Source organism: Mus caroli, unplaced genomic scaffold, assembly GCF_978045245.1.
Source record: "Mus caroli unplaced genomic scaffold, Mus_caroli_1 scaffold_4, whole genome shotgun sequence".
NCBI lineage: Eukaryota > Metazoa > Chordata > Mammalia > Rodentia > Muridae > Mus > Mus caroli.
The window spans coordinates 125,045,402-125,115,099 of NW_028227259.1; the positions used below are offsets into that span (position 1 = coordinate 125,045,402).

A 69,698-nucleotide genomic window follows, 5' to 3' on the forward strand; every position below is an offset into this window, starting at 1 on the left:
AGCTGTCTTCTTATTGATTCATTGTTGCTCTTTACATACTGTGAATGTTGATCTTTAATTACTCTCAATAACGTAAATGTGTTCTCTTTGTCTTTGGATTGAGCTTCTGCTGTCTTTAAGTGCTCTCAGTAACCAGAAATAGATAAATTGCAACATTAGCAGGTATATTAATTTCTTTACCTTATGGGGATCAGTTGTCTGCCAGCCTTCGAGATTGCAGGGCCCCTGACAAATGGCACCTAATGGCTTGGTCCTCAAGGAAGGTAAGAAAAGTTATTTCTAAAATAGAAATTAGGGGCAGGAAACTTGGGTCTCTCACTGCTAAGTGTTCACAAGCTTAAGTGATCAAATGGAATTAATGTGGGTTTTCATAGAGCTCATGAAAAAGAAAGATGTAATAAGATAAAATCCCTGTCAGGTAATTTAAAAAATATCACACACACACACACACACACACACACACACACACACACACACAAAGAGAGAGAGAGCGAGAGAGAGAGAGAGAGAGAGAGAGAGAGTAAGCATTTTCTGTCAGGCAGGCCCAGGCATGGGCAGGGCAGGCCCAATACACCCACAGGTTTGGCTTCCAGCCATCCACTCTGCTTCCACTCTCTTAAGCAAGCTCACTGAACCCCAAGCCCTCAGGCCCTGGGCCCTTTTCCCAGCAGCCCCAATGCAGAGAGAGGCCCAGGCAGCAACAGTTCCAGGGAGCAGCAGGCAGGCTCCATTGCTTCAGCGTGAGCCAGCTCAGCCCAAGCCTAAGGGTTTCCTTGTTGCTTGATTTTGGTTTAAACGTGGTTCGTTTTTCTCTCAGAGTGGGAATAACTCAATATCAAAGGTCCCTTTATAGGGAAAACTAAGCCAGGCACAGCTTCTGGAAGGGCTACTATCAGGACATACAGTGCATGAGCCACAGCTGTTTATAGTCCCTGAGGTGTTGGTCATTCTATATATGGAGGGATTTCTCTTCTCTTGCTCGTCTGATCAATACATGAACGAAGCTTAACTTTCATGGTAGGTGAAGTGGAAGAGCAAACCGTAATATTTTGGGTCGTGCCATTGTTAACCTCCTATCTGCTTAGCATTATAAGTTGCTTTCTGGAAACTCTTGTGGAATTCTATGGGAAAGGCAGCTGCTGAACAGAGCGGGCTGCTACTGTGTTCATTCAGTAACGCTGCTGCCAAACAGTAGTCTCAGACCTGAGAGTTGAGGAGAAAGACCACTCCCACAATTTCTGAGCAAAAATTTGACACAAGCTTGAATTAAATTGGGGCCAAGATGATGGAATCGAGGGCCAGGATCATTCCAGGGCCCCCAGGAATGGCCAGGAGCCACATTTTGCAGAGGCTTATTAAAGACAACCCCACCAGGCTAAGTGTTTCCTACCAGGTCCAATCAGGGACAAGCTTACCTCCTAAGATACCTCCTGCCTGCTAACCTCCCACCCGCCTGTGATCAAACACATCCTGTGCAGTTGAGTCCCACAAGCTTATTTAGGGGAGCAAAAGCAGGTAGTTTGTCATCATATAAACATGGCAGCCCCCAGCATCTCAGGAAGTTTCTGGCCTTGGGCAAGGGGCTTACGGGTTAGAGGCAGTTTTGTTTTATGGATCGCTTAGGCACAATTATTTAAACTTCAACACAGCTAGCTCTCACAATAGCTCATAGAAATAACCCCTGGCTGATAAAGAGCTTACAGAATTTATTGTTCCATTAAATAAATAAAATGAAGGTTGAATATTTGTCCACCTGGATAATAATTGACAGAAAACAGTAGCATGTTACTTGGGATCTATAATAATTATTACCCCAGAGGTTTTAAGATTAAAAAATGAAACTCCCTGGGCATTCCCTAAAGTTCCATGTAAAAATCCTATAGACATTGATTGCAATGCTTTTCTAGATGGCTCCTAAAGAAAAGGAGCATATAATTTATGGTCAAGTTCCATAGGGTCCACAAATGTATTTGTACCCACCCCAGCTTGCAAAGCTTAAAAGTTTAAACTACCCATAGTCAATCAGCTTCTATCAGATCTTTGTCAAGCACTGAATGCTTTTACTGACCTCGTGTACAAATTAGCACATAAATGGTAGAGAGATCTCTCTGTTTTATATAACCCCCCTTTTTTATATAAAAAAAGAGATTTATTTATTTATTTATCTTATATGAGTATTGTAGCTGTCAGACACACCAGAAGGGGGCATCGGATCCCATTACAGATGGTTGTGAGCCACCATGTGGTTGCAGGGAATTGAACTCAGAACCTCTGGAAGATCAGCCAGTGCTTGTACCCACTGAGCCATCTCTCCAGCCCTCTATATAAACTTTATATCACAAGATGTGGGAACTGTTTGAGAATGGTTAAAAAAATCTGTGAGGAAATTTAGCATAAAATTTGTAACAAAAGGCTGTGTGTTAAACTTATATATATTTTAATTTCCACCTATACACTACATATATGATTTGACTCTTATTTAGAAAAGTAAGTCTACTACATCATGCTATATTGGAAAAGTATCTTTTATTCTCCTGCTGTAATTGCTGTCTTGAAGGTTTCATGCCCATGTTTGCTAATCTAGGCCCAGTCCTGGAAGCTTCTAGCCTCCATTCAATCTTATCAAGTTCTCGTGTGTTTTCAGTGTCTGAGACGTGCTGCTGAGTAAGCGCTCCCTTTCCAGCTCTTTCTGAACTCTGGCAGGCTGATCGACATCAATCAATAAGTATGGACCAGTCATAAACCCACACAGCTGTGCTGAAACGGGTGCCAGGAATCTTCTGGATTTCTCTCACTTGTTCTTCTTGTTTTATCGATGTGTGGGTGTGGGTTTGTGTGTGTGTGTGTGTGTGTGTGTCTTATGCTGTAAAAAGTCTAGGAGACTATAAGACCATTTTTCCAAGACTAAGAAGGTAAAAACAACAGAAACTATGTTTATGCTGCCTCCTGCCTCCTGCCTACTGTGATGAGAATCCAAAGAAATGCCAGCAGGTAAACAAACTCCAGAGTGTCAGGGAGCCTGGGAGCCAGAGATGGCAGATGCAGAGGTCTGATATGTATAGCCCCGCCTTGCCTAGGAACGAAAAACCTGCTATGAAAATAATGGACAACTGGCTTCCAGAGGCAGTGCTGCAGTCAGCAAACACCCCTGGCCATAAAATGGTGAAGGATCTCAGCAGCACCCCGGCCTGTGAGCTGGACAAGTTCATACGTGATCATCTCCTTCCCGATTCCAGCTTCCATGCTGAGGCCAGAGCAGACGTGGACTTCATAGGTGCTTTCCTGAAGGAGAGATGCTTCCAAGGTGCCACCCACCCTGTGAGGGTATCCAGGGTTGTGATGGTGAGTCCCATTAGCCTGAGCTCATCGGGATGGGGTGGGAGAGGACTCTCAGAAGCCAGCCTGCAGTCCTTAGTGGGGTGTGAGTTACCTACCTGCTCTGTGCCCAGTGTCCTCATGTGCATCCCAGCTATGGCAGAGGGCAGAGGACAGAACAGAGACCCCACTGCTGGATGACTGGATGACTGGACTGGTGGAAGCTCATTGCCCATGTTTCCATCTGTCCCATGGGACTGTATGACAGCAGTTCCTGCCTCAGTCACTGTAAAGGCTGCAGAAATGTCGTGTTGTAATGTCCACTCATCTATGTCAGGGGTGCAAGTGTGTTTGTTAGTGATTGTGCTCAGTGTTTTATTTAGGGAGGATCTCTGCAGTATAATTTATTCTTGTTTTCTCAAAATGTTCCTTTTTGTAAATTCACTTTCCTTAGTTTCAACATTTGCTCTGCGACCTTTGAGTTTTGGTACAGAGTTCGTTTATCTAAGCATGGTATATATGTGCCAGGTTTCTCTATCCATCTCTCACGCTCAGTGGTGGACTCCTACATACTGTTCAGCATCTGGACTGCCTGGCACGACTCTCTCTGTCCCTTGTCATCCTCATCCTTGTCTTTTAGGGCGGCTCCTATGGTGAACACACTGCACTCAAGGGCAAGTCAGAGGCTAAACTGGTGGTGTTTCTTAACAATCTCACCAGCTTTGAGGAGCAGTTAAAGCGACGGGGAGAGTTCATTGAGGAAATTTGGAGACACCTGTGTCAGCTGCAGCAAGAGAAACAACTGAGAGAGAAGTTTGAGGTTCAGAGCTCAGAGCAGCCCAACTCCAGGTCTCTGAGCTTCAAGCTGAGCTCTCCCAAGTGCCAGAAGGAGGTAGAATTTGATGTGCAGCCAGCCTATGATGTACTGTGTAAGTCAGCCAGCAGCAGAGGCTCAGCCTGCCCTTCCTCATGGCTGAATCCTCTCTTCTATTTGTCGGTGTGTGTATGTGTGTTGGGGTAGCATGTTCACATGTGTGCAGATGTCTGTTCACATGTCTGCACGTGTGGGTAATGGTCAGATGCCAGCCTTGGAGAATTGGTTACTTAGGAGCCTATTTTGGTTGAGAGGTTGACCTGGAGATTGCTGCCCCACCTTCATGGCTCTTGCAGTAAGGGGCTGGGATCAGGTGGGGTGTGTGCTCTGATGGAGCTGAACCCACAATCTCTGGCACCTGGAGCCTCAGGATGTCAATTAGGTACAGCACAGGGCTGGGGTGAGGGGTTGCCTAGTCCCTGCTGTAAACAAATACCCTTAGACATAAGTTCAGGAGTACACTTGGAATCTTCCACTCCCTAGAAGCTAAGTGAATTCCTTCCTTCCTTCCTTCCTTCCTTCCTTCCTTCCTTCCTTCCTTCCTTCCTTCCTTCCTTCCTTCCTTCCTTCTTTCCCCTCCCCCTCTCCTTCCTCCTCCCTATCCTTCTCTTTGGAGATTGTTGACATGAAGCTGACAGATCCACATATCTGGTCAGACAGTGAGCCTGAGAGATTCTCCTGTCTCTACCTCCCCAGCATGGGATTTGAGGTGTGGACTCTCCAACCCTTGCAAGCCCAGCTGTTTTACCTGGGTGCTGGCATTTTGATTTGGGTCCTTATATTTATGTAAGAAGCCCTTTACCCACAGAGCCTTCTCCCCAGCTTGGGGACATCCTACAGAACGGTTACATGGTGAACAGCTCTCTTCATGCCTGAGTGTGGGAACTCTGTGTCTATAAAGTGGAACTAGAGATACAGCTAAAAATGAATATCTGTCCCATCTGCTATCAAAGAATGAGAAACCTCAGATCTGTGCAGAGGCTTGGGTGTCCATGCATGGGGGTGAGGATGGGGTGCAGGATGCAGAACTTCCTGGAGGAGCTATGTGCCCCCCCTGGGAAACTGGAAACCTGGCGCACACACACACACACACACACACACACACACACCAACCTCCCACACTTACACACATGTTATATAATTGCATATTAATGGTGCTCTACATTAAGAATCTCTCACACCAGGCCTGACACAATGGGAGTATCCAAAATTACAAATTGCACAACTCTATCCAAAGACAATCAGGAACATCCCTGAGAGCACAGTGGAGTCTTGGGGCAATTAGAGAATACTTAGGCTTTACATTTGGGGAAATCACAGCACACCCTGCTGGCCACTGTGTGAACTGCTGCTGTTAACTTAGAGACACACCCTTGGCTTAGGAGAGCCATGGAAACAGTCCAGAGTCTCAGGCAGCAGGGACTGAGAGGGCTAGCCTGGGAGTAGGAGCAGGGCAGCCTGCTGTGGGAAGTTGCAGGAGTGTTAGAACCCTGCTCAGTAGAGGGGGCTTCAAGGGGGGTGACCCAGAAATGAGCTGGGAGGGCGCTCCTGCAGAAGCCTGTGGCAGCTTTCCAGTAGCAAAGCAGCTTCCTCACAGTAGGGCCACCTTGGGAATGCTGGTGTGGGTGACAGCCCAAAAGAGGACCCCAGTTACAGCCTTACCATGGGTGACTTAGCAAATGAGATCTACTATGTGCTGGGTCAGGAAGTCAAAATTAAGCTCTTGGGAACTCCCTGGGTCACTGAGTGACTCGGTGTGTCCATCCTCCATCTGTGAGTGATTTTGCTTTGTGTTAACATCAGAGCTCGATGGTGTGGCCTGATGCAACCGTGGCCACACCCATGAACACACTTAAGGAAGGCATAGCCTGCTGTCTAACTAGTGTAATCAAATGTGCACACCCACCCTCACATAGCCACACATACCTCAATTCCATAGCCTGCTGCCCATACACAATACAAGTTCACAGGACACACACACACACCATCACCACCATATCCTGACTCTCTCAGGAACTGGACAATCAAAACCACATGACATTGACTTGGTCACTACAGAGAACCATGCACTGAACACACAGTGGCTGGGGAGACAGCTCAGTGGATAAGGGTGATTGCTGCACAAGCATAAGGACCTGAGTTCAAATCCCCAATGCCCACCTACTCTTAGGAAGTTCCACACATTGACCTGTATCCCTGTTACTACGGGAACAGAGACAGGAGAGTCTCTGTGGCCTGATGGATGCCAGCCAAACTCCATGTCCACAGAGAGACCCTGCTGCAAAGGGAGGGGTGACAAACTATACAGGAAAACACCCCATCTCCTTTTGTGGACTCTGAATATGTGTTTACCACATCCATGTGCACACAATCCACCCTTCATCTCAAAATATGGCAGAGACTGTAAGCAGGAGATATGATATACAAATGCAGTAGAATGCACGGCACACCAGAACATGGTTGGCCATTAACAGATGACTGTGTAGCTCTCTTGGGTGTGACCATTGAGTGCTGTTTCTTCCCACCACTGTCTCCACACTTGTGAGCAATGCAACCTACTATGAGCACTTGGTGGCACAGACTTTCCAGGACCAATTCATGTATGCAGTCCAGAGGTGTGGTGGGCTCATGGCTGTAATGGGAGTGATGCTTGCTGCGGACAAACTTTGTCCTGTTCATTGAACCCCATAGAGAGTGACTGTGACCCTAGAGAGAAGGAAGATCCACAGAGCAGGGATGAGTCTAAACATGAGAGATACTTTCTTTATAGATGAACTGAGAAACAACAAGTATGCCGAACCCTACTTGTACAACAAAATCTATGCCCAACTCATCCATGAGTGCACCACCCTGAAGAAGGAGGGCGAGTTCTCCATCTGCTTCACAGACTTCCATCAGAAGTTCCTGGAGGATCGTGCACCCAAGCTGAAGAATCTCATTCGTCTGGTCAAGCACTGGTATCAACTGGTAAGGCATCTGACCCAGATCCTGTGGACCCTATGTGTAGAGAGTGGGATTCAGGCCAGAGAAGAGGTCTAGTCTAGCTGGATGTCTATGGACATGATGGCTTTATCACATGACCAAGAGTGCCTTGGGAAGGAAAGGCCTCACTTGGTTACACATCCCAGTCACAGGGCATCATTGAGGGGAGTCAGGACAGTAACTGAAGCAGAGACCATGGAGGAATTCTTCTTACTGTCTTATCTCCATGGCTCACTTAGACTTCTTTAGATTACAACACACATGCCCAGACATGGCATCTAGTCCTATACTAACTTAATCTCCAGCTATAAGACCCTTTGCTACTTACAGTTTCTCTGGGCCACGTGCTTCTGATCTGTTGTGGCTTCTCCTCCTCTTCCTCTATACTCTCTCTTACTCTCCTGCACATTCTTCCTCTCCTTCTCCTGGTTTCCACTCTTGAGCCTCCAATACAATTGCCCAATCACAGTCTCCTTTATTGATGAGCTAAAATGGGGAGAAAGTGCCGGGCAGTGGTGGCACATGCCTTTAATCCCAGCACTTGGGAGGCAGAGGCAGGCGGATTTCTGAGTTCAATGCCAGCCTGGTCTACAGAGTGAGTTCCAGGACAGCCAGGGCTACACAGAGAAACCCTGTCTTGAAAAAAATCAAAAAAAAAAATGGGGAGAAAGTTCACCTGACATCACTTGAGTACATGATGGTCTGTTCATCGGGGGCAACCCCTCCTGAGGAAGCAGAATTAACATCAGAATACAAACAGCATGAGGCCAGGGTCATCTGTAGTCGGTTGAAATCTGTATCGTTCCCAAACTAATCCTCTTTCAAGTTGATGCTCACACACCCCTCCATAACCTTTGCTTTCTTGATTTTCTCTAAGATCTCATGTCAATATCACACCCTAAAACACAATACAGCTTTAAAAATCAAATCCCATTTTTCAATTTCAACACTTAAAAAGATTTCTCTCTGAAGTGTGGGATCCATAAAATTGAAAACACAAGTTAAATACTTTCTTATCAGGGCATTGTCACCATCAGATCAAATCACAAGCAAAGCCCAGAAGAGCAAAGGGCTCAGTATCTGATATCCAGGATTCACAGTTCTCTGAGCTTCTCAGACTCTGCCATCCACAGCACACACAGCAGGTGTCAGGCTCAGGCCAGCTCAGTTCTCACATTGCTCTGTTCCTGGCAGACATCTCCTGCTCAGGGCAAGTCCAGTATCTCGGGGTCTCCACTGCATTTTCAACAATGGCATCCCTGGCCAATCCCAGTGCCAGGCCTCAGCTGCTCCCTGTGACGCCTCCAAATCTGCAGCTTCCATGAGACTAAAGCCTTACCACCAAGAACACCTCTCTGCAACTGGGTATTGCTGCCAACTGGAGATTCCATCTTGAGGTCCCTGAATCCCAGCTATAGTGTGCTGACCAGAGGATACACTTTCCAGAAGACTTGGCCCCCATGGTGCAAGTCTCTTCTTAATCAGAGCTGATTTTCAGCCCCAGTTGACAAGAAATTGTTGACTCTTAATGCAAAGATATCACAAAAGCAGCCCAAGTGGTGGAGCTGCTTTTCTGAAACTTCACACAACAGCCTCCTTCCTCGACCTGCCTCTCAGCATTCCTGTCTTTCAAGTTCCTCAAACAGTACAAGAAGACACAAGAACAGAAGTTAGAAAATGGAGGAGGAACTTTGACTACAAGGGGAGCAGAGCAGAGGGATTCAGAGAAACAAGGATTTGGGGGAACAGTAGGGGAAGGTTATGCTGCAGGAAAAAGACAAGAAGGAGGGCACCTGAGAAGAGGGAGGGCTTTCTGTGCTTGTTCTAAGTGATTTCTTCTAGTCTGTTTTCCAATCAGCTAATTCTCTCTTGAGCTGTGTCTAATTCACTGTTTCATGCCTGCTGCTTTTTTTGTGTGTGTTTTTCTCTGTCTGGTTCCCTCTTTGGTAAACCCTTCCTGCCACATTCCATGGTTTCAATTTTCCTGTCCTCTTTAGCTACGATCTCTTTCAATGGATGATTTCTCAGTATTTTCTTGATCTTTTAAAATATGGTGGCAAGGTATTCATGTGTGTGTGTGTATCTGTGCATGGGACCAATGTATTTGTGTGTGCTTGTATGAGCATAAGAATGTGGAGGTCAAAGTGTGAGGGTTGGTCCTCAGTCACTCTATACCTTATATAATAAATCAGGGTCTCATGGGTGACACACAGTGTGTTGAATCAGCATTCTGGACAGTCCTGCAGCCCCTGGAAGCCCCATCTCCAGATCTTTGAGCTAGGATTATGAGTCAAGAGAGTGACACTCACGTGGATGCTGAGGATCTGACCTCCAGTTCTCACCCGCACATGGGGAGGGAGGTACTTTATCCCTGAGCCTCTTCACTAGCCCCTTCCCAGTTACTTCAGAGATCATGAAAAAAAAAAAAAAAACCATAGTGCTCCATAGTGAGCACTCCTTATGTTCCGCCCCCACCCTCACTCCTAGCTGTCACTCATGGTGTCTTGATTCCTCCTGTGCCTGCTAGTGAATTCTGTCTTTGTGGAGCAACCACTCAGCTCTTGCACAGGAAGGGCTATAGACTGAATCTAAATAACTGGGTGTATAATGGCGTCATTAGGTGGCAGCTGTGAGAGGTGTCCCCCACACCATTTTCTCACCATTCAGAGCTATCATGGGCTGGCAAGGTGGCTCAGTGGGTAAAGGCACTGCCAACACTGAAGACCTGGGTTTGGTGCCTAGAACCCATATGGTAGAAGGAGAAAAACAAACATGTTTCTCATTGCCTTTCTCTTCTCAGTGTAAGGAGAAGCTGGGGAAGCCGCTGCCCCCACAGTATGCCCTGGAGCTGCTCACAGTCTATGCCTGGGAAAGTGGGAGTAGAGACTGCGAATTCAACACAGCCCAGGGCTTCCGAACTGTCTTGGAACTGGTCACCAAGTACAAGTGGCTTCGAATCTACTGGACAGTGTATTATGACTTTAGAAACACGAAGGTCTCTGAATACCTGCACAAAAAGCTCCAAAAAGACAGGTAGTCTGTCCCCACATGGCTGTGATCCCCGTGGAGGGTCAGGCTGCACTTGTGTTTAAAGGGGGAGGTGGGAGCTCTGTGTCTGCAGCATCTCCAGTACTGAGCACTGTCCTGCTGTCTCCTGATTGACATGAGATCCTACAGCCCTGGGGGAGGGGGGCAGGGGTGGGCTCTCCTGTCTGCAGATGAGGAGACCAAGGCTCTGACATTGTCCCAACCCAATCAGCAAAGGAAAGGCAGGGGGGACATGGAGTGGGGACTGAGATTTTCCAACAGTGACAGCATCATAAAGACTGTGAGGCACCAAAGACCTGAGGTGGATAAATTACCTGTAAATAATAGAGTACTATTGTCACCCTAGGGAGTGACATGTCTTCATTCTGTGTTGTGTTCAGTTTCCACATCCCATTCTTTGAGCCTGTCTGGTCCAACACTCCTCATCTCACAGATCAGAGACTCTGAGGGACCTGTCCCAGGACACACAGCTACTAAAGGGTAGAGGATTTGAACCCAGGCTTTCCAGGTCATGCCCAAGGATCCCTCCAGTCTTGTGTATGTTGTGGGGCAGGGACAAAGGACAAACTTTGGATAGGGATGCTCTGCTGGGATCCTCCCCGGCCCTGTGAAGTGACTTGTATTGTGGCAATAGCCAGCTGGTCATTTCTGTTCTCTGAATGTTGCTCTGCAGGCCTGTGATCCTGGACCCTGCTGACCCAACAAGGAACGTGGCTGGTACCAACCTACTGGGCTGGGGGCTGTTGGCAAAAGAAGCTTCCAGCTGGCTGCAGTCCTCGTGCTTTAGGAACTGTGATACGTGCCTCGTGGGCCCCTGGGGTGTGCCGGTGAGACCCTGTCATCATCCTGTCCCCTTGCATACAGCTTTGGACATTCCATCTACTTTGAGAATATTCTCACTGAGACGTGGTCTTTTTCTAAAGGTCTCCACAGTCCTGTGGAGGCCAGCTGCTAGCCTTGTTTTAAAGCCATTTTCTCACCATTCAGAGCTATCATGGGCTGGCAAGGTGGCTCAGTGGGTAAAGGCACTGCCAACACTGAAGACCTGGGTTTGGTGCCTAGAACCCATATGGTAGAAGGAGAAAAACAAATCCCCCAAGTTGTCCTCTGATCTTCATCTGTGTGCTGTTATACATGTAGACATACATACACATGCACACACATGCATTGCACACACATGAACATGCACACACGCATGTATGTATGCACACATGGACATACACATACACACACACATGCACCCCCACACTGACCCTCATGGAGAGAGTGTAAAGGAGATTCCGAACTGAGGCCACTGGCTCAGGGACACTCAGCTAGTGATTGACAGGGCTGGGATCCCATGGAGTCTGAAGCCACTGTCAGGTCCATGAAGCAGCCTGTCTTCCCTGTCATTGTCATGTGGCCAATGGGGCTCAATGGAGCTGTGTCACAGCCACAGAGGCACAGAGGGACCTGCACTTGGACCTTTCCTCTCCTGGGGCAGGGTCTACCTGATGCTAGGGAACTGATAATGTTATGTGTGACCTCAGGGTGGCGATGAACATGGGTGCAGTGATGTGAGGAAGAAACCTCAGGAGATCAGGAAGGAAGTGGGAGGGGACATGGAAGGAGGTCACTGTGGGAACAGTGGCCTGTAGTGATGTCCCGCAGCAGAGAGGTGATAAGGCCATATCTCCCATTTGGCAGATCTATTAATGAAGAAGGGCCTGCCTGTGGGATCATATGTACCCTCAGTGGTAGAAGGCATAAAGGTGTCCTGATGGCCATCTTTCCAACCTCCATGGATGCTGGCCACTCATGGTACCCACCCTCAGGGCTGGTTTACATCCCCCTCCTGGAAGCAATGCAGGCTCCTGACATGATTTTGTGGTTTCTGTTACAGATGAAGGTCGAGATTCCACAGGACTGTGTCCTTCTATGAGCACCAAAGCACCTGCCAGGATGCTCAAGAATCAGGGATATGAGATACTTGCTCTGCTGCAGGCCCTTGAACCAGAGAGGGGAGAAAGCTGCTCACGACCCCAATCAGGGAGGGTCCAACCTGCGATCAGACTCCAGGCTTCTGACCCCTGCCTTCTCACCCCTGCATCCTGTCCTATCACAGACAGCCTTCTTCGCAGCCTGCTTTATCTGCCTCATCCACCAACATTGTCCTCTGGGAGACGAGAGATTCAGAATTCAGAAGGGGAGGCAGGAACTCAAGCTTGACTGTTGGTTCTGTCCAATGTCTGATGCACAATAATAAATCACAGAGAGCCATGAGGGTGTGTGAACTCTGAAGGGTGTAGGGGGGGAGAAGAGGAAGGGGGTGAGGGAGAGAGAGAGAGAGAGAGAGAGAGAGAGAGAGAGAGAGAGAGAGAGAGAGATTGACTCATGCTCAACTAGATACATTTATTGAGCATGTCTTAAAAGCGCCAAAGTGTAAGCCAGGTGTGGTGGCACACGCCTTTAATCCCAGCACTCGGGAGGCAGAGGCAGGCGGATTTCTGAGTTTGAGGCCAGCCTGGTCTACAAAGTGAGTTCCAGGACAGCCAGGGCTACACACAAACCCTGTCTCAAACAAACAAACAAACAAAAAACAACAACAACAAAAAACACCTCACAAGTGTTCAGTTACTGGGCAACCCGCCATAGACTGTGCAGAACCAAACTGCTACAGTGTTTGATGTGGGGTGGTGGCTTGGGATGCTTCTAGATCTCTTCTCTATGAACTTGAGACAAGAATCCTTGGCTCCTTCTGTCCATGCTCCCCTGAAAGAGCCTAGACCTTCCCCATCCCACAGAGAAACTGTTCCCCAGCTGTGTGTGGCCCTGGAGCCCTGGGTTCTGGTCAGTGTGCATCGAGGTGCACTGTTTCTGCATCCTGCAGGCTGAGGTCCACGGCAGTGCAGGTAAATAAAACTGTGTGCAATCTGTGACCAGCGATTACTTGTGAGGATGAGATCTGAAGCACTGAATTAAATCACAGTGCACTCACTCAAACTCAAAACTAGTTTATTCTGAGTCCCTCCTTTCTTAATTTCTTTATTTTTTTTCCTTTCAACTGGATCTTATTATATATGCCTAGCCTGGAGTTCACACAGCTCCACCTGCCTCAAGCTCCCACATTCTGGAGTCACACACACACACACATTCATGTATATGTGTGAGGGTCATGACCCAGCAGCTTGTGAATACATAAATACCCCCAAAATCCACATGTGCATTGTCCACTTAGGCTTCTGCTCACAAAGAAAGCAGGAAACTGCTCAGAGCCACCAGTTCCCAACCCCTGCTCCTGTCCCCACACCCTATTCCTGTCCCCAATGTCCACTCTCAATGTCTGTGAAGGGGGAGGGGTGGATCTCCCTGGCCCCCATTCCTTCAGTTCTCACTCAGGCATCCCTGAGGACCAGGAGCCCCAGTGTCTCCTTAGTGTGTGAGAAGATGCAGGTCCCCTGCACCTCAGAACAAATCTTGTTCTGTCTTGTACTTTATCTGCCCTGTTGGTAGACCTAGTGATGCTGCCCAATGATTGCAGGCTGTCTTGCCTCTCCTGAAACAGCCCCCAGATATACAGAGAGGATTCTGATAACCATATGCCATGGGCCTCCTGCCAAGCTGTAGACTCATCATGTCATCTGTCATCAACCCCACACTAAGACTCCCTAAGAAGGTCTGACTTCTTCTGCCCACACAGCACAAGGCTCGGGCTCCCAACTGAACCGGCTCCTGTTCATCTACGCCCTGTTCTCCCCTTCAGGTACGGCATTCAGCAAAGCCTTCAGGCCGTGAAGGGAGGCACGGACAGCAGACCAGACTGCCGATGATGGACGGGACAGACAGATGGACAGACGGGCAGACAGATACACACACACACAGAGAGACCCCCCTCCAGGCAGTACACTGGTGGCCCCTCAAGGTGTACAAGATCAGGAGCCACATCCTCCCTCCCATACTACACCCTTCCACTCCAGCCTGGCAAATAGTGACATTCTCCTGCCCCAGTGGGAAATTCATACTGCGGATTCCCTGTCCAGGACTTTGTGCTGCTAGTGTATTGGTGCTGACCAACACTGCTGGTAAAGAGAGACACAACCCAGGACCCACAAGGAGCCGACTCCTACAAGTTGTCCTCTGACATCACATGCTCACACACAGGAAATAAATGTCATAGACCATCTAAAGCATGATTAGCTTGATCCTCAGCCAGACCTGCTCAGGACCCTCAGCTGGTCTCTTGTCCTCCTTGTGGGAGGGGCCTTCAGCAATCCCAGTTCCCTCAGGTAAGGTCAGAATCCACCAAGGAGCCTCTGCTACCAGCCAGGGCATGAAGATTTAGACTTTTTGCAAGAGGCTAGCCTCTGACCTGAATGACAAGGCCATGGCTTCTGCTTCTTCAAAAGAAGATCCCTTAAAGCCACCTGAGTTGTGGCCATAATCATCGAAAACCTATGTTTCTATAATTTTTTGAGTCTTCTGTTCCTGCTTTCTGAAGTGATTCCAAAAGTGACTGAGGCATGTGTGTGCACATGTGTGTGTGTTTGTGTGTGTGCGCATGTATATATGCATGTATGCATATGCTTGTGTGTTTGATTTTTGTATTTTATGAGAGAGAGAGAGAGAGAGAGAGAGAGAGAGAGAGAGAGAGAGAAAGAGAGTCTCATCACATAACCCAGACTTGCCTCAAACTCCGTACCTTCTGTGTCAATCTCCCAGGACTTGGGGTCACAGGTGTGGACCATCCTGCCAAGATGAATATTCACTCCTGCTGGAGAGGGAGAGGGAGAGGGAGAGGGAGAGGGAGAGGGAGAGGGAGAGGGAGAGGGAGAGGGAGAGGGAGAGGGAGAGGGAGAGGGAGAGGGAGAGGGAGAGGGAGAGGGAGAGGGAGAGGGAGAGGGAGAGGGAGAGGGAGAGGGAGAGGGAGAGGTTGGCTTAGAGACAGGTGCATCCTCATGAGGGTGTGTCCTGGATTCAGGTCAACACTTTATGCTATTGAAGTGTAGAGTGGCAATTGAGTGATAGCCCAGGTGGTTACATACAGGGAGAGAGGCACACCCCTGTGAGCGCAGCACTTGGGGGGCAATGGGGCAGGTCCCCATGTTCACATCCATCCTGAGCAAAGGAGTGAGATCCCATATTAAAGAAGAATGTGAGACCTTTGCTTTTATGGACAGATAGACGGAGGTGGGGGTACAGGGCAGAGAGACTGTCTTGGATGATGTCTTGGACGATGGCCACATTATGAGTGTGCATCTGAGAACTCACAGATCTGTGAGACCCTAAGTCTGACCTATAAGCTAGCATTAACCTTGCAGACAGCACTTTACAATATCCAGCATGGACCAGTCACCTGTGACGAATCCACAACAGCTGTGCTGAAACTGGTGCCTGCCATCTTCCGGATTTCTCTCACTTGCTCTTCATGTTTTAGTGGTGTGTGCGTGTGCGTTGTTGTTGTTAAGAATCTAGGAGACTATCAAAGGATTTTGCTTTAGTAACAATTCAAGATCAAGAAGGAGGAACAACAGAAACTATGTTTAGGATGCTTCATGCCTCCTGGTCCACAGCCTGCTGTGAGGAGGGTTTGACAATCTAAAGAAATGACAGCAGGTAAACAAACCCCAGAGTGTCAGGGAGCCCAGGAGCCAGAGGTGGCAGGTGCAGAGTCTGATTTGCATAGCCCCGCCCTTCTTGGGAAGACAAACCAGCTATGGATATAAGGGGCAGCTGACTCCTGAAGCAAGGCTGCAGTCAGCAGACATTCCTGCCCTCAGGATGGCGAAAAACCTTAGCAGCACTCGGATTGCTCTCTGCAGCACTCCAGCTTGGAGGCTGGATAAGTTCATAGAGGGTCACCTCCTTGGTGACATCACCTTCCTTACTGAGCTCAGAACAGACGTGAACTCCATAAGTGCTTTCCTGAAGGAGAGATGCTTCCAAGGTGCCGCCCACCCTGTGAGGATCTCCAGGGTTGTGATGGTGAGTCCCATTAGCCTGAGCTCATCAGGATGGGGTGGGAGAGGACTCTCAGAAGCCAGACTGCAGTCCTTAGTGGGGTGTGAGTTACCTACCTGCTCAGTGCCCAGTATTCTCATGTAGACCCCAGCTATGGCACAGGGCAGAGGACAGAACAGGGACCCCACTGCTAGATGACTGGAAGCTCATTGCCCATGTTTCCACCTGTCCCATGGGACTGTATGACAGCAGTCCCTACCTCAGTCACTGTGAACGCTGCAGACATGTCATTTTGTAATGTCCACTCATTTATGTCAGGGGTTGATCTGTGTTAGTGATAGGGCTCAGCATTTTATTTAAGAGGATCTCTGCATATCACTTGTTATAGTCTCAAGTTTTCACTTTTTGTGAAATCAGTTTTGTTGATACTAAAAGGTCTCAGAAAAATGTTAAAATCGATACAGACTTTCTTCCTGTATGGTAGACATAGTGCATTCCTTCAGATGCTCTGTTAACAAGAGGGACTATGACAACAGTTTCATACATCTGTGGTAAGTCACTCAGTCTCTTCTCACCCACTCCCTTGTACTTGAATCTTATCTCTCCCAGAGAGTCGTCTTCCATTACACACACACACACACACACACACACACACACAAATTCTGGATAGAAACATAAAACAAGGATATTCATCAACCTGAGTCTGGCTTATCTCCTGTACCACAAGAAAATCAATTCTCCTACAGAGATCCCAATTTCACTCTTCAGGACTGAATAGAATTCCACTACACATGGGCGAGCTTTCTCCATCCAAGAATCACTCTTAGTGATGGACTCCTACTCAGTTGAGTGTCTGGACTGACCAGCACGGCTCTTCTATCCTTTGTCATTTTCATCCTTGTTTTTAGGGTGGTTCCTACAATCGATACACCATGCTCAAGGGCAGGTCAGAGGTCGACCTATTGGTATTCTTTAATAATCTCACCTGCTTTGACGATCAGTTCAAGCTACAGAAAGAGGTCATCGAGGAAATTCAGAAACACCTGTGCCAGTTCCAGCAAGAAAAACGACTGAGAGAGAAGTTTGAGGTCCAGAGCTCAGACCAGCCCAACTTCAGGTCCTTGAGCTTCAAGCTGAGCTACCCCAAGTTTCAGCAGGAGGTGGAATTTCATATGCAGACAGCCTATGATGCCCTGTGTAAGTCAGCAAGCAGCAAAGCCTCACCCTGCCCTTCGTTATGCCAGAGTCCTCTCTTCTATTCTCTCTGTCTGTCTGTCTGTCTCTCTGTGTATGTTGGGGCACTGTACACATGTGTGCAGACATGTGTGCTCATGTTTGCCTGTGTAGGTAATGGTCAGACGCCAGCCTTGGAGGTTGGTTGCTTAGGAGCCTATTTTGGTTGAGAGGTTGACCTGGAGTTTGCTGCCCCACCTTCATGGCTCTTGCAGTAAGGAGCTGGGGTCAGGTGGGGTGTGTGCTCTGATGAAGCTGAACCCACAATCTCTGGCACTTGGAGCCTCAGGATGTCAATTAGGTACAGCATGGGGCTGAGGGGAGGGGATGCTTGTTCTCCTAGAAGTGTCTGTAGGCTATGAGTCTCCACTTCTAAATGATTGTACTCAGACATATTTAGGATATACTTGGGCTTCCTCCACTCGCTACAAGCCAGGCAAGTTTGTTTTGAGAAAGGTGGATCAGCCAGCTTCATATCCACCTATTTATTCAGACAGTGAGCCTGAGGGATTCTCCAGTCTCTACCTGCCCAGCAGTGTGATTTTGGTATGAACCCTCATGCCCCTCAACCACAAATTTTTATGTAGGTGCTCAGAATCTGATTTTGTGTCCATGTACTTCTCTAAGAAGCCCCTTACCCACAGAGCCATCTGCCCAGCCCCTGGGGTATCCAGAAAACAACTGCATGGTCAACAGCTGTCTATGTGGCTAAGATTGGGAATTGTGTGTCTCTAAAGTGGGACAAGAGATAGGGCTAAAAATGAATATCTGTTGCATCTTCTATCAAAAAATGATAAACTTCAGACCTATGCAGAGGCCTGGATGTCTGTGTAGGTTAGAGGAGAAGCAAAAAGGGCATGCAGTATGCAGAAATTCTTAAGAGTAGTCTGTCCCCCTCTGGAAAACGGAAAACCCAGCACACACAATTCCCACATGTACACACAAGTGATTTAACTGACATTAATGATCCTCTAAACTAGTAACTCACACCAGTCCTGACAAACACTGGATTCCCATTGTACTTGTGGTTTTATATTTGGGGGACACAGCACCCCCTCTTGGCCACTGTATGAACTGCTGTTATCAAACTTAAGAGACAAGGCCACTAGCCCTGGGCTTAGGGGAGCCATGGAAACAGTCCAGAGTCTCAGGCAGCAGGCACTGAGATGGCCAGCCTGGGACTAGGACCAGGGCAGCCTGCTGTGGAAAGTCACAGGAGTCTTAGAACCCTGCTCAGTGGAGGGGTCTGAGAGGGGGGTGACCCAGAAATGAGTTGGGAGGGCGGCTCCTGCAGAAGCCCGTCTTGCTCATGGACTTCCCTAGCGTGAGGCAGCTTTCCAGTGGGATAGGAACTCTATCCTAGAAGGACTCCCTTGGGAATGCTCATGTGGATAGCAGTCCAAAAGAGAACCACAGCCACAGCCCTAACCCAGGTAACTTTGTAAATGAGACCCATTGTGTGCTAGGCCCTAAAATAGTAAACTGGCTCTTGAGAACTTCCTGGGTCACTGAGGGACTGGACTTGTACTGTGTTCCATGTGTGAATGATTTGGGTCTGTGCCAGCATCAAAGCCTGATGGTATGGCTGCTGCAACCATGGCTATACACCTGCAGACACCTAAGGCACAGCCTGCTGCCTTCCTGGACTATTCAAGTGTACCTATACACCTACATATAGCCACACACACATCAATTCCATAGCCTGCTCCCTGTCCACTGTAAAAGTTCACAGGGCACACACACCACTACCACTGCCACCTCTACATCCTGAAACTCTCAGGAACTGGACAAGGAAGAAAATATGGCATTAGGTTAGCCACTGAAGAAATTCGTGTACTGCTGACAAACAGCTCTGTGTGTAAAAGCAATCACTGTACAAGCATGAGGACCAGAGTTCAAATCCCCAATGCCCACCTACTCTTAGGAAGTTCCACACATTGACCTGTATCCCTGTTACTATGGGAACAGAGACAGGAGAATCTCTGTGGCCTGATGGATGCCAGCCAAGCTCCATGTTCACAGAGAGACCCTGCTGCAAAGGGAGGGGTGACAAACTATACAGGAAAACACCCCATCTCCTCTTGTGGCCTCTGAATATGTGTTTACCACATCCATCTGCACACAATTCACCCTTCATCTCAAAATATGGCAGAGACTGTAAGCAGGAGATATGATATACAAATGCAGGAGAGTGCTCCATGGTACACCAGAGCATGGTTGGCCATTATCAAGTGACTGTGTAGCTCTCTTGTGTGTGATCATTGTGGGCTGTTTCTTCCCACCACTGTCTCCAGGCCTGTGAGTAAGGCATCCTACTAAGAGCACTTGGTGGCACAGACTTTCTAGGACCAATTCATGTATGCAGTCCAGAGGTGTGGTGGGCTCATGTCTGTATGGGGAGTGACGCTTGCTGTGGACAAAGTTTGCCCTGTTCATTGAACCCCATAGAGAGTGACTGTGATCCTATAGAGCAGGAAGATCCACAGAGCAGGGATGAGTCTAAACATGAGAGATGTTTTCTTTACAGATGAAGTGAGAAGAAAAGAGCGTCGTAACTGTGACATTTACAACAAAGTATACGCCCGACTCATCCGTGAGTGCACCATGCTGGGCAAGGAGGGCGAGTTCAACATCTGCTTCATGGAGCTTCAGCAAGACTTTCTGTGGAAACGTCCATGCGAGCTGAAGAACCTCATCTGTCTGGTCAAGCACTGGTATCAACTGGTAAGGCATCTGGCCAAGACACTGTGGACCCTATGTGTAGAGAGCATGCATACAGGCCAGAAAAGAGGTCTATTATAGCTGGCTGTCTATGGACATGATAGCTTTATCACATGACCAAGACTGCCTTGGGAAGGAAAGGTCTCACTTGGTTACACATCCCAGTCACAGGGCATCATTGAGGGGAGTCAGGACAGTAACTGAAGCAGAGACCATGGAGGAATTCTGCTCACTACCTTGGTCTCCATGGCTCACTCAGATTGCTTTATTACAGAGCACACACTCAGGCATGGCACCAACCACATCCATCACTGACCACCACAAACACGTCCCCACAGACTGCCCTAAACCAGACTGATGGAGGGAGGGATTTCCTCTTGATTAAGGGTGCCTCCTACTCAATGACCCTAGCTTACATCTTGTTGACAAAAACTCACTTTCACTAATGGCCCACTTACAAATTGATGCTCTCACACGCCTCTATTGAACCATACCCTTTACTTCCTTGACTTTTTGCTAAGACATCATGTCAATATCACGTCCTAACACAAAATCTTTAAAAATCAATTAAAAAATGTCAACACTTAAGAAAATTATTATTTCAGTTGTGGGTTCATATAAGATTTGAAACATTAGTTACATTCTTCCTTACTCCAAGAGGGAAGAACCAGGTCACCGTCACAATCATAGCAAAAAGGCTCAGTATCTGATATCTGGGACTTACAGTTCCTGAGCTTCTCAGGTCTGCCATCCACAGCACACACAACACACCTCAGGCTCAGGCCCGCTCTGTTCTCACATTGCTCTCTTCCTGGCAGTTGTCTCCTGCTCAGGGAAAGTCAGTATCTCCGGGTCTCCACTGCCATCGAGGCTGCACTTTCACCTATGGCTTCTCCTGGCCTCTCTCAGTGCCAGGCCTCAGCTGCTTCCCTTGACCCCTCCAAACTTGCAAGTTTCTTGGGACTAAATCTTTACAACTTGTGAGACCTGTCTGCAATACCAATGTGCCTGCAAAACAGAGAGGCAGACTGGGGACACCCTCGACTACAGATTGTGTTTGCTGACCTTAAGCAAACTCATTTCAGAACACTTTGCCCCTCTGGTACAGGTTCTTTCTAAGTCAGAGCTGACTTTTCAGCCTCAGCTGGTGAGAAATTACTGATTCTTAATCCAAACACAGCACACAGACAGCCCAGCTGGGGTCCTTGCTTTTCTCTGAAACCTCACTCCAGCCTCTGTCACCTGCCTGCCTCTCAGCACTCCTGTCTTCCAAGTTCCCACAAACAGCCTGGTAGGCTCTCAGCTCTCCACAGCTTTCCAACCCAAAGTTCCAGAATCCTTTCTCAGTCCTCCCAAGGAGCACCATGGCGGGTCAGTCACAGCAGTGCCCCTCCTCCCTAGGACCAGTTTCTGTCCTAGTTTGCTCTGACTGCTGTGGTAAAGGTGCTGCTGCAAAGTAAATTGGGTGGAAAGGGATTGTCTGGCTCATGTTCCTGCATCTCACTCCATCTCTGAGGGAAGCAGAGGCAGGAACTGAAGCTGAGGCCATGGAGGAATTCTGCTAGCTGCCTGATACCCTTGGGCGATCAGTCTGATTTTTACAAACGACTCAGGACCACCTGCCCAGGACAGGCAATGCCCACAATGGGCGGGGCCCTTCTACACTGATCAAGGAAATGCCCCACAGGCTTGACTCTAGGCTAGGCTGATGGAGGCATTTTCTCAGTTGTGGGTCCATCTTCTCTAGATGGCACTCTCTGTGTCAGGTTGACAAAGAGAAATAAAAATGGCACAAGGGGAGGAAACAGAAAATGGAGAAGTGGTTAGAAGGGGAGCAGAAGAGAGGGGTTCAGAGAAACAGGGTTTGGGGGAACAGCAAGGGAACATGATGCTGTAGGAGGGAGAGGGAATGGGGAGGGAGGACGTCCTGTGCTTTTTCTAAGTGATTTCTTCTAGTCCACTTTCCAGTCAGCTAACTCTCTCGTCATCCATGTCTAACTCACTGTTCCATGGCAGCTGCTTCATTTGTGTCTCTGCAAGTCTGCTTCCTTCTTCAGCAATCCCTGCATGTCACTTCCTATGGCTTATATTTCCTGACATTTCTACCTATTACCTCTTTAAATGGATGATTTCTCAATATTTTTTTCTGGACAATGTTTTATATGTATGTGTGGTGTATGTGTGTACACACCTGTTTGTGGGAGCACACCTCTTTGTGTGTTCTTGTGTGTCCATAAGAATGCAGAGGTCAGCGTGTGAGGGCAGGTCCTCAGTCACGCCCCACCTTGTGTAATCAGTCAGGGTCTCACACCTGGCACACCTTCTGCTGGATCAGCAGCGCTGGACAGTCCTGCAGCCCCTGCAAGCCCCATCTCCAGCCCTTTGAGCTAGGATTAGGAGTCAGCTTCCTCAAGAGCCTGACATTCACGTAAATGCTGGGGATATTGAGGGTCAGTGAGTGTGGGGGAAAAGAGGGATTGGGAGAGAACCAGCATCCCACCAGAGTCCCACTGCTCTGGGTGGGCAGACGCAGGAGGACTGCCACACGCTTTCCACGCAGCCACAGGTGCTCTGTGAAGCCACTGACCCCACTCGGCGGGTGGTGGACAAGGGTCCTAGGTACCAGTTTCCCAGCCTAGGCATCCCACACTGGATAAGGTGGAGGAGCTGAGAACAGAATAGGGGCCGGGGGGGGGTGTCATTAGCCCCGGGGTTGAAGGGAGGAGAGGGCAGGGGAAAGGGGGTGCTGGATGGTTCCCATGTGGGTGAGAGTCCTTGGTCTGGCCCATGACTGGAGCACCGAATGGCCTTCTGGAGGGAGGTTAGATGCAGCTCATTAAGAGAAAGCCCATCCCATTGTTCAAGCACAGCAGGCCTTGATGATCAGATCAGAGACAGTCTATGGTTTTAGAGCTTTATTGTAGAAAGGAGGGAGAAAGAAAGAAGGTAGAAAGAGAGAGGCTGGTCATGCCCACGTGGAGAGAGGAGGAAAAGGGAGAGAGAGAGAAGGAGGGTTAGAGAGTAAGAAAGGTGTGGGCTCAAAGAGAGCGAGGAGGGGCCAAGTAGCCCCTTTTATAGTGGGCTGTTGCCAGGTAACTGTGGGGAGGAACATACCTGACTATAGTCAGGAAACTGGGGGTGGAGTCTAGCCAGAATGCCAGAAGCTTGGAACATTGTCTGCCTGACTGATAGTCACAGAATTATGGAGTTGGGGTCTCTGTGATTCCAGGCACCTGATTGTGGGAACGTGGCTCACCTTTCCGTCCCTTGTAGAATTCTCTACTGGGTCACTTGAACAAACCCCATTCAACCAAAATAGGCTGCCTATCACAGTCCCACAGGATCAGACCTCTAGTTCTCACCCCTGCATGGGGATTGAGGTGCTTTACCCCTGAGCCACCTCCCTAGCCCCTTCCCAGGTACTTCAGAGACCATGAAAATTGTCCAGACTGAGCACTCCTTATGTCCCGCCTCCACCCTCACTCCTAGCTGTCACTCATGGTGTCTTGATTCCTCCTGTGCCTGATAGTGAATGCTGTCTTTGTGGAGCACACAGGTTCAATCTCAATCACTCAGCTCTTGCCTATAGCACTGGAGGGGTCAGAGACTGAATCTAAATAACTGGCTGTGAAATGACATCATCAGGAGGCAGCTGAATTGAGCCTGTGAGAAGTGTCCCCCACATCAGAGATGAAAGCCCTGTGTTTCTCATTACCTTTCTCTTCTCAGTGTAAGGAGAAGCTGAGGGAGCCGCTGCCCCCACAGTACGCCCTGGAGCTGCTCACTGTCTACGCCTGGGAACATGAGCTTCCAGACAAACACGAAACAGAGACAGCTCGGGGTTTCCGAACCGTCTTAGAACTGATCACTAAGTACCTATGCCTTCGAATCTACTGGACATTGTATTATGACGTTCTACATGAACAGGTCAATGCCTACCTGTACTCACAGGTCAAAAGAGTCAGGTAGCTTGTCCCCACATGGCTCTGCTTTCCGTGGGTGTCAGGTTATAATCCTGTGAAAAGGAAGAGGTGGGAGTTCTGTGTCAGCGCAGCATCTCCTGTCACCTGACTGACATGAGGTCCTAATGCCCTGGGAGCTGGGGAGGGAGGATGTTTATCTTGTCTGTGGTGAGGAGACCAAGGCTCTGACATTGTCCTGACCAAAACAGGTTAGGAAGGAGAGGACATAGAGTGGGGACTGAGATTTTCCAATGGTGACAGCATCACAGGGACTGTGGTGCACTCAAGACCTGGGGTGGACCAATTACCTGTAAATAATAGAGCGCTATGTCACCCTAGGGAGTGACATGTCCTGATCCTGTGTTTGATCAGTTTTCCATGAGACTGGCTGGTCCAGCTCTCCCTATCTCATAGATCAGAGACCCTGAGGGACTTGCCCCAGAACACACAGCTACTAAAGGGTAGAGGATTCGAACCCAAGCCCTCTGGGTCATGCCCAAGGATCCCTCTAGTCTTGCTGAATACTCTGAGGCAGGGACACTGACCAAACCTTGGTTAGGCATGCATTGCTGGGCTCCCTCCCTGCCTCTGTGAAATGGTATCTGAGGTACTGGTTAGCTGCTCAATTCACTCCCTGAATGTTGCCCTGCAGTCCTCTGATCTTGGACCCAGCAGACCCAACATGGAACGTGGCTGGTTTAAACTTACAGGGCTGGTGCATACTGGCAGAAGAGGCAAAAGCCTGGCTGGATTACCCATGCTTTAAGAACAGGGATGGTTCCCGAGTGAGCTCCTGGGATGTGCCGGTGAGACCCTGTCATCAACCTATCCTCTTGCACACAGCTTTGGTCACTCCATCTACTTGGAGAATATTCTCACCAAGACTTGATCTTTTGCTGAGGGTCTTTACACTTCTGTGAAGGCCAGCTGCTTGCCTTTTACAGCCAGTTTAGTGCCATTCAGAGATATCATGGGCTGGCAAGATGGCTCAGTGGGTACAGGCACTGCCAACACTGAAGACCTGACTTTGATCCCTAGAAGCCATATAGTAGAAGGAGAAAAAAGAATTCCCCAAGTTGTCCTGTGACCTTCATGTGTGTCCTGTTACACAAGTGGACATGCACACACATGCACATGTACAACCACATGAAGAAACAGATATATAGACTCTTAGAGCTGAAGCTACTGGTTGAGGGACACTGAGCTAGAGAGTGTTAGGGCTGGGATCCCATGGACTCTGAAGCCCCTGTCAGGTCCATGAAGAAGTCTGTCTTCCCTGTCTCATTGTCATGAGGCCAATGGGACTCAGTGGGGCTGTGTCACAGCCACAGAGGGACCTTCACTTGGATCTTTCCCCTACTGGGGCAGCGTCTGCCTGATGCTAGGGAACTGATGTGACCTCAGGGTGGGGATGAACGTGGGTGCAGTGATGTGTGAAAGACATCACAGAGGGTCAAGAAGGAAGGGAGAGGGGACATGGAGGGAGGCAGCTGTGGGTGGGAACAATGGCCTGTAGTGCTGTCCTGCAGCAGAGAGGTGGCTAGGCCATGTCTCCCGTTTGGCAGATCTTCTAATGAAGAAGGGATTGCCTGTAGGGTCGTATGCACCCTCAATGGGCAAAGTCATGAAGGTGTCCTGATGGCCATCTTTCCAACCCTTGTGTGTGCTGGCTCCATTTCTCAGGAGATCCATGTGTGATGTCATGGTACCCACCCTCAGGGCTGATTTACATCCCCCTCCTGGAAGCAATGCAGGCTCCTGACATGATTGTATATTTTTCATTGCAGCCAGAGAGAAAAGGATGTGTCTTCCTGTGAGCAACCAAGCATCTGTCAGGGGCATGTCCTCCTCTGCTGTAAGACTTTGACCTAGAGAGGACAGGATGGTGCTCATGGAGCCAGCGAGGGACATCCAACTTGTGATCAGACCCCAGGCTTCTGATCCCTGCCTGCCCGTGGACAGCCTTCCTCACAGCCTGTTTCATCTGCCTAAGCCTCTAACAGTGTTTTCTGGGAGTTAGGCTGTGATGGACAGAGATGAACGCAAGATTGACTTCCATCTGTCCACCTGTTGGGAGGTTCTGTCCAATAGTGGCTGATCATCATCAACAAACCACAGCAAGCCATGAGGGGGGTGTGCACTCTGAGGGATCCATCCTCATCTCACATAGAAACTCTTCCACAGCTGCACATGTCCCTGGAGCCATGGGAATCTGTCTAGTGATCATCGAAGTGCACTGTTTCTGCAACATGCAGGCTGGGTTTCTGGCAGTGCAGGAGAATAAAATTGCATGGACTTTGAAATTTTGATGTGTGTTTGTGAGGATGAAATTTGAAGCACTGAATTAAAGCAAAATGCATCAAATGAAACTAAAATGAATTTATTCTCCCTCCCTCTTATCCTTTCTCTCTTTCTCCCTTCCTTCCTTCCAACTGGATCTTAGCTGTTCCACCCTAGTCTGTAATTCACAGAATACCACTTGCTTCAAGTTTCTAAGTTCTGGAGTTTTACACACATCACACACACACACACCCACACCCACCCACACACACAGACCACACACACACACACACACCACACACACACACACACACACACCACCACCACCACCACCACCACCACCACACTTCACACACAGGCTAAATGGTTCCATAGCTCAGTGTAGTGAACCAACAGTCTTATAAATACAAAAATACTTTAACCATAAAATATCATCTCCTGCTGTCTGCACTGGGGCCCCTTTTTACTAAGAATGCACTAAATTGTTGAGGGCTACCAGCTCCCAGACACTGCTCCTGTCCCCAAACCCTACCTGTCCTCAATGTCCACTCTCAATCTCTGTGAAGGGGGAAGGGTAGATCTTCCTGGCCCCTCATTCATTCAGATCTCACTCCAGCAGCCCTGAGGACCAGGAGCCCCAGTGTCTCCGTGTGTGAGAGGATGTTTGTCCCCTGCAGCACAGGACAAGCCACACCCTCCCTGTACTTTATCTGAGCTGTTGGAGAACCCAGTGATGCTGGTCTATGATTCCAGTCTTGCCCTTCTGAACCCCTAGATACACAGGGTTCTAATCAACAATGGCCCATGGTCCCCAGCCAAGCTGTAGACTTATCATATCATGTCTTCCCTCATCTTCCCCCACACTAATGTAATACCCTGCATGATCTGTAACGCCGGCATCCCATTTCTTCATGGGGGGATGGAAAGATGAGGACCTTTATGATCACAAATGGCAGCCATGGGTACGAATTAACAGGTAAGGGCTTGTCTAGTGTCTGACAGAGGGTGAGGGTGTGTGTAGCTCAGTGGCTGAGTGCTTACTCAGCGGCAATGAGGCCTGACTTAAAGACATCATCCTGAGTTGCCTGTGGCTTTGATGTTCGAGCCAAGTAAGACACCAAGATCATCATGGCTAAGCAGTTGTCTTCTCTCAGGATCCTTTTGCTTGCATTTGGCTGCTGTGTGTGTGTGTGTGTGTGTGTGTGTGTGTGTGTGTGTGTGTGTGTGCCTGTCGGTCGGTCGGTCTGTCTGTGTAGAGTGAGGTGAGGGTGGGCTTTCAGTCCTACCAGAGTCCCACCAGCTTCCCGAGTTGAGCACAAGATCCCTTCTTTCCCCCACTATGTGTGATGGAACTTGCTCAAAAGTCAGTTAACCATCCTGAGCTTTGATCTTCCCAAATGTCTTATAACCCCTGTGAATGCAGTCAAATCAGCACAGGTGAGGAGGTGAGCTGACAGATGGCCACAGAGCAGGGAAGCAGTCTGCAGACATTTGTGAAAGTGTGCTCACACACACACCCAGAGGTGTGTGTCCACGTACATCGGAGGCTAGTGAAGTTGACCATGAAGATGCACCATCGTGGATCATTTGAAGGAACCCTGAGGGTTGATTTGGGATGAGGGCAGTGGCTGTCAGTGCGGGTCCCTCCAATTACTGACCTGAATCCAGTTTCAGTGTTGGAACAGAACCCTGTGGTACCATGGTGGACAGAGCAGTGCTTGCCCTCAGTAGGCATATGTTACTTACCGAGAGGGTGGGCACTGGAGAGAAGGGAGTGTCTGACATCGGCAGAAGGTCAAAGTTGAAGATAGGGCTTGGCACCTCAAAGAGTCTGTTGTCAAGCCCTGCCACTTCCCTGCCCAGACTGGATGGTAACTCAGCACCATAGGACATCCCTTGGGAAGAGCAGGGATGAGCACCATGCTTAGGGCAAAGGGATCTTGTCAGATCCAGTTTGGAGCAAGCATGATGCTGCACAACATGGCAGTCAGATGCTCTGATATGCAAGTATCAACTATGGACATCTTTCTCCCTCTGATAGACCCTGCATCCCTGTTGTCATGGAAACGATCCAGCCACCATGAGACTCCTCCTCCCTTAAGCTGCCCATTGCTCATTCCAGTACCCTGCTGTTTAACTCCATGCTGTGTATCATTGGGGAGGGTCTCAAAGGTCCTCACAAGGGTTCATTCTGTCTGTCATGGGGAAATGGGGTGTGGCCATTACACATCACATGTGGGCTTGCTTTCACATGGGGTCCATGAAAGCTGACATATTGATTCCCCTCTGCTTAGCAAGAGTCATTGGGATGCCCTGGAGATTGATTATTAAAACCAACTCTGTGTGTCTGGGGTCGTTTAAGAAAGAGCAATATTGGAATCATAGACCAGCACCACTGGGTCCCCTGAGGGCTCAGATAAAGGACACAGCACAGGGTGACATGTTCTGTGGAGGAGGAACACACATCTTCTTACACTCGGGATGCTGGCACTCCCCTTTGTGAGGGACATTTGAGTAAAAACTGAGTGAATATGGGCTGGGAGGACACACACACACACAAAAGCGTGCGCGCACATGCACACACACAGGGTTATTCAGAGAGTAGGTATTAGTGACAGGAGAAGGCTTTGAGAGCTGGTGGTCCTTCACAATGCCTTGAATTCTTAGTGAGCAGGTGTGCATGAGGTGAGTGCACACATGAGCCCTTTGAGTCTGAGAAATGACCAGATGGTTCACAACACTGATGGATGGGACCATTAGGTCTCTGTGAGGAAGAGTGTGTGTGTATGATTCCAGAACCGAGTGAGAGACTGAGGCAGGAGGATTCCTGTGAGTTCCACGACAGCTTATGTCACATCAAATTCATGTCTCAGAAAGGAAGCCACAATCATTGTGATTTAACTAAGTGTGTCAAAGCTGATCATTGCTGCCAATGACCGTGTGTCAAAGCTAATATGTCAAAAATTCCACGCACCTTTTATTTTCCTCATACCTATGGGCCCCCAGCCTGCATGTTGTAGCCACTCAAGGGCACCCTGAGAGCACAGGCTACAGTCTCAGTGTTCCATGTCCATGTGTGGCCAGTGAACTGCGTCTGTTTCAGATAGGGCAGGGCTAGAATCGTGTCTTGGGCTCATGGGCAGAAGAAACCAAGGGTTCCTCTCTTGTGTTTATCTGTAAGAAGAGACCTCAAAGGAACCCAATCCAACTTGCATCAAAAACGCTAGCAGTTCGGCTTCGCTCTAACCACTGCTGAACGTCTGAATCATGTAGTAAGTGCTCACTAAATGCATCTAGTTGAATCGTGAAGACACACACGCATGTGCATGGGCACACACACGCACACACACCTGCACTGTTCTTGTATGGCCCACTCCTCAGAGTTCACACTCCATGACGGCACCTGCTGTGGTTTATTGTTGATCAGACTTTGTTGGACAGAACTTTCCAACAGGTGGACAGATGGACGCCAAGCGTGTGTTCTCTCCTCTCCTTCTGAATCTGATGAGGAAGGCTGGCTGTGATTAAACAGGAGTCAAACATGGCTGGCAGGCATCAGAAGCACGGAGTCTGATGCCAAGTGAGGCCCTCCCTCACTGGGTCATGGGCCTGCAGCAGAGCAGCAATGCCCCTGACCTGCAGTCTCCTGGGCAGGGGCTGCTGTGCTCACAGCAGGATACATGTCCAATTCTCCTCCACCTGAGGATGGAGGGAAGGCAGGGCATGGTCAGAACATCAAGCTTACCCTGCTGTCGCCCCTGCACTGTGACAGGAGAATGGCGAGGTCCAGGCCAACCTGGGGCACACAGCAGAAACCCACCTCACATCAACCACAACAAAGAACAAATGCTGACCTGCTCGAAAGGTACAGGAACCACCGTCTGTAATGAAAAAACACACATTCATGTCAGGAGCCTGCATTCCTACATGAAGGGGTGTAAATCAGTCCTGGTTATTGGGGGTACCATGACTATACACCTGGTGCTCCTCAGAAAGGGGGGCAGCACACTCAAGGCCATCAAGATTCCTTTATGACTATGCCCATTAAGGGTACATAAGACCCCACAGAAAGGCCTTCTTCATTAGTGATCTGACAAGTGGGAGACATGGACTAGTCCCCTCTCTGTTGCAGGACAGCACTACAGGCCACTGTTCCCACAGCTGCCTCCCTCCATGTCCCCTCTCACTTCCTTTTGACCTCCTAAGGTTTCTTCCCTACATCACTGCACCCATGTTCATCCCCACCCTGAGGTCACACGTGACATTATCCATTCCCTAGCATCACGCAGACCCTGCCCCAGGAGGGGAGAGGTCCACATACAGGTCCCTCTGTGCTTCTCTGGCTATGACACAGCCCCACCGAGTCCCATTGGTCACCTGACAATGACAGGGAAGACAGGATGCTTCATGGACCAGACAGTGGCTTCAGAGTCCAAAGGATCCCAGCCCTGCCAATCACTAGCTGAGTGTCCCTGAGCCAGTGGCCTCAGTTCCAAATCTCCTTTACACTCTCTCCTTGAGGGTCAGTGTGTAGGTGCATGTGTGTATATGTCAGTATGTCAGTATGTATGTATTTATGTCAGTATGTATGTTTCTGTGTTTTATATGAGTGTGTGTTTCTGTGTATGTATGATAGTTTGTGTAAATATAAGTGCATTTGCATGAGTGTGCATTGTGTGAGTTTCTGTGTGTGTCCAGGAGTGTAGCAGCACACAGATGAAGGTCACAGGACAACATGGGGGATTTGTCTTTTTGCTTCTGCCATATTGGTTCCAGGGACCAAACTCAGGTCTTCAGTGTTGGCAGTGCCTTTACCCATTAAGCCATCTTGCCAGCACTTGACAGCTCTGACTGGTGCTGAAATGGCTGTAAAATAGAGTAACCACTGTCCTCCGCCCCCAGAAGAGTGAAGTCCGTTAGAAAAAGACCACATCTCAGTGAGAATGTTCTCCAACTAGATGGAGGAACCGAAGCTGAGTGCATGGGGACAGGATGATGATGGGGTCTCACCGGCACATCCCAGGAGCTCACTCGGGAACCATCATTTTTCATAAAACATGGGTACCACAGCCACACATCAGCCTCTTCAGCCAACCGCCTCCAGCCCTCTGGGTTCCCACCAGCCACATTCCCTGTCGGGTCAGCTGGGTCCAGGATCACAGGCCTGCAGAGGAGACAGCAACTGTTCAGCTCTCCAGTGCCCCAGGAATCACTTAAAGGGGCAGGAGAGGCGCCCAGCAGAGCATCCCTTTCTAAAGTCTCTCCTTTGTCCCTGCTCCACAGTATACACAAGCCTGGAGGGATCCTTTGGCATGATGTAGAAGGCTTGGGTTCAAATTCTCCACCCTTTAGTAGCTGTGTGTCCTGGGGCAGGTGCCTCAGGCTCCCTGATCTGTGACATGGGGACAGTTGGACCAGCCAGTCTCATGGGAAAACTGATCAAATACAGGATCAGGACATGTCACTCCCTAGGGTGACACAGTACTCTATTATTTACACCTTGCCAACACCTATGGTGACTTCATTTAATGCTGGAATAATTCAGATCCCACTCTATGTCCTCCCCTGCCTTTGCTGCTTCATCTTGACAATGTCAGAATCTTGGTCTCCTCATCTGCAGACAGGTGAGCCCAGCCCTGCCTCCCAGGGCTGTAGAACCTCATATCCATCAGGTGACAGCTGGGCAGTGCCTAGTGCAGGAGATGCTTCCTAGACAGAGCTCCCACCTCCCCCTCCCCACACAAGTGCAGCCTGGAGCCAATGGGGAGCAGAGCCATGTGTGGACACTACCTGGCTTTTCTGAGCTGTCTGTGCAGGTATTTGGAGACCTCCTTGTGTTCAAAGTCATAATACTTTGTCCAGTAGATTCGAAGATGCTGATAATTGATGACCAGTTCCAAGACGGTCCGGAAGCCCTGGGCTGTGTTGAACTCATTACATCCATTCCCTTGTTCCCAGGCATAGACAGTGAGCAGCTCCAGGGCGTACTGTGGGGGCAGTGGCTTCCCCAGTTTCTCCTTACACTGAGAAGAGAAACACAATGAGAAAATATCGGGCTCTCAGCTCTGGTGAGGGGGACACTTCTCGCAGGCTCAATTAAACTGCCATCTGATGAAGGAATTGCAGGTTTATTGTCACACAGCCACATCCAGTCACTTAGATTCAGTCTCTGGCACATCCTGTGCTATAGTCAAGAGCTGAGTGGTTGAGACTGACTCTGTGTGCTCCACAAAGACAGCATTCATTAGCAGGCACAGGAGGCATCAGGACATCATGAGTGACAGCTGGGAGTGAGGGTGGGAGTGGGACATAAGGAGTGCTCACTATGGAAGGTTGATGCTGGGCTTTGAAATAACTGGGAAGGGGCCAGGGAGGTGGCTCAGGAGTAAAGCGCCTCCCTCCCTGTGCAAGGGTGAGAACTGGAGGTCAGATCCTCAGCATCTACATGAGTGTCAGGCTCTTGAGGAAGCTGACTCCTAATCCCAGTTCAAGGGGATAGTGATGGGGCTCCCCCAGGCTGTTTGACTGTCCCGAACTGCTGATTCAGCACACTGAGTGTCATGTATGAGACCCTGACTGATTATACAAGGTGGGGAGTGGCTGAGGACCTGCCCTCATACTCTGCCCTCAACTGGTAATGGACACACATGCACACACATACACAACTTGTGCTCCCATGAATAGGTATAAACACACACACACACACAGAGTCACAAATACATTCAGGATATAATAAGAAATCACACATTTAAAAACATAGCTTGACAAGTCACAAAAATCAAAGTCTAAATGAGCCATGAAAAGTTAGCCAAAGATGGAAGAAAAATCCAAAGACTCAAATGAAGCAGCAGCCATGGAACAGTGAATCAGACACGGCTGAAGAGAGAGTTAGCAGATTGGAAAGTGGACTAGAAGAAATCAACTAGAACAGGCCTCCCTACTCTCAGATCGCCTTTCCCACTCCTTGTCCCTCCTACAGCATCACCTCCCCCATCTCTACTCACCCCTGCTTCACTCTCATCCCCTCCCCACTGATTCTCTTCCACCCACTTTTTCCTTTACATTGCTTTTTCTCACTGCTTTTTGCCAAATTTTATTCTTTTTGTCAATCTGTCACAGAGAGTATCATCTGGAGAAGACCGACCCACAAGTGAAAAAATGCCTCCACCATGTTGATCTTTGGGAGGACTGAGAAAGGATTTTGCATCTTTGGGTTGAAAAGCTGTTGAGAGCTGAGAGTGGGATCAGTTTGTGGGAACTTGGAAGACAGAAGTGCTGAGAAGCAGGCAGGTGACAGAGGCTGGAGTGAAGTTTCAGAGAAAAGCAAAGACCCCACCTGGGCTGTCTGTGTGCTGTGTTTGGAGTAAGAATCAGCAATTTCTCACCAGCTGGAGCTAAAGACCAACTCTATTTAAGAAGAAACCTGCACCGTGGGGGTCAAGTGTTTGGGAAGAGTTTTCTTCTGTTAGAAAACAGAACCTGTGGTCCAGGGATCCCAAGGCTGCATCTCCAGTTGGCAGACACACCTGGAACTGCAGAGAGGTCTCCCAGGGGGTAAGGCTTTAGTCTCATGAGAGCTGCAGATTTGGAGGGGTCATGGGAAGCAGCTGAGGCCTGGCACTGAGAGAGGCCAGAAGCCATTGGTGAAAGGGCAGCCTCAATGGCAGTGGAGATCCCAGGTACAGAATCGCCCTGAGCAGGAGACGACTGCCAGGGACAGAAAAACGTGAGAAGAGAGCTGGCCTGAGCCTGAGACCTGTGTGCTGTGGATGGCAGAGCCTGAGAAGCTCAGAGAACTGTGAGTCCCAGATATCAGATACTGAGCCTTTTGCTCTGTTGGCCTTTGGTTGTGTTTTAATTAGATTGTGACAGTGACCTGGTTCTTCCCTCTTGCAGTAAGAACGTATTTAACTTGTGTTTTTAATAGTATAAGAGCCCACCATTGAGAGACTAGTGTCTTTTTATGTGTCGTAGCTTCTTTAGGTTTGGTTTTTAATTTGGGGACTTTAAAGCTGCACTGTGTTTTATGATGTGATAGCGACAGGAGATCTTAGGGACAAGCGAGAAGGGAAAGGTTACGGTTCAACCGTGGTTTGTTTGCGTGCCATGTTGAAAAGGGGTCAACTGTGCTGCTTAATTTTTGTCCACTCAACACCAGCTAGCCTCCTCTGGTAGGAGTCCATCTTGCTCAGTAAAATGCCTATGCATCTGACTGGCTTGGGTAGTTTATGGGCATGTTACTAATCACTGACTGATGTGGGTGGGACCAGACCACTGTTGTTGGGGCCATGAGTGGAATGTGGCCTTGGGCTATATAGAAATGCCCACTGAGTAAGCCATGGACAGCAAACGGTGAGCAGAATTCCTCCATGGCCTCTGCTTCAGTTATTCCTCTGACTTCCCTCAATGATGGAGTGTGCCTTAGATGTGTAAACATAAGAATATCCTTCCTTCCCAGGAAAGTTTTGGTCACATGATAAAGCTATGACCTCAAAAGAAAGCAAACTAGAATACACATTACCTGTGGCCTGTGTCTACACTCTGTACAGATGAAGCCCACAGTGGCTGGGCCAATGCCTTACCAGTTGGTACCAGTGCTTGACCAGACGGATGAGACTCTTCAGCTTGGCTGGGCGCTGCTTCAGGAAGTTCCGCTGGAGCTCCGTGAAGCAGGTAGAGAACTCGCCATCCTTCCCCAGGGAGGTACATTCCCAGATGAGGATGGTGTAGATTAAGGGATTAGGCTTCTTATTGATGCTACCATGACCTGTAAAGGCAATTTCAATCATTTTAATATCTCAGCCATTCTATGAGGTTCCTCAATATCCCCAGGTCTAAAATCACTCCCTATGGGGTTCAGCGAACAGGCAGTGTTTTTCATCAGCAAGCATTGCTCAGCATATACCCATCTGTCCCAACACTCCTCAGGACTGCACACATGCTGGGCACTGCAGAGTCCCTGCTCCCAGTTTGTTCTAGTGAGAGTCTTTCTTGCAGGCCTGGAGACAGTGGTGGGAGAAACCAGCACACTGTGGTCATACACAGTCCTTGGATAATGGTCGACCATTATCCAGTATCTGGTTCCAGCATCTTCTGCATGGTTCTTGTCAACTGTGTGCACTCATGTATGTGTCAAAGTTTACTGTGGGGTAGTCAGCTGCACTGGTATATCATGTCTCATGCTGACAGAGTTTCTGCCCTATTTTGTGTATGGATTGCATCCACTAAGGTTTCATTGGGTTTTCATTGAATAATTTTCTGTAGTGTGTGACTTAATATGGTGTGGTTTTGTTTGTCCAGGTCCTGAAAAGAACAAGATATGGCAGTGTTTGTGTGTGTGTGTGTGTGTGTGCGTGTGCTGTGCACTTTGTACAGTGGATGTGAGTATAGGTGTGCACACATGTTAGTAGTCTAGGCAGGCTGTGCCTTAAGTGTGTGCATGCGTGTGCCACGTGTCAACTGTGATGCTGGCACAGGTCAAAGTCACTCAATGATGGAGCTTAGACAAGCCAGTCCATCAGTGACCAGGGAGGTCTCTCTCTCTCTCTTTCTCTCTCTCTCTCTCTCTCTCTCTCTCTCTCTCTCTCTCTCTCTCTCTCTCTCTCTCTCTCTCTCATGGGCTTATAGTCAGTTTCAGGGTCTAGAATACAATGCAGGTCATCACCTATAGAATACAAGAGATAGAAGAGAGAATGTCAGGTGCAGATGATACCATAGAAAACATTGACATAACATCCAAAGAAAATGCAAAAAGCAAAAAGCTGTTAACGCAAAATATCAAGGAAATCCAGGACCTAATGAGAAGATGAAACCTAAAGATGATAGGTATAGAAGAAAGTGAAGATTCCCAACTCAAAGGGCCAGTAAATATCTTCAACAAAATTATAGAAGAAAACTTCCCTAACCTAAAGAAAGGGATGCCCATGAACGTACAAGAAGTCTACAGAACTCCAAACAGACTCGACAGGAAAGAAATACTTTCTGTCACATAATAATCAAAAAAGCAAAAACACTAAACAAAGAAAGAATATAAAAAGCAGTAAGGGAAAAAGGTGAAGTAACATAGAAAGGCAGACCTATCAGAATTACACCAGACTCCTCACCAGAGACTATGAAAGCTAGAAGATCCTGGATAGATCTCATACAGACCCTAAGAGAACACAAATGCCAGCCCAGACTACTATACCCAGCAGAACTCTCAATTACCATAGATGAAGAAACCAAGGTATTCCATGACAAAACCAAATTTACACATATCTTTCCATGAATTCAGCCTTACAAAGGATAATAGATGGAAAACACCAACAAAAGGATGGAATTTACACCCTAGAAAAAGTAAGAAAGTAATCTTGCAACAAACCCAAAAGAAAATAGCCACACAGACATAAATCCACCTCTACCAACGAAACTAACAGGAAGTAACAATCACTTTTGCTTAATATCTCTTAACACCAATGGACTGAATTCCCTAATAAAAAGACATAGAATAACAGACTGGATATGTAAACAGGATCCAGCATTGTACTGCACGCAGGAAACACACCTCAGTGACAAAGGTAGACACTACCTCAGAGTAAATGATTGGAAAACAATTTTCCAAGCAAATGGTCTTAAGAAACAAGCTGAAGTAGTCATTCTAATATCAAACAAAATCAACTCTCAACCAAAAGTTTTCATAAAAAGATAAAGAAGGACACTTCATACTAGTCAAAGGAAAAATCAACCAAGATGAACTCTCAATTCTGAACATCTATGCTCCAAATGCAAGGCACCCACATTCATAAAAGAAACTTATTAAAGCTCAAAGCACACATCGCACCCCACACAATAATAGTGGGAGATTTCATCACCCCACTCTCAGCAATGGACAGATCATGGAAAAAGGAACTAAACAGAGACACAGTGAAATTAACAGAAGTTATGGATCAAATGGATTTAACAGATATTTATAGAACATTTCATCCTAAAGCAAAAGAATATACCTTCTTCTCAGCACCTCACTGTACCTTCCCCAAAATTGACCATATAATTGGTCACAAAACAGGCCTCAGCAGATACAAGAAGACTGAAATAAGCTGATGAACCCTATCAGATCACCATGGACTAAGGCTGGTCTTAAATACCAACAAAAACAACAGAAAGCACACATACACATGGAAGCTGAACAACATTCTTCTCAATGTTAACTTGGCCAAGGAAGAAATAAAGAAAGAAAGAAATTAAAAGGCTTTTTAGAATTTAATGAAAATGAAGACACATCATACCAAAACTTATGGGACACAATGGAAGCAGTGGGTAAGAGGAAAACTCATAGCTCTAAGTGCCTCCAAAAAGAAACTGAAGAGAGCTTACACTAGCAGCTTGAGAGCACACCTGAAAGTTCTAGAACAAAAAGAAGCAAATACACTCGATAGGAGTAAATGGCAGGAAATAATCAAACCAAATAGAAACAAAAAGAACTCTACAAAGAATCAACAAAACCAGGAGGTGTTTCTTTGAGAAAATCAACAAGATAGGTAAACCCTTAGCCATACTAACAGAGACCACATCCAAACTAACAAAATCAGAAATGAAAAGGGATACAGAACAATGAAGTATACATTAAAATAACTATTCTGATGTTCTACAAACATCATGGAAATATTACTCATAATTTTTCTCACTGTGCTTGAAATTAGCATTTTCATAATGTTTTACTTCAAAGAGTTTTTGCTATTTTAAAATTTATAAAATATATTTACTGATAAAATAATTTCTCTCCTAGAAACACTGGTAATCTTTTTTAAGTAAACTGATTGTTAGACAATGTACACAGATACATAATGCCTTTCAAATACTCTCTTACTATGTCAGGCGGTACCATATAAGGGCTTTTGGATATATTTCTTAATGACCCATTTTAAATAATTTATGCTCTTTTACTATGCTTAACTCCCAAGGAATATTTTGCATGTTTTGAATCAACTTAGTATCCAACATTAGATATAGGATCCTCAGTTACAGATAGTATTAAATATTCATTAATGATATCTTAGGGCATGAAAGGATATGAATATAAAAGTTGAACAAATTTTATGTATTATTTGATTCTCAAAATAATCAACAGTATTAATATGTTTGATGTATGAAATGCATTTAAATTAAAAATATTGAAGAAAATAGAGATGAATTACTCTTGAGCTGTGTTAACCATGACTCAGGATCACACCCACATACATGTGAACACCTATGCAAGACACATATGCACACACACACACACACACACACACACACACACACACACATACACAGAGAGCGGTGGAACTAGAAGGGAGGATAAAGGCATGCAGAAGGGTGAGCTGAGGCTCTCTGGCAGGCTGCCTTACCCAGGACATCAAAGGCTGGAAGCACATCAAACTCCACCTCCTGATGCAGATGGGGGGCACTCAGCTTGAAGCTCAGAGACCGGGGGTTGGGCCACCATGAACTCTGGACCTCAAACTTGACTCTAAAATGTCTCTCATGCTGAACCTCATACAGCTGTTTCTTAATTTCCTTGATGAACTCTCCCCGTCGGTTTAACTGATCCTGAAAGCTGGTGAGATTGTTAAGGAACACCACCAGGTCAGCGTCTGACTTGCCCTTGAGTGTGGTGCCTTTGCCTGAGGACCCACCCTGAAAGACAAGGAGGAGAATGACAAGGGACAGGGAGAGCCGTGCTGGGCTGTCCAGATGCTGAACTAGAGTCCACCACTAAGGGTGATGGATGGATGGATGGATGGATGGATATATAAAGCTGCCACATGTGTAGTGGAATACTAGTTAGCCCTGAAGAGTGACATCGGGATCTATGTAGGAAAATAGAGGATTCTGAGTCTCCTCCTGGTACAGAAGATAAGCCAGATTCAGAAGGACAAACATCCATGTTCATCTGTGGAGTCTATATTTGTGTATGTCAGTGTGTGTGAGAGAGACAGGGGCGGGGGGGGGGGAGGGAAGTGTGAATGGGAGTGGGGGAAGGGAGAGATCTAAAGGAAATGAGCAAGGAATAGTGTTACACTATAGCACAGTATACTATGGAATAGCATATAGAATCATAGAGCAACTGGAAAGTAATAAAAGTGATCAACATCTAGAAAACGAATATTTTCAAAAGAAGAATTTATACTAAGACGAGCCTCCCTAAATAAAATGCTGAGAATCATTACTAACACACATGAGCACCAGCCACTGTTGAGAGAGGGCATTACAAATTGTCACATCTGGGGATTGAGAGGTGGGTCAGTAGTTAAAACTGCCTGCTGTTCCTGCTGATGACCTCAGTTTAGTTCCCAGCACCCAAGCAGGCCAGCTCAGAGTCACTTATGTAACTGCAGCTCTAAGGGATATGACACCCTCTCTTCAATCCTGACCTAACCTGCACTAACGCATACAGAGTCCCCACTCACAACTAAAAATATAAAAATACAATCAACTAAACACAACAAGGCAGAAAAGAAAAAACTTTGATTCTGAATCCTTCACAGAGCCTGTGAGTTGGTCATGAAATGCGAATCGAGCCCAGATAGGGTCCTTCAATCCAGCCATGCAGCATATGAGTGGTGTTCTGTCCTCCATGTCACATTTGACTTAGTCTATGTGACCTCGCCATCTTGGGGTGTTGACTGGGAATACTGGACATGGAGAAGGTAGTTAATTTACCCTATGTCATACCGCAGTGCAAAGGTTGGATCCTCTGACCGGCCACTCTCCAGCAAATGCTTTACTGTTCTGGGCTTCAGTTTCTATGACTCTGAAATGGTCGTAGCCTGGGACTGGGGAACATAAACTGTAGCTGAGGCTCTTTCTCTAATACAGACGTGGAGCCTGGGGGGAAAACCCATTGCCAGCTGTGATCAGAATTGAAGAGGAGGGATCAGGGCTGTCTGGCTTCTGAGATTCCTCTCGCACCCCATTGGGTCAGCTCAGGCTGAGGAGGGCTCACCTTCACCACCTTGCAGACCCTCACTGGGTGGGCAGCACCTTGGAAGCATCTCTCCTTCAGGAAATCACACACGACATTGACGGCTGATTTGACCTCAGCACCAAAGGTGGTGTCGGGAAGGAGGTAATCCTCTATGAACTTGTCCAGCTTCCAGGCTGGGATGCTCCTGAGTCCCTGCTCCATGCTAAGTCTAATTTTCCTGGGTCTCCCAGCCTGGCTGAAATTGGAAGTAGATTTTCAGTTTCCATTTCCCCGAGAAGGGCAGGGCTATGTAAATAGGCCAGGCCCTGGCAGCCAATGGCTTCAGAGCTTCTGACCAGGTCCCTCCAAGCCTAGGCTTTCTGAGGATCCCACCCAGGGAAGAATGCAAAAGGAAACTGAGCTGGCTTTTTAGGGATTTCTTCTGGAAAAAAAAAAAAAAAAGGTGTTACAGGGCATGTTTCAGGAGCAATTTGTACACGTAGGAGAAGAGGGGAAACTGAGTCAGGAAACTGCAGAAGATGTCTGGTGGCTCCTGAGCTCAGCTTCCAGCTCCTGAAAATGCTTTAGGCGGAACTGCATTTTCTTTTTTTTTTTTTAAGAACAGCACCTTCACAGGTTTTCTTTTTCCTTTACCTCTGGACCAGCAGCTCTAGAATTACAGACAATTCTAACAGAAAGCTCAGACTTCCCAGACGCCCCCTCTCCTACTCACATCTTACATTTTCCCCTGTGGTGCTCAGGTCGGTGGGGGGTTGGGGCAAGGGTCGGGTGTCACCCAGGACATTCCCAAGATTGAAGTACAGGCTGTACCACCAAGCTGGGTCAGGACAAGTCAGCAGTGGATATTACAGTGAGCTGTCTTTCAGGGCCACTGCAAGGGTGAAAGTCAGCCTTTGGGTGACTCAGGTCCTGGAGGAACACTCATGGGGCCACCACCCAAGGCTGCATCAGAATAGTTTGATGACCTCCAACCCCTGCCTCTGTCTCCTCATCACTTGTTTTGAGTTTTTCACTTCGTAGTTGTTGTGGTCCTACTTTGAGACCAAGGCTGGATTTGAACTCATGATTCCTCCAGGTTGGTCCCCCACAGTGCTGGTGTTACAGGGTGGCCACTGTGCCTAGCTGTGCAGTGGATTGCCTTGGTGCTGTTTGTATTTTGATGCTAATCCTGCCCCAGATGAGGAGCAGATCACATACTCAGGTATTTCCATATGAACCTGCTCACCACTTTAAGTGGGCAAAGAAAGGCTAGAGCCTGCGATTGGGCAATGGAAAAGAAAGGTGGGGCCAGAAGTTTTAGAGAAGGACAGGGAGAGGGGGAGGGGCAGGGGAGGAGGAGGGAGAGGAGAGGGAGGAAGGAGGAGGGGAAGACAAGACAGAGGGACAGAGAGAGGGGAAAATGGAGGAAGAGGAGGTGGAAATGGAGCAGAACCACGTGACCTGGAGGAGCTGCAAGTAGCAAGGGATCTTATAGCTGGGGATTAGAGTAGTGTGATGGCATATGTGCCCAATCTAGGATGTGCACCTTATAAATATTATAACTGAGTTGTGTGTTCTTGGCATGGGCATTTTGGGGTTGGAGATTTACCGATACAAAACTGGCTGGTATTCAATATTAAGGCTGTCTGGTGTTTTCCATTTATGATGATTTACATGGGCAAGAGAGAGGGCAGAACAGCACTGAGTGGCCACTGCAGGTCAGCAGACCAGACACAGGGTAGAGAGCCTGTGGAACTGGAGAGATACCTCCAGGCTTTCTCTGGAAGGACTGTTTTGGGTGGTTTAGCAAGCCAGCCTTGGGAACCAGGGTCAGACAGCATTTTTTTTTTTTTTTTTTTTTTTTTTTGGTATCCAGCAGAAAGAAAGGAGCTGCTACTGGTCCCCAAGCCTAGTCTGTCCAAGCTTAAGATTTATCAAATTACAGTGTCATGTGAATTGTGTGTTAACTCATACCTAAGGCAAAATGTCACCATGAGGGCTCAGGCAGCTGAGATAGACGACACTATGCTAAACTGTCACCATTCATCAAGACTATCAGTTTACTGTGTGTATGCTTCTGTAAATATACAGATAAAGACCCATGAGGGGGTGAGGAATTTGTTCCTTAGAAAATCAATACTGTGGGGCTGGAGACTCAACACTAAGAGCACTGGAGACACTGAGGACTACTTAGTGCATGAAAATGAAATTGAGAGCAATCTGGAACCAATGATGACTTTAAGACTTAGTTGTCCATGGGAGGGTGAGATTTGAAGCACTGAATCTAATCACAGTGCACTGACTCAAACCCAAAACTAATTTATTCTCTCTCCTTCCTTTCTTAATTTCCTTCTTTCCACATTTCATTCTCTTTTTTTCCTCCCTATTAACTGGATCTTTTTATGCATCCAGGTTGGAATTCACATAACTCCAGGTATCTCGGGTCCCAACTTCTGGAATTACATACACACACACACACACACACACACACACACACACACACAGTCACCACAAATCACACAGAGACCTAATGGTTCCACAGGTCAGTGTGCTGAACCAGCATCTCGTGAATACACAAAGACTTTCGCCACAGAAGGCCCTACATGTGCTTTGTCCACTTGGGAGTGTGAGCTGCTCACTTAGAAGGCAGGAAACTGCTCAGAGCCACCATTCCCAGCCTGCTTCTCCTGTCCCCATACCCTATTCCTGTCCCCAATGTTGACTCTTGATCTCTCTAAAGGGAGAGGGGGTAGGTCTCCCTGGCCCCCATTCCTTCAGTTCTCTGTCTAGCAGCCCTGAGGACCAGAAGCCCAAATGCCCATGGGTGTTAGAAGATGCATATCCCATGAACACAGAGCCCTTTACACTGCCTGGTGCTCTATCTGAGCCTTCGGGGGACATGGGAATGCTGGTCTATGATTCCAGCCTTGCCCCTTTGAAACACCACCAGAACCATGGTTTTAATAAACCATGGCCAAGGTCTCCTGCCAAGCTGTGAACCCATCATGGCCTCACTGAGACTCCCATGTAAGTCCTTTTCTCTTCTACAGCCCCTTTGCCACTCAGCCCTGGACACTAGATTCCAATTGGACCAGACCCTGCTCTTTTTGGGCCTAGTTCTCGCCTTCAGGTCTGTCATGCAGTGGCTCCCTCATGGTGAGAAGGGAGACACAGACCACAGCTCCTCCCCCCATCTCTGACCTCCTCTCCAGCAGGACACCTCCAGAGGAGCCCTGGAACCACAGCAATTGTCCCAGACCCTGCCCTCCACTTCTGGTCTGGCTTGTACCTCATTCTCAAGCCCCACAGAGAAACATGGACAGTCTCTGGCCTTGGCATGGCCATGCCTGTGTTTTGATGACATCTGGACCCCACTGGCAAGGAGAGACAGAACCTAGGACACACAGCAAACCTGGGTTCCACGTTGCTCATTTGGATGGTTCTGTCCTGAGGCATTTGGCATCCTCTCCTGATGGGCTCAATGCACAGAGTGTGGTGGGAGGGTAGAGGCCGAGACTGATGGCTCCAGCCAGCTGAAGACACAGGTGGACACAGAGTTTTGATTGTGACACTGGAAAGGACCCACCTGCTGATGTCTGGACTTTGGGGTTCTAAACCAGAGCCTCTCTGCTCTTTAAACCCCGTTGTCTCTCTGCCACAGACAAATCTATACAGTTTGTCCCTGCAACCTGAGATGGACCAGGACCCTTGATTCCCAGTGATTCTGGGTCTGTCTCACACACAGAATCTACTGTTCTTGTTCTGTTTCTTCTGATTTTTGTTACCACCTCTGGGTCTTTGCAGAGTCTGTTCCCTGCATGCTGTTCCACTTCTGCAATTGGATTGAGGTCCTGAGATTTTCTGTCCTTGGCTAAGAGGTCCCTGCCTCAGGGAGCAACTCAGGAGCCCTTTCAGGGGCCCTGGGTAGAGTCAGCTGCCCTCCCCACCTCCCATAGAGTTTTATAAACGGAACTTCCTGAGAAAGGGGAGGAAGAACAAGGAAAGCCACGTGGGTCCTAAAGACTCTCCAAGGCTGAATATCTAATTAGAATTTAGTGATGTTGGTAAGTCAGAGCAAAATGACCATGGGCTCTCTTCAGCGTTTTAACTGGCATTCATGCCTGCCACCGTGTCTTACCTAGCAGGGAACCCTGCCATTAAGGACTGGCCTGGCTAGATCTGTCACTGGGCAGGGATTCTTTAAGGAATAACTGGACACATTCTCACTGGATGTGAGGACCACTCCACAGGAGGACACTCCAACCTGGTACTGCACATCTGGTGGAGAAGCTACTACTGGGTTATCACAGGCCCCCGGGATGAACCTACCAAAGCTATTTTGATCAGCAGACAGAATGTCAGGCTGCTCCTTACATCTTTATACCTGATATTGTAGGCATCTCCCATCTACAGTTCCTGCTTCTCCATGACTCTAGCTTATGTTTACTTGGCATTGAACCCTTCCAGGACAAAGTTCTTTTTCCTTGGGGTGTGGTCCTTGGCAGATTACCCACTTCCCAGTGGTTGGCTTCACGCCTGTGTATGAGAAGCACAGACTGGATCCAGTGGTTTAATCATTAAAAGAGTCACACTAATTCGGGAAGGGGAAGCATTCCTTGGGAGGAAAGGGGGAGGGTGAATTTGATAAAATATATTGAAGGTATATTACGATAACTTCAAAGAATAGTTTACAAAATATCCAGGAGGATATTTAATTCCACTATATTTTGCCTTTCAAGAGGCACAAATCACTTCTGCAGAGCTGGTCAGATCCCCCAAGGGGGCTCCTGAGGATATCATGTCTCTAGCAGCTGCTGGACATGTGGCCAAGTGGGCAAATCCAGGTCTTACACCTTGGGACCGGGGCACTCCCTGACTCAGAGAGACTTACTGAAGAGGTTGTCTGCATAGTGATGAGTGACCCTTGTTCAGAGGCTTGGGAGAGCTCAAAAGTAGAATAGATCAGCTGGGCACAGTGACACACTATAATGCTAGCAACAGGGGTTGAGGCAGGAGGATAGCTGTAAGTGGACTGACAGCCAGCCTATAAAAGAGGTCCTGTCTCATAAACAGCAGCAAATTGTTTCACTGAGATAGCTCAGAGGGCACAGGTGTTTGTCATTAACCTTGATGGCAGGACCCACATAGTGGAAGGAAAAGGAGCCGACTCCTACAAGCTGTCCTCTGACCTCACATGCTCACACACAGGAAATAAATGTCACAGACTATCTAAAGCACGATTAGCTCGATCCTCCCCCAGACCTGCTCAGGACCCTCAGCTGTCCTCCTGTCCTCCCACCCTGGCACTTGTGGGAGGGGCCTTCAGCATCCCAGTTCCCTCAGGCAAGGTCAGGATCCATCAAGGTGGCTTAGATATCAGCCAAGCCACGAAGACTCTATTTTTGCTAAGTGCCAGCCTCTGACCTGAATGACAAGGCCATGGCTTCTGCTCTTTTCCTAAGAAAATCCCTTAAAGTCACCTATGAGTCGTGGTGTCTCAGTTAGGGTTTTACTGCTGTGAACAGACACCATGACCAAGGCAACTCTTATAAGGACAACATTTAATCAGGGCTGGATTACAGGTTCAGAGGTTCAGTTCATTATCATCAAGGAGGGAACAGCATTCAGACAGGCATGGTGCAGGAAGACCTGAGAGTTCTACATTTTTATCTGAAAGCTGCTAGCAGAATACTGGCCCCCAGGAAGCTAGGACAAGTGTCTTAAAGTGCACACCCATGGTGTGTGTGTGTAGTGTGTGTGTAGTGTGTGTGTGTAGTGTGAGGTGAGGGTAGTCTTTCAGTTCTTCCAGAGAGTCATCAGCTTCCCGAGTTGAGCACAAGATCCCTTCTTTCCCCCACTATGTGTGATGGAACCTACTCAAAAGTCAGTTAACCATCCTGAGCTTTGATCTTCCCAAATGTCTTATAACCCCTGTGAATGCAGTCAAATCAGCACAGGTGAGGAGGTGAGCTGACAGATGGCCACAGAGCAGGGAAGCAGTCTGCAGACATTTGTGGAAGTGTGCTCACACACACACACCCAGAGGTGTGTGTCCACGTACATCTGAGGCTAGTGAAGTTGGCCATGAAGATGCACCATCGTGGATCATTTGAAGGAACCCTGAGGGCTGATTTGGGATGAGGGCAGTGGTTGTCAGAGTGGGTCCCTCCCCCAATTACTGACCTGAATCTAGTTTTAGTGTTGAAACCACGAGTGTAGATGAAGAGGCCTCCTGGAGAACAGAACCCTGTGGTACCATGGTGGACAGAGCAGTGCTTGCCCTCAGTGGGCATATGCTACTTACTGAGAGGGTGGGCACTGGAGAGAAGGGAGTGTCTGACCTCGGCAGAAGGTCAAAGTTGAAGACAGGGCTTAGCACCCCAGAGAGTCTGTTGTCAAGCCCTGCCACTTCCCTGCCCAGGGTGGGTGGTAAGTCAGCACCATAGGACATCCCTTGGGAAGAGCAGGGATGAGCACCATGCTTAGGGCAAAGGGATCTTGTCAGATCCAGTCTGGAGCAAGCACGATGCTGCACAACATGGCAGTCAGATGCTCTGATATGCAAGTGTCAACTATGCACATCTTTCTCCCTCTGATAGACCCTGCATCCCTGTTGTCATGGAAATGATTTAGCCACCATGAGGCTCCTCCTCCCTTGAGCTGCCCATTGCTCATTCCTGTACCCTGCTGTTTAACTCCATGCTGTGTATCATTGGGGAGGCTCTCAAAGGTCCACACAAGGGTACATTCTGTCTGTCATGGGGAAATGGGGTGTGGCCATCACACATCACATGTGGGCTTGCTTTCACATGGGGTCCATGAAAGCTGACATATTGATTCCCCTCTGCTTGGCAAGAGTCACTGGGATGCCAAGGACATTGTTTATTAAAACAGATTCTGTGTGTCTGGGGTCGTTTAAGAAAGAGCAGTACTGGAATCATAGACCAGCACCACTGGGTCCCCCGAGGGCTCAGGTAAAGCACACAGCACAGAGTGGCATGTTCTGTGGAGGAGGGACACACATCTTCTTACACTCAGGATGCTGGCACTCCCCTTTGTGAAGGACATTTGAGTACGAACTGAGTGAATATGGGCTGGAAGGACACACATACACACTCAAAAGCATGCACGCACATGCACACACACAGGGTTATTCAGAGACTGGGTATTAGTGACAGGAGAAGGCTTTGAGAGCTGGTGGTCCTGCACAATGCCTTGAATTCTTAGTGAGCAGGTGTGCATGAGGTGAGTGCACACATGAGTCCTATGAGTCTGAGAAATGACCAGATGGTTCACAACACTGATGGATGGGACCATTAGGTCTCTGTGAGGAAGGGTGTGTGTGTGTGTGTGTGTGTGTGTGTGTGTGTGTGTGTGAGATTCCAGAACCGAGTGAGAGACTGAGGCAGGAGGATTCCTGTGAGTTCCAGGACAGCATGTATCACATCTTGAATTCATGTCTCAGAAAGAAAGCCACATCACTGTGATTTAACTACATGTAAGCTGATCATTGCTACCAATGACGCTGTTTCAAAGTTACATGTGTCAAAAATTCCAGGTACCTTTTATTTTCCTCATATCTATGGGCCCCCAGCCTGCATGTTGTAGACACTCAAGGGCACCTTCAGTGCACAGGCCACAGTCTCAGTGTTCCATGTCCATGTGTGGCCAGGGAACCACTTCTGTGTCAGATAGGGCAGGGCTAGAATCGTGTCTTGGGCTCATGGGCAGAAGAAACCAAGGGTTCCTCTCTTGTGTTTATCTGTAAGAAGAGACCTGGAAGGATCCCAATCCATCTTGCATGGAAAACACTAGCAGTTTGGCTTTGCTCTAACCACTGCTGAACGTCTGAATCATGTAGCATATGTAGTAAGTGCTCACTAAATGCATCTAGTTGAATCGTGAAGACACACACGCATGTGCATGGGCACACACACGCACACACACCTGCACTGTTCTTGTATGGCCCACTCCTCAGAGTTCACACTCCATGACGGCACCTGCTGTGGTTTATTGTTGATCAGACTTTGTTGGACAGAACCTTCCAACAGGTGGACAGATGGACGCCAAGCGTGTGTTCTTTCCTCTCCTTCTGAATCTGATGAGGAAGGCTGGCTGTGATTAAACAGGAGTCAAACATGGCTGGCAGGCATCAGAAGCACGGAGTCTGATGCCAAGTGGGGCCCTCCCTCACTGGGTCATGGGCCTGCAGCAGAGCAGCAATGCCCCTGACCTGCAGTCTCCTGGGCAGGCGCTGCTGTGCTCACAGCAGGATACATGTCCAATTCTCCTCCACCTGAGGATGGAGGGAAGGCAGGGCATGGTCAGAACATCAAGCTTACCCTGCTGTCGCCCCTGCACTGTGACAGGAGAATGGCGAGGTCCAGGCCAACCTGGGGCACACAGCAGAAACCCACCTCACACCAACCACAACAAAGAACAAATGCTGACCTGCTCAAAAGGTACAGGAACCACCGTCTGTAATGAAAAAACACACATTCATGTCAGGAGCCTGCATTCCTACATGAAGGGGGTGTAAATCAGTCCTGGTTATTGGGGGTACCATGACTATACACCTGGTGCTCCTCAGAAAGGGGGGCAGCACACTCAAGGCCATCAAGATTCCTTTATGACTATGCCCATTAAGGGTACATAAGACCCCACAGAAAGGCCTTCTTCATTAGTGACCTGCCAAGTGGGAGACATGGACTAGTCCCCTCTCTGTTGCAGGACAGCACTACAGGCCACTGTTCCCACAGCTGCCTCCCTCCATGTCCCCTCTCACTTCCTTTTGACCTCCTAAGATTTCTTCCCCACATCACTGCACCCATGTTCATCCCCGCCCTGAGGTCACACGTGACATCATCCATTCCCTAGCATCACGCAGACCCTGCCCCAGGAGGGGAGAGGTCCACGTGCAGGTTCCTCTGTGCTTCTTTGGCTGTAATACAGCCCCACCGAGTCCCATTGGTCACCTGACAATGACAGGGAAGACAGGATGCTTCATGGACCAGACAGTGGCTTCAGAGTCCAAAGGATCCCAGCCCTGCCAATCACTAGCTGAGAGTCCCTGAGCCAGTGGCCTCAGTTCCAAATCTCCTTTACACTCTCTCCTTGAGGGTCAGTGTGTGGGTGCATGTGTGTTGGTATATGTGTACGTATGTGTCTGTGTTATATATGAGTGTGTGTTTGTGTGAATGTGTGTTTGAGTTTGTGTAAATATAAGTGCATTTGCATGAGTGTACATTGTGTGAGTTTCTGTGTGTGTCCAGGAGTGTAGCAGCACACAGATGAAGGTCACAGGACAACATGGGGGATTTGTCTTTTTCCTTCTACCACATTGGTTCCAGGGACCAAACTCAGGTCTTCAGTGTTGGCAGTGCCTTTACCCATTAAGCCATCTTGCCAGCCCATGATTGCTCTGAATGGTGCTGAAATGACTGTAAAACAAGGTAAGCAGTGGGCCCCCCACAGAAGAGTGAAGTCTTTTAGCAAAAGACCACATCTCAGTGAGAATATTCTCCAACTAGATGGAGGAAACCAAGCTGTGTGCATGGGGACAGGATGATGATGCGGTCTCACCGGCACATCCCAGGAGCTCACTCGGGAACCATCAATTTTCATAAAACATGGGTACCACAGCCACACATCAGCCTCTTCAGCCAACCGCCTCCAGCCCTCTGGGTTCCCACCGGCCACATTCCCTGTCGGGTCAGCTGGGTCCAGGATCACAGGCCTGCAGAGGAGACAGCCACTGTTCATATCTCCAGTGCCCCAGGAAACACTGACAGGGGCAGGAGAGGCGCCTAGCAAAGCATCCCTCTCTAAAGTCTCTCCTTTTTCCGGGCCCCACTGTGTACGGTAAGCCTGGAGGAACCCTTTGGCATGACGTAGAAGGCCTGGGTTCAAATCCTCTATCTTTTAGTAGCTGTGTGTCCTGGGGCAGGTGCCTCAGGCTCCCTGATCTGTGACATGGGGACAGTTGGACCAGCAAGTCTCAAGGGAAAACTGATCAAACACAGGATCAGGCCATGTCACTCCCTAGGGTGACATAGCACTCTATTATTTACAGCTTGCTATTCACTTCAATTTATGCTGGAATATTTCAGTTTTCACTCCATGTCCTCCCCATCCTTTGCTGATTCATCTGGACAATATCAGAACCTTGGTCTCCTCATCTGCAGACAGGCGAGCCCAGCCCTGCCTCCCAGGGCTATAGAACCTCGTGTCCATCAGGTGAAAGCTGGGCATTGCCCAGTGCAGGAGATGATTCCTAGACAGAGCTCCCACCTTCCCCTTCCCAAACAAGTGCAGCCTGGTACCAATGGGGAGCAGAGCCATGTGTGGACACTACCTGGCTTTTCTGAGCTGTCTGTGCAGGTATTTGGAGACCTCCTTGTGTTCAAAGTCATAATACTTTGTCCAGTAGATTCGAAGGTGCTGGTACTTCGTGACCAGTTCCAAGACGGTCCGGAAGCCCTGGGCTGTGTTGAACTCATGACATCCATTCCCTTGTTCCCAGGCAAAGACAGTGAGCAGCTCCAGGGCATACTGTGGGGGCAGTGGCTTCCCGAGCTTCTCCTTACACTGAGAAGAGAAACACAATGAGAAAATATGGGGCTCTCAGCTCTGGTGAGGGGGACACTTCTCACAGGCTCAATTCAGCTGCCATCTGATGAAGGAATTGTAGGTTTATTGTCACACAGCCACACCCAGTCACTTAGATTCAGTCTCTGGCCCCTCCTGAGCTATAGTCAAGAGCTGAGTGGTTGAGACTGACTCTGTGTGCTCCATAAAGACAGCATTCATTAGCAGGCACAGGAGGAATCAGGACACCATGAGTGACAGCTAGGAGTGAGGGTGGGAGTGGGACATAAGGAGTGCTCACTATGGAAGGTTGATGCTGGGCTTTGAAATAACTGGGATGGGGACAGGGATATGGTTAAGAGTAAAGCGCCTCCCTCCCTATGCAAGGGTGAGAACTGGAGGTCAGATCCCCAGCATCTCCATGGGTGTCAGGCTCTTGAAGAAGCTGACTCCTAATCCTAATTCAAACAGGTAGAGATGGGGGTCCCCTAGGCTGTGTGACTGTCCAGAACTGCTGATTCAGCACATGGTGTGTCCTGTGTAAGACCCTGACTGATTATACAAGGTGGGGATTGCCGGTTGACCAGCCCTCACACTCTGCCCTCAAATGCTAATGGATACGCATGCCCACATACACAACATGTGCTCCTATGAATAGCTCTAAACACACACATATAAAAACACTCACAATATAACAAGAAATCACACATTTAAAAACACAGCTTGACAAGTCAGGAAACTGAAAGTCTAAAAGGTGCCATGAAGGGTTTGCCAAAGATGAAAGAAAAATCCAAAGACTCAAATGAAGCAACAGTCATGGAACAGTGAATTAGACACAGCTGAAGAGAGAGTTAGTGGACTGGAAAGTGGACTAGAAGAAATCAACTAGAACAGGCAAGGAAAGTCCTCCCTCCTCTCAGATATCTCTCCCCTCTCTTTGTCCCTCCTACAGCATCACTTCCCCCCAACTCCACTCACCCCTGGTTCTCTCTCATCCCCTTCCCTCCCCTCCGATTCCTTTCCACCCACTTTTTCTTTTACATTGTTTTTTTCTCACTGCTTTTTGCCAAATTTTATTCTTTTTGTCAATCTGTCACAGAGAGTATCATCTGGAGAAGACGGACCCACAAGTGAGAAAATGCCTCCACCATGTTGCTCCTTGGGAGGACTGAGAAAGGATTTTGCATCTTTGGGTTGAAAAGCTGTTGAGAGCTGAGAGTGGGATCAGTTTGTGAGAACTTGGAAGACAGAAGTGCTGAGAAGCAGGCAGGTGACAGAGGCTGGAGTGAAGTTTCAGAGAAAAGCAAAGACCCCACCTGGGCTGTCTGTGTGCTGTGTTTGGAGTAAGAATCAGCAATTTCTCATCAGCTGGGTCTAAAAACTAACTCTATTTAAGAAGAAACCTGCACCCTGGGGGTCAAGTGTTTGGAAAGAGTTTTCTTCTGTCAGAAAACAGAACCTGTGGTCCAGGGATCCCAAGGCTGCATCTCCAGTTGGCAGATACACCTGGAACTGCAGAGAGGTCTCCCAGGGGGTAAGGCTTTAGTCTCATGAGAGCTGCAGGATTGGAGGGGTCATGGGAAGCAGCTGAGGCCTGGCACTGAGGCCAGAAGAAGCCATTGGTGAAAGGGCAGCCTCAATGGCAGTGAAGATCCCGGGATTCAGAATCGCCCTGAGCAGGAGACGACTGCCAGGGACAGAAAAACGTGAGAAGAGAGCTGGCCTGAGCCTGAGACCTGTGTGCTGTGGATGGCAGAGCCTGAGAAGCTCAGAGAACTGTGAGTCCCAGATATCAGATACTGAGCCTTTTGCTCTGTTGGCCTTTGGTTGTGTTTTAATTAGATTGTGACAGTGACTTGGTTCTTCCCTCTTGCAGTAAGAACGTATTTAACTTGTGTTTTTAATAGTATAAGAGCCCACCGTTGAGAGACTAGTAGTGTCTTTTTATGTGTCGTAGCTTCTTTAGGTTTGGTTTTTAATTTGGGGACTTTAAAGCTGCACTGTGTTTTATGATGTGATAGCGACATGAGATCTTAGGGACAAGTGAGAAGGGAAAGGTTATGGTTCAACCGTGGTTTGTTTGTGTGCCATGTTGAAAAGGGGTCAACTGTGCTGCTTAATTTTTGTCCACTCAACACCAGCTAGCCTCCTCTGGTAGGAGTCCATCTTGATCAGTAAAATGCCTATGCATCTGACTGGCTTGGGTAGTTTATGGGCATGTTACTAATCACTGACTGATGTGGGTGGGACCAGACCACTGTTGTTGGGGCCATGAGTGGAATGTGGCCTTGGGCTATATAGAAATGCCCACTGAGTAAGCCATGGACAGCAAACGGTGAGCAGAATTCCTCCATGGCCTCTGCTTCAGTTATTCCTCTGACTTCCCTCAATAATGGAGTGTGCCTTAGATGTGTAAACATAAGAATATCCTTCCTTCCCAGGAAAGTTTTGGTCACATGATAAAGCTATGACCTCAAAAGAAAGCAAACTAGAATACACATTACCTGTGGCCTGTGTCTACACTCTGTACAGATGAAGCCCACAGTGGCTGGGCCAATGCCTTACCAGTTGGTACCAGTGCTTGACCAGACGGATGAGACTCTTCAGCTTGGCTGGGCGCTGCTTCAGGAAGTTCCGCTGGAGCTCCGTGAAGCAGGTAGAGAACTCGCCATCCTTCCCCAGGGAGGTACATTCCCAGATGAGGATGGCGTAGATTATGGGATCGGGCTTGCTGCAAGTATGAACTTGACCTGTAAAGGAGATTTCAATCATTTTAACATCTCAGCCATTCTAGGAGGTTCCTCAGTCTCCCCAGGTCTAGAATCACTGCCTATGGTGTTCAGTGAACATGCAGAGTTTTTCCAAAGCAGACATCACTCCACATTCACTCCCCATTACCCCATTACCCATCTGCCCCACCACTCCTCAGGAGTGCACACATGCTGTGCACTACAAAGTCCATGCTCCCAGTTTGTTCTAGTGAGAGGGTCTTTTTTGCAGGCCTGGAGACAGTGGTGGAACCAGCACACTGTGGTCACACACACGGTTGTCCGATACTGGTCGACCATTATCCAGTATCTGGTTTCAGCATCTTCTGCATGGTTCTTGTCAATGCTGTGCACTCATGTATGTGTCAAAGTTTACTGTGGGGCAGTTGGCTGCACTGGTATATCATGTCTCACGCTGACAGAGTATCTGCCCTATTTTGTGTATAGAAACTAAGGTTTCACTGGGTTTTCACTGAACTATTTTCTGTAGTGTGTGACTTAATACAGTGTGGTTTTGTTTGTTTGAGCCCTGAAAAGAAGAAGATATGGCAGTATTTGTGTTTGTGTGTGTGTCCTGTGTACTTTGTACAGTGTATGTGCAACAGATATGAGTGTAGGTGTATGCACACGTGTGAGTAGTCTAGGCAGGCTGTGCCTTAAGTTTGTGCACACGTGTGACATGCAGCAGGCCACATCATCACACTGTGATGCTGGCACAGGGCAAAGTCACTCAAGGATGCAGCTTAGACAAGCTAGTCCCTCAGTGACCAGGGAGGTCTCTCTCTCACGAGCTTATTTTCAGTTTCAGGGTCTAGAATACAGTGCAGCTCATCACCTACGAATACAAGAGATAGAAGAGAGAATCTCAGCGTCAGAAGATACCAAAGAAAAGATTGACACAACATCCAAAAAATGCAAAAAGCAAAAAGCTCCTAGCCCAAAACATCTAGAAAATTGAGGACCTAATGAGAAGATGAAACCTAAAGATGATAGGTATAGAAGAGAGTGACAATTCCCCACTCAAAAGGCCAGTAATTATCTTCAACAAAATTATAGAAGAAAACTTCCCTAACCTAAAGAAAGGGATGCCCATGAACATACAAGAAGCCTACAGAACTCCAAACAGATTGGACCAGAAAAAGAATTCCTTCTGTCACATAGTAATCAAAAAAACAAAAGCACTAAACAAAGAAAGAATATAAAAAGCAGTAAGGGAAAAAGGTGAAGTAACATATAAAGGCAGACCTATCAGAATCACACCAGACTCCTCACCAGAGACTATGAAAGCTAGAAGATCCTGGATAGATCTCATACAGACCTTAAGAGAACACAAATGCCAGCCCAGACTACTATACCCAGTAAAACTCTCAATTACTATAGATGAAGAAACCAAGGTATTCCGTGACAAAACCAAATTTACACATATCTTTCCATGAATTCAGCCTTACAAAGGATAATAGATGGAAAACAGCAACAAAGGGATGGAATCTACACCCTAGAAAAAGTAAGAGAGTAATCTTGCAACAAACCCAAAAGAAAATAGCCACACAGACATAAATCTATCTCTACCAACGAAACTAACAGGAAGTAACAATCACTTTTCCTTAATATCTCTTAACACCAATGGACTCAATTCCCTCACAAAGACATAGACTAACAGACTGGATGTGTAAACAGGATCCAGCATTGTGCTGCACACAAGAAACACACCTCCGTGTAAAGGCACTACCTCACAGGAAAGACACAGACACTACCTCAGAGTAAAAAGTTGGAAAACAGTTTTCCAAGAAATGGCCCCAAGAAAAAACCTGAAGCAGCCATTCTAATATCAAACAAAATCAACTCTCAACCAAAAGTTTTCAGAAAAAGATGAGGAAGGACACTTCATACTGGTCAAAGGAAAAATCAACCAAGATGAACTCTCAATTCTGAACATCTATGCTCCAAATGCAAGGGCACCCACATTCATAAAAGAAACTTACTAAAGCTCAAAGCACACATCGCACCCCACACAATAATAGTGGGAGATTTCATCAACCCACTCTCAGCAATGGACAGATCATGGAAACAGGAACTAAACAGAGACACAGTGAAATTAACAGAAGTTATGGACCAAATGGATCTAACATATTTACCGAACATTTCATCCTAAAGCAAAAGAATATACCTTCTTCTCAGCACCTCACACTACCTTCCCTAAAATTGACCATATAATTGCTCACAAAACAGGCCTCAGCAGATACAAGAAGACAGAAATAAGCTGATGAACCCTATCAGATCACCATGGACTAAGGCTGGTCTTAAATACCAACAAAAACAACAGAAAGCACACATACACATGAAAACTGAACAACATTCTACTCAATGATAACTTGGTCAAGGAAGAAGTAAAGAAAGAAAGAAATGAAAGGCTTTTTAGAATTTAATGAAAATGAAGACACATCATACCAAAACTTATGGGACACAATGAAAGCAGTGGGTAAGAGGAAAACTCATAGCTCTAAGTGCCTCCAAAAAGAAACTGAAGAGAGCTTACACTAGCAGCTTGAGAGCACACCTGAAAGTTCTAGAACAAAAAGAAGCAAATACACTCGATAGGAGTAAATGGCAGGAACTAATCAAACCAAATAGAAGCAAAAAGAACTCTACAAAGAATCAACAAAACCAGGAGGTGTTTCTTTGAGAAAATCAACAAGATAGGTAAACCCTTAGCCATACTAACAGAGACCACATCCAAAGTAACAAAATCAGAAATGAAAAGGGATACAGAACAAGGAAGTAGACCTTAAAATAACTATTCTGTTTGTTGAATATCATGTTCTACAAACATCATGGAAATATTACTCATAATTTTTCTCACTGTGCTTGAAATTAGCATTTTCATAATGTTTTACTTCAAAGAGTTTTTGCTATTTTAAAATTTATAAAATATATTTACTGATAAAATAATTTCTCTCCTAGAAACACTGGTAATCTTTTTTAAGTAAACTGATTGTTAGACAATGTACACAGATACATAACGCCTTTCAAATACTCTCTTACTATGTCAGGCGGTACCATATAAGAGCTTTTGGATATATTTCTTTTTTTTTTTTTTTGTGGTTTTTTTGAGACAGGGTTTCTCTGTGTAGCTCTGGCTGTCCTGGAACTCACTTTGTAGACCAGGCTGGCCTCAAACTCAGAAATCCGCCTGCCTCTGCCTCCCGAGTGCTGGGATTAAAGGCGTGCGCCACCTCGCCCGGCTTGGATATATTTCTTAATGACCCATTTTAAATAATTTATGCTCTTTTACTATGCTTAACTCCCAAGGAATATTTTGCATGTTTTGAATCAACTTAGTATCCAACATTAGATATAGGATCCTCAGTTACAGATAGTATTAAATATTCATTAATGATATCTTAGGGCATGAAAGGATATGAATATAAAAGTTGAACAAATTTTATGTATTATTTGATTCTCAAAATAATCAACAGTATTAATATGTTTGATGTATGAAATGCATTTAAATTAAAAATATTGAAGAAAATAGAGATGAATTACTCTTGAGCTGTGTTAACCATGACTCAGGATCACACCCACACACATGTGAACACCTATGCAAGACACATATGCACACACACACACACACACACACACACAGAGCGGTGGAACTAGAAGGGAGGATGAAGGCATGCAGAAGGGTGAGCTGAGGCTCTCTGGCAGGCTGGCTTACCCAGGACATCAAAGGCTGGAAGCACATCAAACTCCACCTCCTGATGCAGATGGGGGGCACTCAGCTTGAAGCTCAGAGACCGGGGGTTGGGCCACCATGAACTCTGGACCTCAAACTTGACTCTAAAATGTCTCTCATGCTGAACCTCATACAGCTGTTTCTTAATTTCCTTGATGAACTCTCCCCGTCGGTTTAACTGATCCTGAAAGCTGGTGAGATTGTTAAGGAACACCACCAGGTCAGCGTCTGACTTGCCCTTGAGTGTGGTGCCTTTGCCTGAGGAGCCACCCTGAAAGACAAGGAGGAGAATGACAAGGGACAGGGAGAGCCGTGCTGGGCTGTCCAGATGCTGAACTAGAGTCCACCACTAAGGGTGATGGATGGATGGATGGATGGATGGATGGATATATAAAGCTGCTACATATGTAGTGGAATACTAGTTAGCCCTGAAGAGTGACATCGGGATCTATGTAGGAAAATAGAGGATTCTGAGTCTCCTCCTGGTACAGAAGATAAGCCAGATTCAGAAGGACAAATATCCATGTTCATCTGTGGAGTCTATATTTGTGTATGTCAGTGTGTGTGAGAGAAACAGGGGCGGGGGGGGGGAGGGAAGTGTGTATGGGAGTGGGGGAAGGGAGAGATCTAAAGGAAATGAGCAAGGAATAGTGTTACACTATAACACAGTGTACTATGGAATAGCATATAGAATCATAGAGCAACTGGAAAGTAATAAAAGTGATCAACATCTAGAAAACGAATATTTTCAAAAGAAGAATTTATACTGAGACGAGCCTCCCTAAATAAAATGCTGAGCATCATCACTAACACACATGAGCACCAGCCACTGTTGAGAGAGGGCATTACAAATTGTCACATCTGGGGATGGAGAGGTGGGACAGTAGTTAAAAGTGGCTGATGTTCCTGCGGATGACCTCAGTTTAGTTCCCAGCACCCAAGTAGGCCAGCTCAGAGCCACCTATGTAACTGCAGCTCTAAGGAATCTGACACCCTCTCTTCAATCCTGACCTAACCTGCAGTAATGCATACCGAGCCCCTACTCACAACTAAAAATGTAAAAATACAATCAACTAAAAACAAAAAGAAAGGAAAGAAAACAACTTCGTTTCTGCACCCTTCACAGAGCCTGTGAGTTAGGTACCATTGTCATGAAATGCGATTTGACAGACCCAGAACCAAGTCCAGAGAGGGTCCATCAATCCAGTCATGCAGCATGTGATGTCCTGGTCTGTCCTTTGTGTCACATTTGCCTTAGTCCATGTGACCCTGCCATCCTGGGGCGTGGACTGGGCACACTGGACCTGGAGAAGGTCACACAGGAGTTCAAAGCTTGGATCTGCCCCACCCCCATGGCTCCCAACCCTGACCAGCCACTCTCCAAGAATGCTCTGCCATCCTGGGCTTCAGTTTCCCTGACTCTGAAATGGTCGTAGCCTGGGACTGGGGAACATAAACTGTAGCTGAGGCTCCTTCTCCAATACAGACGTGGGGCCTGGGGGGGAAGGACCCATCACCAGCTGTGATCAGAATTAAAGAGGAGGGATCAGGGCTGTCTGGCTTCTGAGATTCCTCTCGCACCCCATTGGGTCAGCTCAGGCTGAGGAGGGCTCACCTTCACCACCTTGCAGACCCTCACTGGGTGGGCAGCACCTTGGAAGCATCTCTCCTTCAGGAAATCACACACGACATTGACGGCTGATTTGACATCAGCACCAAAGGTGGTGTCGGGAAGGAGGTAATCCTCTATGAACTTGTCCAGCTTCCAGGCTGGGACGCTCCTGAGTCCCTGCTCCATGCTAAGTCTGGACTTTCCTGGGTCTCCCAGCCTGGCTGAAATTGGAAGTAGACTTTCAGTTTCCATTTCCCGAGAAGGGCAGGGCTATGTAAATAGGCCAGGCCCCGGCAGCCAATGGCTTCAGAGCTTCTGACCAGGTTCTTTGAAGTCTGAGCTTTCTGAGGATCCCACCCAGGAAAGAACTTTTCATAAGGAAACTGATCTGGCTTTCTTGGGGTTTCTTCTGGGGAAAAAAAAAAAAAGGCTGTTACAGGGCATGTTCTACGGGCAATGTATACACGTAGTAGAGGAGGGGAGACCAATCAGGAAACCGCAGAAGGTGGCTGGTGGCTCCTCAGCTCGGCTTCCAGCTCCTGAAAATGTTTTCGGCGGAACTGCATGTTTTGTTTTGTTTTTCTGTTTTTCTGTTTCTCTGTTTTTCTTTCTTTCTTTCTTTCTTTCTTTCTTTCTTTCTTTCTTTCTTTCTTTCTTTCTTTCTTTCTTCTTTCTTTCTTTCTTTCTTTCTTTCTTTTTTTTTAAGAACAGCACTGTTAAGGTTTTGTTTTTCCTTTACCTCTGGGCCTGCAGTTCTAGGATTACAGACAATTCTAACAGAAAGCTCAGACTTCCCAGATGCCCCCTCTCCTACTCACATCTTCCGTTTTCCCCTGTGGTGCTGGGGCGGGGGTGGGGGCGGGGGTGGGGGTGGGGGGGTGGTCGGGCGAGGTGGGGTGTCACCCAGGACATTCCCAAGGGTGAAGTACAGGCTGTACCACCAAGCTGGGGTCAGGACAAGTCAGCAGTGGATATTATAGTGAACTGTCTTTCAGAGCCACTGCAAGAGTGAAAGTCAGGCTTTGGGTGACACAGGTCCTGGAGGAACACTCATGGGGCCACCACCCAAGGCTGCATCAGAATAGTTTGATGGCCTCCAACCCCTGCCTCTGTCTCCTCATCACTTGTTTTAAGTTTTTCACTTCGTAGTTGTTGTGGTCCTACTTTGAGACCAAGGCTGGATTTGAACTCATGATTCCTCCAGATTGGTCCCCCACAGTGCTGGTGTTACAGGGTGGCCACTGTGCCTAGCTGTGCAGTGGATTGCCTTGGTGCTGTTTGTATTTTGATGCTAATCCTGCCCCAGATGAGGAGCAGATCACATACTCAGGTATTTCCATATGAACCTGCTCACCACTTTAAGTGGGCAAAGAAAGGCTAGAGCCTGCGATTGGGCAATGGAAAAGAAAGGTGGGGCCAGAAGTTTTAGAGAAGGACAGGGAGAGGGGGAGGGGCAGGGGAGGAGGAGTGGGAGAAGGAGAGGGAGGAAGGAGGAGGGGAAGACAAGACAGAGGGACAGAGAGAGGGGAAGATGGAGGAAGATGGAGTAGAATCACGTGACCTGGAGGAGCTGCAAGTAGCAGGGATCTTATAGCTGGGGATTAGAGTAGTGTGATGGCATATGTGCCCAATCTAGGATGTGCACCTTATAAATATTATAACTGAGTTGTGTGTTCTTGGCATGGGCATTTTGGGGTTGGAGATTTACCGATACAAAACTGGCTGATATTCAATATTAAGCCTGTCTGGTGTTTCCCATTTATGACGATTTACATGGGCAAGAGAGAGGGCAGAACAGCACTGAGTGGCCACTGCAAGTCTGCAGACCAGACACAGGGTAGAGAGCCTGTGGAACTGGAGAGATACCTCCAGGCTTTCTCTGGAAAGACTGGTTTGGGTGGCTTAGCAAGCCAGCCTTGGGAACCAGGGTCAGACAGCCAATTTTTTGGTATCCAGCAAGGAGAAAGGAGCTGCTACTGGTACCCGAGCCTAGTCGGACCAAGTTTGGGATTTATCAAATTACACTCAAGAATAGTGTCGTGTGCAATGTGTGTTAACTCATACCTAAGGCAAAATGTCACCATGAGGGCTCAGGCAGCTGAGATAGACGACACTATGCTAAACTGTCACCATTCATCAAGACTATCAGTTTACTGTGTGTATGCTTCTGTAAATATACAGATAAAGACCCATGAGGGCGTGAGGAACTTGTTCCTTAGAAAATCAACACTGTGGGGCTGGAGACTCAACACTAAGAGCACTGAAGACACTGAGGACTACTTAGTGCATGAAAATGAAATTGAGAGCAATCTGGAACCAATGATGACTTTAAGACTTAGTTGTCCATGGGAGGGTGAGATTTGAAGCACTGAATCTAATCACAGTGCACTGACTCAAACCCAAAACTAATTTATTCTCTCTCCTTCCTTTCTTAATTTCCTTCTTTCCACATTTCATTCTCGTTTTTTCTTCCTATTAAATGGACCTTATTATACATCGAGGCTGGAATTCACATAACTCCAGGTATCTTGGGGTCCCAACTTCTGGAATTACACACACACACACACACACACACACATACACACACACACACAGAGAGAGAGAGACAGAGAGAGAGAGAGAGAGAGAGAGAGAGAGAGAGAGACAGAGAGAGAGAGAGACAGAGAGAGTGACCACAAATCACACAGAGACCTAATGGTTCCACAGGTCAGTGTGCTGAACCAGCATCTCGTGAATACAACCACAGAAGGCCCTACATGTGCTTTGTCCACTTGGGAGTGTGCGCTGCTCACTTAGAAGGCAGGAAACTGCTCAGAGCCACCTGCTCCTGTTCCCACACCCTATTCCTGTCCCCAATGTCCACTCTCAATCTCTGTAAAGGGGGAGTGGGTACATCTCCCTGGCCCTGATTCCTAGAGTTCTCTCTCTAGCAGCCATGAGGACCAGGAGCCCAAATACCCACAAGTGTTAGAAGATGTATATCCCATGAACAGAGAGCCCTTCACACTCTGCCAGGTGCTCTATCTGAGCCTTCGGGAAACATGGGAATGCAGGTCTATGATTCCAGCCTTGCCCCTCTGAAACATCATCAGATCCATGGTTTTAATAAACCATGGCCAAGGTCTCCTGCCAAGCTGTGGACCGATCATGGCCTCACTGAGACTCCCATGTAAGTCCTTTTCTCTTCTACAGCCTCTTTGCCACTCAGCACTGGACACTAGCTTCCAATTGGACCAGACCCTGCTCTTGTTGGGCCTGGTTCTTGCCTTCAGTTCTGCCATGCAGTGGCTCCCTCATGGTGAGAAAGGAGACACAGGCCACAGCTCCTCCCCCCATCTCTGAACTCCTCTCCAGCAGGACACCTCCAGAGGAGCCCTGGAACCACAGCAATTGTCCCAGACCCTGCCCTCCACTTCTGGTCTGGCTTGTACCTCATTCTCAAGCCCCACACAGAAACATGGACAGTCTCTGGCCTTGGCATGGCCCTGCCTGTCTTTTGATGACATCTGGACACCACTGGCAAGGAGAGGCAGAACTTGGGACACACAGCAAACCTGGGTCCCATGTTGCTCCTGAGGATGGTCCTGTCCTGAGGCATTTGGCATCCTCTCCTGATGGGCTCAATGCACAGAGTGTGGTGGGAGGGTAGAGGCTGAGACTGACAGCTCCAGCCAGCTGAAGACACAGGTGGAGGTGGAGTCTTGATTGTGACACTGGAAAGGACCCACCTACTGATGTCTGGACTTTGGGTTTCTAACCCAGAACTCTCTGCTCTTTAAACCCTGTTGTCACTTTGCCATAGACAAATCTACACAGTTTGTCCCTGCAGCCTGGGATGCACCAGGACCCTTGACTTCTCAATGACTCTGCGTCTGTCACTCACACAGAGAATCTGCTTCTCTTGTTTCTGGTTTCTTCTAGGTTTTTTCCTGACCTCTGGGTTTTTGCAGAGTCTGTTCCCAGCACCCTGCATGCTGTTCCACTTCTGCAATTGGCTGGAGGTCCTGAGTTCTTCTGTCCTTGGGTAAGAGGTCCCTGCCTCAGGGAGCAACTCAGGAGCCCTTTCCAGGGTCCCAGGTAGAATCAGCTGCCCTCCCTACCTCCCATAGAGTCTTATAAACTGCCACGTGGGTCCTAAAGACTCTTAAATGCTGAATATCTAATTAGAACTTAGTGATGGAGAGTTGGAATGTTGACAAGCCAGAGCCAAATTATCTTGGATTCTCTTCAGCACTTTTAACAGGCACTCACTGTCTGCCACTGTATCTTATCTAGCAGGGAACCCTGCCAATAAGGACTGGCATGGCTAGATCTGCCCCTAGATGCATGAGTGGCAGGGATGCTATAGTGAATAACTGGACACATTCTCACTGGATGTGAGGACCACTCCACAGGAGGACACTCCAACCTGGTACTTCACATCTGGTGGGGAAGCCACCACTGGGTGATCATAGGCCCTAGGAATGAATCTACCAAAGCTATTTTGATCAGCAGACAGAATGTCAGGCTGCTCCTTCCATCTTTATACCCGATATTATGTAGGCATCCCTCATCTATAGTTCCTGCTTCTCCATGACTCTAGCTTGAGTTTAGTTGGCACTGAACCCAGCCAGGACAGAGTCACTTTTCCTTGGGGTGTGGTCCCTGGCAAATTACCCACTTCCCAGTGGTCGGCTTCACACCTGTGTATGAGAAGCACAGACTGGATCCAGTGGTTTAATCATTAAAAGAGTCACACTAATTCGGGAAGGGGAAGCGTTCCTTGGGAGGAAAGGGGGAGGGTGAATTTGATAAAATATATTGAAGGTATATTACGATAACTTCAAAGAATAGTTTACAAAATATCCAGGAGGATATTTAATTCCACTATATTTTGCCTTTCAAGAGGCACAAATCACTTCTGCAGAGCTGGTCAGATCCCCCCAGGGGGCTCCTGAGGATATCATGTTTCCAGCAGCTGCTGGACATGTGGCCAAGAGGGCAAATCCAGGTCTTACACCTTGGGACCCGGACACTCCCTGACTCAGTCAGACTTACCATTGAGGTTGGCTTCGTATCGATGAGTGACCCTTGTTCATATGCTCGGGAGAGCGCGGAGGTGGTATAGATGAGCTGGGCACAGTGACATACTATAATGCCAGCGACAGAGGCTGAGGCAGGAAGATAGTAAGTGGACTGACACTCTATAACAGAGATCCTACTTCATAAACAACAGCAAAAAGGGTCACTGAGATAACTCAGAGGGCACAGGTGTTTGTCACCAAGACTGAAGGCCTGAGTTTGGTCCCCAGGACCCACATAGTGGAAGGAGAAGGAGCCGACCTACAAGCTGTCCTCTGACCTCACATGCTCACACACAGGAAATAAATGTCATAGACTATCTAAAGCACGATTGATTAGCTTGGCTTTCAGCCAGACCGGCTCAGGACCCTCAGCCTCTTGTCCTCCCACCCCGGCACTTGTGGGAGGGGCCTTCAGCATCCCAGTTCCCTCAGATAAGGTCAGGATCCACCAAGGCGGGTTGATACCAGCCAGGGCATGAAGACTAGACTTTTTGCTAAGGGCCAGCCACTGACCTGAATGACAAGGCCATGGCTTCTGCTTAAAAAAAAAAAAAAAAACAAAACCTTAAAGCCACCTATGAGTTGTAGTGTCTCAGTTATGGTTTTACTGCTGTGAACAGACACCATGACCAAAGCAGATCTTATAAGGACAACACTTAATCGGGTTGACTTACAGGTTCAGAGGTTCAGTCCATTATCATCAAGGAGGGAACATGGCAACGTCCAAGCCGACATGGTGCAGGAGGAGCTGAGAGTTCTACTTCTTCATGTGAAGGCTGCTAGCAGAAGACTGGCTTCCAGGCAGCTACGATGAGGGTCTTAAAGCCCACGCCCACAGTGACACACCTACTCCAACAATGCCACTCACCTCCCAACAGTGCCACTCCCTGGGCCAAGCACACAAACCCTCACATGTGGCACAAAACAATGGGAGAACCAATGTGGTCATAATTTCCTCACTCCTCTGTTCCTTGTTGTCTGCAGCAATTGCAACCGTAATTTAGGTGTGTGCGGTGTGGTGTACATGAGTGTGTGTGTGTGTACACATATGAGTGTGGGAAGGACTTCTTTTTACTGTTCCATGAGACAGGCTCATCATATAGCCCAGGCTGGCCTCGAACTCTGTAACTTCTGTATCAACCTCTCAGACATTGAGATCACAGGTGTAGACCATCCTGCCATGATGAATATTCACTCCTGCTGGGCAGGGAGCGGTTGGCATGGAGACAGGATCGTCCTCATGAGGGTGTGTCCTGGGCACAAGTCAACAAGTTAGGCTATTGAAGTGGAGAGTGGCAATTGAGTGAAAACCCAGGTGGTTACAGCTGGGGAGAGAGGCACACCCCTGTGACCTCAGCACTTGGGGGTCCAATGGGGCAGGTCCCCAGGTTTATATCCATCCTGAACAAAGGAGTGAGATCCTATATTAAAGAAGGATGTCAGACAGACAGAAAGAGGTGTGGGTACAGGGCAGAAAGGTTGGTTTGGATTAGGCCTTGGACGATAGGCACATCATGGGTGTGCATCTGAGAACCCACAGACACTAACTAAGTCTGAACTAGAAGCTAGCCAGGACCTTGCAGCATGGACCACTCAGCTATGACAAACCCACCACAGCTGTGATGAAGCTGGTGCCTGCCATCTGCTGGATTTCTCTCACTTGCTCTTCACATTTCAGTAACGTGTGTGTGTGTGTGTGTGTGTGTGTGTGTGTGTGTGTTGTATTTGTGTATGTTCTGTTGGTAAAAATCGTGGGACTATCAAAGGTTTTTTTTGTTTTTTGGTTTTTTTTTTGTTTTTGTTTTCTGTAACGATTCATGATCAAGAAGGAAGAACAACAGAAACTATGTTTAGGATGCTTCATGCCTCCTGGTCCACAGCCTGCTGTGATGGGGGTTTGACAATCCAAAGAAATGCCAGCAGGTAAACAGACCCCAGAGGATCAAGGAGCCCAGGAGCCAGAGGGGGCAGGTGCAGAGGTCTGATCTGCATAGCCCCGCCCTTCCTGGGAAGAGAAAGCAGCTATGGATATAAGGGGCAGCTGACTCATGAGGCAAGGCTGCAGTCAGCAAACACTCCTGGCCTCAGGATGGCGAGGGAACTCTTCAGAACCCCAATCTGGAGGCTGGATAAGTTCATAGAGGATCACCTCCTTCCTGACACCACCTTCCTTACTGAGCTCAGAGCAGACGTGGACTCCATAAGTGCTTTCCTGAAGGAGAGATGCTTCCAAGGTGCCGCCCACCCTGTGAGGATCTCCAGGGTTGTGATGGTGAGTCCCATTAGCCTGAGCTCATCAGGGTGGGGTGGGAGAGGACTCTCAGACGCCAGCCTGCAGTCCTTAGTGGGGTGTGAGTTACCTACCTGCTCTGTGCCCAGTGTCCTCGTGTGCATCCCAGCTATGGCACAGGGCAGAGGACAGAACAGAGACCCCACTGCTAGATGACTAGATGACTGGACTGGTGGAAGCTCATTGCCCATGTTTCCATCTGCCCAATGGGTCTGTATGACAGCAGTCCCTGCCTCAGTCACTGTGAAGGCTGCAGACATGTTATGTTGTAATGTCCACTCATCTATGTCAGGGGTTGAACTGTGTTAGTGATTGTGCTCAGCATTTTATTTAGGGAGGATCACTACAGATCACTTGTTATCATTTTGTTTGTTTTGTTTTGTTTTGTTTTGTTTTGTTTTGTTTTGTTTTGTTTTTCAAGACAGGGTTTCTCTGTGTAGCCCTGGCTGTCCTGGAACTCACTCTGTAGACCAGGCTGGCCTCGAACTCAGAAATCTGCTTGCCTCTGCCTCCCAAGTGCTGGGATTAAAGGCTTGTGCCACCACGCCTGGCACTTATTATCATTTTTAAATTGTTTTCTTTTTGTGACTTCAGTTTTCTTAATTTTGACATTTGCTCTGTGGCCTCTTAGTATTGTTACAGAATTTCTTCCTGCTGTCATGATGGTCATGGTCCATTCCTTTTAATACTCTGCTAGCAAGGGGGATCATGACAAGAGCTTAATGTCTATGGTAATTTTCTCAATCTCCTCTCACCCACTACCATCCCACTTCCTTCTACTTGAATCTGAGTTTCCAAGAGTGTTTCCTTCCATCACTACCACACACACACACACACACACACACACACACACAATTCTGGATAGAAACAGATAGAACAAGGATATTCATCATTCTGAGTCTGGCTTATCCCCTGTACCACAAGGAAATCTATTCTCCTACAGAGATCCCAATTTCACTCATCAGGGCTGAATAGAATTCCACTACACATGGGCGAGCTTTCTCCATCCAAGGATCACTCTTAGTGATGGACTCCTACTCAGTTCATCTTCTGGACTGCTCGGCACAGCTCTCCCTATCCTTTCTTTTTTTGTTGTTGTTTTTGTTTTTGTTTTTTTGAGACAGGGTTTCTCTGTGTAGCCCTCGCTGTCCTGGAACTCACTCTGTAAACCAGTCTGGCCTCGAACTCAGAAATCCGCCTGCCTCTGCCTCCCAAGTGCTGGGATTAAAGGTGTGCGCCACCACAGCCCAGCTTCCCTATCCTTTCTTATTCTCATTTTTGTCTTTTAGGGTGGCTGCTACAATGAATGCACTGTGCTCAAGGGAATGTCTGAGGCCAACATGGTGGTGTTCCTTATCAATCTCACAAGCTTTGAGGATCAGTTCAACAGACAGGTAGAGTTCATTGAGGAAATTTGGAGACACCTGCTCCAGTTGCAGCAAGAGAAACTATGTAAACTCAAGTTTGAGGTCCAGAGCCCAAAGGAGCCCAACTCCAGGTCTCTGAGCTTCAAGCTGAGCTCCCCCGAGCGCCAGCATGAGTTGGAATTTGATGTGCAGCCAGCCTATGATGCCCTGTGTAAGTCAGCCAGCAGCAGGGCCTCAGTCTGCCCTCCCCTTATGCATGAATCCTCTCTTCTATTTCTTTGTGTGTGTTTGTGTGTGTTGGGGGGAGCATGTTCACATGTGTGCAGAAGTCTGTTCACATGTCTGCAGGTGTAGGTAATGGTCAGACGCCAGCCTTGGAGGTTGGTTGCTTAGGAGCCTATTTTGGTTGAGAGGTTGACCTGGAGTTTGCTGCCCCACCTTCATGGCTCTTGCAGTAAGGAGCTGGGGTCAGGTGGGGTATGTGCTCTGATGGAGCTGAACCCACAATCTCTGGCACCTGGAGCCTCAGGATGTCAATTAGGTACAGCACAGCGCTGGGGGGAGGGGATACTTGGTCTCCTAGAAGTGTCTGTAGGCCACTTGTAAACGAATATACTCAAACATATCCAGGACAGACTCAGGCTTCCTCTGGGACTCTGAATATGTGTTTACCACATCCATGCACACACAATCCACTCATAACCTCAAAATAGGGAGAGACTGTAAGCAGGAGTTATGATATACAAATGCAGTAGAGTGCTCCATGGTACACCAGATCATGGTTGGCCATTGACAGATGACTGTGTAGCTCTCTTGTGAGTGACCATAGTGTGCTGTTTATTCCCACCACTGTTTCCAGACTTGTGATCAATGCAACCTAGTATGAGCAGTTGGTGCCACAGATTTTCTAGGTCATTTCACACCGTCCAGAGGTGTGGTGGGCTCATGGCTGTATAGGGATGCTTGCTGCAGACAAACTTTGCCCTGTTCCCCGATGGGTATAAACATCAATGAATCTTCCTTTATAGATGAAGTAAGACACTTCAAGCCCTTTGACTCCAGTAACTACAACAAAATCTACGCCCAACTCATCCATGAGTGCACCACCCTGAAGAAGGAGGGCGAGTTCTCCATCTGCTTCACTGACCTCCGTCAGAACTTCCTGAGATATCGTGCGCCCAAGCTCTGGAATCTCATCCGTCTGGTCAAGCACTGGTATCAACTGGTAAGGCATCTGACCCAGATCCTGTGGACCCTAAGTGTAGAGAGTGGGATTCAGGCCAGAGAAGAGGTCTAGTCTAGCTTACTGTCTATGGACATGATAGCTTTATCACATGACCAAGAGTGCCTTGGGAAGGAAAGGCCTCACTTGGTTACACATCCCAGTCACAGGGCATCATTGAGGGAAGTCAGGACAGTAACTGAAGCAGAGACCATGGAGGAATTCTGCTCACTGGCTTGATCTCCATGGCTCACTCAGATATTGTACAGTCCACATGCTCAGGCATAGCACCAACCACATCCACACTTATCATGAATATTTCTGCTCAGATGATTAAGGGGGCCCTTCCCTAGGACCAGTTTCTGTCCTAGTTTGCTCTGACTGCTGTGGTAAAGATGCTGCTGCAAAGTAAATTGGGTGGAAAGGGATTATCTAGCTCACGTTCCTGCATCACACTCCATCTCTGAGGGAAGCAGAGGCAGGAACTGAAGCTGAGGCCATGGAAGAACTCTGCTAGCTGCCTGAGACCCTTGGGCGATCAGTCTGATTTTTACAAACAACTCAGGACCACCTGTCCAGGACAGGCAATGCTCACAATGAGTGGGACCCTCCCACACTGATCATAAAATGCCCACAGGCTTGATTCCAGGCCAGGCTGATGGAGGCATTTTCTCAGTTGTGGGTCCATCTTCTCCAGATGACTCTCTCTGTGTCAGGTTTACAAAGAGAAATAAAAATGGCACAAGGAGAGAGAATAGAAAATGGAGGAGGAAGCCAGGC

The 69,698-nt window shown here is 47.8% G+C and overlaps 5 protein-coding genes and 1 long non-coding RNA gene across 9 annotated transcripts in view; 3 read left to right on the top strand and 3 right to left on the bottom strand.

Moving 5' to 3' along the window:
- The first annotated feature begins 3,159 nt into the window (after positions 1-3,159).
- LOC110293993 (inactive 2'-5' oligoadenylate synthetase 1C-like) lies at positions 3,160-12,338 on the top strand. Its single transcript, XM_021161922.3, has 6 exons — positions 3,160-3,342; positions 3,956-4,244; positions 6,960-7,156; positions 9,972-10,204; positions 10,893-11,046; positions 12,102-12,338. The coding sequence occupies exons 1-6, from the start codon at positions 3,160-3,162 to the stop codon at positions 12,138-12,140; spliced, it is 1,095 nt and encodes a 364-aa protein (XP_021017581.1). The 3' UTR covers positions 12,141-12,338.
- LOC147005349 (uncharacterized) lies at positions 7,031-26,222 on the bottom strand. Its single transcript, XR_015046998.1, has 5 exons — positions 25,786-26,222; positions 24,050-24,125; positions 14,898-14,966; positions 7,500-7,896; positions 7,031-7,186 (listed from the first exon to the last, which is right to left on the bottom strand). It is a non-coding gene; the product is annotated as an uncharacterized LOC147005349 (long non-coding RNA).
- LOC110293992 (inactive 2'-5' oligoadenylate synthetase 1C-like) lies at positions 15,977-25,889 on the top strand. Of its 2 annotated transcripts, XM_021161920.2 has the most exons (6): positions 15,977-16,180; positions 17,065-17,353; positions 19,917-20,113; positions 23,840-24,075; positions 24,725-24,878; positions 25,860-25,889. In XM_021161920.2, the coding sequence occupies exons 1-6, from the start codon at positions 15,977-15,979 to the stop codon at positions 25,887-25,889; spliced, it is 1,110 nt and encodes a 369-aa protein (XP_021017579.1). The 2 variants fall into 2 exon arrangements, with proteins under 2 accessions (XP_021017579.1, XP_021017580.1); XM_021161921.1 differs by lacking the exons at positions 23,840-24,075; positions 24,725-24,878.
- Positions 26,223-29,746: 3,524 nt separating the features above from the next.
- LOC147005350 (2'-5'-oligoadenylate synthase 1A-like) lies at positions 29,747-40,556 on the bottom strand. Its single transcript, XM_085837098.1, has 7 exons — positions 40,316-40,556; positions 38,718-39,006; positions 34,935-35,119; positions 32,143-32,375; positions 31,363-31,516; positions 30,207-30,233; positions 29,747-30,051 (listed from the first exon to the last, which is right to left on the bottom strand). The coding sequence occupies exons 1-7, from the start codon at positions 40,496-40,498 to the stop codon at positions 30,019-30,021; spliced, it is 1,104 nt and encodes a 367-aa protein (XP_085693224.1). The 5' UTR covers positions 40,499-40,556; the 3' UTR covers positions 29,747-30,018.
- Positions 40,557-48,267: 7,711 nt separating this feature from the next.
- Positions 48,268-59,227, bottom strand: LOC110293994 (2'-5'-oligoadenylate synthase 1A). 2 transcript variants are annotated; one of them, XM_085837096.1, is made up of 8 exons: positions 58,980-59,227; positions 58,537-58,668; positions 57,347-57,635; positions 53,429-53,613; positions 50,631-50,863; positions 49,859-50,012; positions 48,728-48,754; positions 48,268-48,572 (listed from the first exon to the last, which is right to left on the bottom strand). In XM_085837096.1, exons 1-8 carry the CDS (start codon positions 59,160-59,162, stop codon positions 48,540-48,542), a joined length of 1,236 nt encoding a protein of 411 aa, XP_085693222.1. In that variant the 5' UTR covers positions 59,163-59,227; the 3' UTR covers positions 48,268-48,539. The 2 variants fall into 2 exon arrangements, with proteins under 2 accessions (XP_085693222.1, XP_085693223.1); XM_085837097.1 differs by lacking the exon at positions 58,537-58,668.
- A 6,901-nt stretch (positions 59,228-66,128) lies between these two features.
- Positions 66,129-69,698, top strand: part of LOC110293990 (inactive 2'-5'-oligoadenylate synthase 1D) — a 7,122-nt gene continuing 3,552 nt past the window's right edge. For both annotated transcript variants that reach the window (XM_021161917.1, XM_021161918.2), the window contains exons 1-3: positions 66,129-66,311; positions 67,619-67,907; positions 68,725-68,921. In XM_021161917.1, coding sequence (XP_021017576.1) covers positions 66,129-66,311; positions 67,619-67,907; positions 68,725-68,921 — 669 coding nt within the window. The remainder of the gene's footprint in view (positions 66,312-67,618; positions 67,908-68,724; positions 68,922-69,698) is intronic.

Coding starts and splice junctions, on each gene's coding strand:
- LOC110293993 (XM_021161922.3), top strand. CDS start 3,160: ATGGTGAAGGATCTCAGCAGCACCCCGGCCTGTGAGCTGGACAAGTTC. Junction 3,343..3,955: donor GGGTATCCAGGGTTGTGATG/GTGAGTCCCATT, acceptor CTTGTCTTTTAG/GGCGGCTCCTATGGTGAACA. Junction 10,205..10,892: donor AAAAAGCTCCAAAAAGACAG/GTAGTCTGTCCC, acceptor GTTGCTCTGCAG/GCCTGTGATCCTGGACCCTG.
- LOC110293992 (XM_021161920.2), top strand. CDS start 15,977: ATGGCGAAAAACCTTAGCAGCACTCGGATTGCTCTCTGCAGCACTCCA. Junction 16,181..17,064: donor GGATCTCCAGGGTTGTGATG/GTGAGTCCCATT, acceptor CCTTGTTTTTAG/GGTGGTTCCTACAATCGATA. Junction 20,114..23,839: donor TCAAGCACTGGTATCAACTG/GTAAGGCATCTG, acceptor TTCTCTTCTCAG/TGTAAGGAGAAGCTGAGGGA.
- LOC147005350 (XM_085837098.1), bottom strand. CDS start 40,498: ATGGAGCAGGGACTCAGGAGCATCCCAGCCTGGAAGCTGGACAAGTTC. Junction 39,007..40,315: donor GGGTCTGCAAGGTGGTGAAG/GTGAGCCCTCCT, acceptor CTTGTCTTTCAG/GGTGGGTCCTCAGGCAAAGG. Junction 35,120..38,717: donor TCCAGCCTTTGATGTCCTGG/GTAAGGCAGCCT, acceptor TTGCCTTTACAG/GTCATGGTAGCATCAATAAG.
- LOC110293994 (XM_085837096.1), bottom strand. CDS start 59,162: ATGGAGCAGGGACTCAGGAGCGTCCCAGCCTGGAAGCTGGACAAGTTC. Junction 57,636..58,536: donor CTCTCTGGACTTGGTTCTGG/GTCTGTCAAATC, acceptor CTTGTCTTTCAG/GGTGGCTCCTCAGGCAAAGG. Junction 53,614..57,346: donor TCCAGCCTTTGATGTCCTGG/GTAAGCCAGCCT, acceptor TCTCCTTTACAG/GTCAAGTTCATACTTGCAGC.